Source organism: Sinohyriopsis cumingii, chromosome 17, assembly GCF_028554795.1.
Source record: "Sinohyriopsis cumingii isolate HCF-2022 chromosome 17, ASM2855479v2, whole genome shotgun sequence".
NCBI lineage: Eukaryota > Metazoa > Mollusca > Bivalvia > Unionida > Unionidae > Sinohyriopsis > Sinohyriopsis cumingii.
Window position 1 is genome coordinate 66,880,495 of NC_142977.1, and position 72,089 is coordinate 66,952,583.

At 36.8% G+C, this 72,089-nt stretch overlaps 1 protein-coding gene across 5 annotated transcripts; it reads right to left on the reverse strand.

Annotated features, from left to right (window-relative positions):
* Window positions 1-4,887: 4,887 nt before the first annotated feature.
* On the reverse strand, window positions 4,888-46,273 carry LOC149779149 (uncharacterized). Of its 5 annotated transcripts, XM_089939707.1 has the most exons (12): window positions 46,203-46,273; window positions 44,588-44,651; window positions 39,214-39,329; window positions 37,371-37,587; window positions 34,367-34,439; window positions 33,052-33,094; window positions 28,152-28,210; window positions 13,426-13,500; window positions 12,823-12,966; window positions 9,601-9,716; window positions 7,688-7,799; window positions 4,888-5,423 (listed from the first exon to the last, which is right to left on the reverse strand). In XM_089939707.1, exons 9-12 carry the CDS (start codon window positions 12,953-12,955, stop codon window positions 5,299-5,301), a joined length of 486 nt encoding a protein of 161 aa, XP_089795833.1. In that variant the 5' UTR covers window positions 12,956-12,966; window positions 13,426-13,500; window positions 28,152-28,210; window positions 33,052-33,094; window positions 34,367-34,439; window positions 37,371-37,587; window positions 39,214-39,329; window positions 44,588-44,651; window positions 46,203-46,273; the 3' UTR covers window positions 4,888-5,298. The 5 variants fall into 5 exon arrangements, with proteins under 5 accessions (XP_089795833.1, XP_089795832.1, XP_089795834.1 ...); XM_089939706.1 differs by lacking the exon at window positions 13,426-13,500; XM_089939708.1 differs by having other exon boundaries at window positions 33,052-34,439.
* Between the last annotated feature and the right edge of the window lie 25,816 nt (window positions 46,274-72,089).

Consider the following 72,089-nt stretch of genomic DNA (forward strand, 5'->3'; position numbering starts at 1 on the left):
TTTGCAAAACGAGACCCTGATGAAACGTTGAACGTCATCCTATATGCAGAATTCGATAATACGATAGAAATCAACAGTTTGAGAGAAGTCATTCTAGATTATTAGAAGCCATGGAAGACTGTTATCCCTCTTTACAAAGTGGAGAAACTTTGCAGATGGAATGTGAGGAGATCGTGGAAGAAGAATCCCATGACAAAGACGAAGAAGTTGTCATGATGAAGTTAAGATGGCCAGAACAAGAAGCCCATTTAGTCTCCTGTTTTGCCAAACACTTGGTCGAAAAAATGACGGAATTGATCAAAAAAGATTGCTATGGATGTCAAAACGATCATCCCAGTCAAATTCAACACGATAAATGCCTGATGTTGAGTCTAGAAGAAAAATTGGACCAGTATCTGGACGAAGCTTGGAGTCTCATCTCGGACGAAGTCGTGTTGCATCAGTGGTATAAAGACTTGCGTGAACATTCTTGTCCACCATTAACCACTCAAGAGATCCATTGTATCGAAGCTCTCCTGAATCAGAGTGAGGAGACGAAACGAAGAAACGGTTATTTGTCAGACATTTTCAAGCAAAAAGTCAGGATCGAATTGATGACTTATTATTACCTGTGAAGAAGAAAAAAAACAAAACATGGATACCTGGGAACTTTATTACCTTTTGAACCACAGTTCGTATACGGCTTCTTGGAATCCTGTCGTCTGTACTAAAGATGAACTCCCTCATCGCAAACCTCAAGACCATCTAGCTTATGTGATCAACACGGACGACAGTCATCTCCCAGGAACCCACTGGGTAGCCGTCTACTTTCCTCAAGAAGGATGTGTGGAATATTTCGATTCGTATGCATTGCCCCCTTTGAAAGACGATATCATTGACTTTATGAGAAGTGCTCAGACCACCCGATTCAATAATGTGAAATTACAAGGCACAGATTCCTTGGTGTGTGGACAATATTGTGTGTATTTTCTGCATCATCGAAGCCTGGGCTATTGCTTAGAACATTTAGTGACTCATTTTGATCCTCGTTCTTCTTCAAGAAACGATGTGAAAGTAGATCAATGGTTTTATGACCATTATGCTTATCTTTTGTCTCAAGCTAGGAAACGTAGTGTCCATCAATGGCCTAATGACATACAACTGTGGAAATCACAATTTCATTCACAACGTTGTCAGCCCTGTCCAAAATAATGTGTAAATTGAAAAAAATGTTTGTGATTTAAAAAAAAAATTGTTTGATGTTATATTGTTGGACTATTGTTAAAGCATGTTAGAGTTGTTGGTTAGTGTTAAGTGATTTTTGAATAAAAAATGTTGTGTTTTGAAAAAAATGCCTTTGTCTTTTGTTTAACTATAGGTATCCTGATTCATGCTCTTTGACTTCTCTCTATCTCTCTCATGACACTCATTGATCGTTCCGGCTCGAAAACCGTAGAGGGATGTTTTCCTTCACGTCCGCGCTTTGACTTTAAGAACCGGGGTAGTTTCCAGTCTAACCATCTATTGTCGACTCATCCTCCTACGAAGATGTACTCCAAACTAGCTAAGCTAAACGAAGCCTATGTGAATTTGCATAGGGTCAGACACAATCTGGTACCGAAGCCAGAAGAGATAGAGAATGTGAGAATGTTAAAAGTCACTGAAGACCTGACTGAAGAGCTCTTCAGAGAAGAAGTGAACAGGGAGAAAGAAGAATGGACAGAGAAGTACAGACTTCAGAGACATCAGCAACAGCAACAACAACAACAGCAGCAGCAGCAGCAGCAGCAGCAGCAACCTGAACCTGACAGAGGCTTTGGCGATTGTCGTATCGACACCAAAGAGTTCTTCTTCTCTTTCCGAAGAAGCAGACCTATCGTCAGAAAGTCTATCCTCAGAGGACGTCGCATTCTTAGAAACTAAAAGATTGCCATAGCAAACAAAAAAAAAAAACAAAACAGCCCTTTTCAGGGCTACCCAATACTCTAGAAAAGAAATAACAATCGATTTGCCAATGTGTGTATGTAGAGTAGTGTGAATATAAACACTGACTCTTTTTTATAGTGTGAGTGTATGTGTTTGTGTATATGATTGTGTGTTTGTAAGTGCTCATGTACATTTGTGTGAATAGTAGATTAAGATCATGTTTTTTGCTGTTTGAGGTGTGGGGAGAGTAGATTTGGGGTTTGATTGGATTGCTTTGCGTATGTGAATAGTATATTGAAGTGATTAATGAAAATTTTTTAGAATAGTGATGGGCAGTATAAAAAAGTGAGTGAGTGTTTCTTTTAGGTCCGCGCGTTTGTTTGGTCATGATCTAGGTAAGATCAATTTTGTTTTAGGGGATGTTTTCCTTCACGTCCGCGCTTTTAGTATAAATTGAAAATCGCTCGGCAGTCTAGCTACCCTTGTTGACTGATCAAGAGAATGAACACCAGAATTGTAAAGTTTCTAGAACTCCAGATGCACCTGGAATATGCCAGGCGCATACTAAATGAACTGGCCGCGGCGGCCATTGTCGAAGAGGGAAGGATGAAAGAGGAGGAGGAAAGAAGAAAAAAAGAAGAGGAGGAAAAGGAGAGAGGATATTTCAGAATCCCAGAGACAGAAAATTGGGATTCTGAAGCCACTTATCCCGCCTCTGCTCTCCCCCAAAAAAGAGTGAAAACAGACTGGGGAAGAAGATGTGTGTGTGGTGCCAGGCCAGGACTGGTGGTGTCAGGGCTACCCAAACCTTTAGAAAAGAAATAGTAATCGATTTGCCAATGTGTATGTGTGTATGTAGAGTAGTGTGAATATAAACACTGGCTCTTTTTTAATTGTGTGTGTGTGTGTGTGTGTGTGTGTGTGTGTGTGTGTGTGTTTGTTTGTTTGTTTGTAAGCGATCACGTAGGTTTGTGTGGATAGTAGATTATTGGGTTATGTAAGAGCTTAAGTTGGTTTGTGTTATAGTAGATTAGGATTTCATTTTAATGCTTTGCGTGTGTGGATAGTAGATTTGGGGTCAGTTTATTGCTCCTTCACGTATGTGGATAGTAGATCATATGAAATGAGAAAAGTAGGGGATGTTTTCCTTCACGTCCGCGCTTTAACTATAACACTAACAGTGTTTGCCATTGGAGCCCATTCCACGGAATAACCAAACAAGAAGATGCCAGCAGCTTCAGCTTTGTATAACAACTTTATGGGAAGTTGGTACTGGATGGTGGATGGATTGAATGTAGCAGAAAGGCTTGAACAGGAATGGAGGCATGCAGTGACAAAAGACTTCGTCTCAAGACAAGTAACCAGCCTCCACTTAGCAATCGATATTGTGAAAGAAATGATAGAAGATGAGGAGAAGAGAATCAGAGGTTTCATTAACCCACCGTATGTGAAAGTGGGCAAGTTGAAAGAAGCCATAGTTTATGTGACGAGTGTAAGGTGTTTTTTTAGAAGACATTGTAGAATGGACAGATTGGTCTTTTGTGAAGTGGGGCTTGGACAAGCTTAAGAAAGCGGAAGAAGTAATGAGGAAAGTGTGTGTGTTATCCCTAGACAGTTCCACGATTTATTGCCCATGTTCAATTCCCCTTGACGCTAAACAGGCCCACGATTTATTCCCCATGTTCCATTTTCCCTTGACGCTCAACAGACCCACCCTGTTCAATTTCCCTTGACGCTCAACAGGCCCAAGATTATTTTTCCCCTGTTAATTTCCCTTGAGGCTATACAGGCCCACGATTTTTCTCCATGTTAAATTTACATAGACGCTAAACAGGCCCAGGGTAGTTTTTAATGCTAATTCCCATTGACGCTGAATCGCCCCACTTAACTACTTTCATCTGGATAATATATCTCTTTCTCCGTTTGTTGTAATGGCGAAGGAAGTTGATATGATGGTTCCTGCAGAGAAGTTTTTTGTCGTCGTTTTTGTTGTTCTCGTTTTTGTTCCCTTTCCTTTTTGTTTTTTGTTCGTGTTTTTGTTCCCTTTCTTTTTGTTGTTGTTGTTATTTTTTTGCTCTCTTTGTTCTTTTAGTACTCTATTATGATGTTGTACTCCTTCTGAATAAATTTTATAATCAACTTTTCTTTGTCTATATAATCAACATTTTGATTTATTTTAATTACCCAATCGTTCCATACATCACTATTTACTTTTTTAACGTATTCAGGTTTTAAACATTGATCTCTGACAGGAAAACCTTTGGCAGCAAACTCACCAAACTTAGCTATATCCTGTCTAGTTTTTATTTTCTATTTTTGAATTTCTTCTATATCCCTAAAATCAATCCCCCCCCCCCCACCTTCTTTTTTTGGTTTTTCACCAGCAGCACCTTCAGGTTGAGTTGGTTGAGGTTGTGCAGCGGTTATTTTAGTTGGAAACTCCTGTAAAATTTGTTCTGTTCGTTTTAATGTTGAAAGAATATTCTTATTCCTTTCCTCCTCATCCTTAATATCTGCCCATATAGCTTTTTCAGTAACCGCTGTAACAGGCTTAAATAATTGTTTAGTACCGGTTACGAATTCAGCTTGAGATTCTTGACGTTCTTAACGTTTTTGTCTTACAGAATCACGAAGAGGAAGAATTTTTTTGATTGCTTCTAATTTTTCTATAGCTAATCTAGTGGTATATGCTTCTCCGATGTTTGCCATTAGTAATATAATAATGATTTAATTTATAGCAGCAACTAGAGCGCTGACATCGACGCAGTCGCGTATTTTTCACGATCAGCGATAGGCCGGGTAAGTCGACAAAGTTTTCTAATACCGGGTACTGAGACAATAGCGATTTCTTTTGCGATTTCAAGAAGGCGTATTTTGCGAAATGGAGAGTGAACCAATTAGAGCCTGTTCAGCCTCTCTGCTGCATAGCAAGATAAGAGCTAAAATCTATGAAAAGCAAAATAAGAAACCAGCAAGACGTAATTCAAGCATGTAAATGTATTTCAGTTGATCTAAATCATTATTATGATTTATTTAGAATTGTTACTGAACAGAGAATTTTGTACATCATAAATTTCTATATTTTTCCTTTGCGTTGGTTTTTGTGGCTATATTTTGCCTTCATCCATAGGTCCAGAGATATCATCACATGGTACTGGCGAAAATCCGCCACGCTCTTCCTTTCGCGGATTTTCGCCGTCATCCTTCTACGTTGATGAGAGAGCAACATAAAAGACAATTTATTTTTAATGTACGGGATATCTATATCTATATATATATATACATCCACTCATAATAATATAATACATCAGTAATGAATCAATGACTTTATTATGTATGGTACAATTTTAATTGCATTCAAAGTATCGTCTTCATAAACAGCTTTTAAAAACTTCAACAGTTGAGTTCCTTTCGACCCATTAGAATATCCATTTCCGGTGAACAGAAAGAGACGTCGGTGGAAAATGCTATATACTGACACGTATTGCTGTAAAGTACACCGTCCTGACCCACAGTACCTAAAACAGAGAAAGATGCTATATCTATCTATCTATCTATATGTCTGTCTGTCTATCTATTTGTCTATCAGTATATTTATATATCAATGATTTTGCTATTGCTCTGCATATTTTATTTAATTTGAGATGTTTATATGTGCCATTGATCACGTGCTTGTTGTACCTGTTGGGTGTTTCGTCCCGATATTAAGGCGAATTTTATCACTAAATCCTTTATTTTTTTATTTCTTAATAGAATTTCATTACGTATCATGTTTGTAAAATGTACTCAGTTATTATTCAATAAACGAGACATACACAAGGTACCATCCATACAAAATGTACTATATATACTTAAGACATGCATTAAAAGCGCAAGCATTTGGGGTCTAATTAATTATCATGCTTGCGTGAGTATATTTACAGTCTTACACTTCTTTTCTAATTGGTTTATCTTTAATGATTTGCTGTTCAAACATGTATATGTGTATGTGTGTCTGAAAAGTTCTACATGGATGTTCTGAGATTAAAGACGGCGGTTTTAGACAGATAAACACAGATAGTCACATTACCTTCAGGAGAACTATGAATGTCTTAGCCAAAATCATGTTTTATTCGACATATATTCTTAACAGGAAACAATTGTAAACCACTATTCTTAATTTGTGGACATTTTTTTACATCACTGGAAGACTTGACTCGCTGTTTTATTCTTCTGAATGGCGTTTGTAGACTAACGTTTTTCACAATGGCATTGTCCACCTCCGAATAATAATATATAACAAATATGGCCGTTCTGATTCACCTGCATTCGTTCAGGTTGTATAGATTCCGTTATCAAATATTAAGTGCAATTAAAATAGGATGATCAGAGCTGTGTACGTATGCATGCAAAACCATGCAGTCCGTGATTTATGTCTGGCTTAATCAGGAAACAAAATTCCTAAATTTGCTTAAATACATCCTTTTCTAGCAAGCAAAGTCGAGTTGATAGGGACAAACCTTTCTCTCGTAACGATAGTATTTCTCAAATGAATATTTCACAGAACGTGAAAATATTATTATTCACATGAACGCAATAAATTTCACTGAACTGGAATAATATTAATATTGCATATTCAACGGCTTTCACATCTGTATTAATTTTTAATACTAGCGTCTATCGCCTCGTAGAGTTTATCGCCTCGTTTTGATAAAATACTTTAATAAATGTGGAATATGCGCATTTGTTTATAGCACCCTGTTTTGTAGAATTCTTAGGATTGTGTGAATACTTGTCTGATTATTGGAACCCGGTGCAACATAAATATTCCTTTGGCCGAAATAATTAGCCAGTTAGTTGGAGCAAATGTCACGGGGTAAATTAGTGAATTCAGGTAAACACCGAATGAATGTCCCTGGACTAGCATAGACCCTATTAAAACTTAGTTGTCTGCATTGGTGGTGTGGCTGAAGTGGCAGTATTTACGATAGGAAACCGATAATGTACAGAATGAAATCAATAAGAAGAGACTCGGCAGATATCGTTTGTGTTGCATGGTGGCAAATGTGATGCAGTTGTACTGGCGAAATGTGCCTGGAAACCATAGTTTTACTGGCCAAAGGTGGCGTAGTTAAAATAGTTCCACGTTGGCGTGAAGTGTTGGCGGTACGGACACCTAACGAAAAGAAACCATTCAGATGTGCGGCTGATAGATATTTGGTAGGTTGTGAGATCTGTTGTTTTGCATTGATTAGAGTAAAAGTTATGTATAGAACGGACACGTCGGGCTTTCTAATGTACAATTGAAGTTGTATGGAAGTCTTTGGAAATTTGGGGTAAACACATGACTTCTAGCGAAAATCGCGAAAGGGTTTGACACCTCTCGGTCAAGTGAACACCCCTGGCTTGTAACACAACGATTAGATTCAAAACACGGTAAGCTATATAACGCATTCTGTTCTGCAACTTTGCGTTTTCGACGCTGAAATGTAGTACCAGCGCAGTTACTAAACATGTCGATAACATTTCGATTATGCAAAGCTTTATATCCGAGTAATAAACAGCTTACAAAAATAACATACAACTCGAAATCCGAGAACAAAGAAATCAGTTATGCATATGATTAAATCACTGCAAATCTACTCTAAAGAGAACGTTTATTTGTATCTGCCCATCTTTTTGTGTCTGTGTACGTGTGCGTAAAGTTGTACATCAAAAATCGCCTTTGTAGCCGTTTGTATGCTGCCAAGGACGCAAAAAAGTGAAAATAGATTGCTCTTGAATTTGCAGTTATACATCTTACCAGCAATGATGTAACTTCTGCCTCCGTACAAATGACGGCCACACTCATCTTCAGTGATGGGTAAAACCACAAAGAAAGTACCATTGTGTACGCCTAATGGGTTGGAACCATTCTGAAAAAATAAAGGTGAACTACGATTACTCTTCGCCAATGTTGCTTTTGAATCAAGCAAATTACGATTTAGATTTTCAGTTCTGTTACATATCTCATAATTAATTAGAAGAAGTAGTATTATTTAGACTCCGCATTCAGATTTATTCAATTATAACAGTAGTTTATTGTCCATTGATAATACAGGATGGAATCTTTGGATTCTTAATATATCTTTGAACGAGATTTTCCAGTTGTAACTAATAGAAGAAAACATAAGCTTACTGCAGTTGCTAATATTAGCCGTCGAACAGGTGAGCAATTTTGGGTCGTGTATCATATTTACTGGTACTGTTAATGTGTGGCGTCTGTATTTCTTTCATGCAGATCGGTTAGCGACACAAGTCATTTGCGTCCCCTAATCAAATGTGCACTTTAACGCCGTTCACCAATATTGTTGTTATTTTAGGGTTTAACGCCATTTTTCAGCACACGATAGGCTATACATGGCGGCCAGTATTAATGGTGGAGGAAGAACCCAAGAAAACCCCGGAAAGAATCACCGACCCACGAAAAGCTACTGGCAGGCTTTCTCACATACCCACATTGGCTGAATCCGAGACTCGAACCCACGCAGACAGAGGTGAGATGGCATTGATCCGTAACGGAGAGCGCTTTAGACCACTCGGCCACTCGGGGCCCCTTCACTAATATTTGTAGTAGTTATCCAATAAGCTGAAGATGTATTTATAGGTCATTGTCTCATGCTTAAGAACTACTGGGCTAAAGCTTATTTGGCAATGAATAGCTGTTCGTACACGGATCATTTACGCTACATGAACAATATACTCATATGTTTGACACTGAGTCAATAACCTTTTGCCTATGTTATTTGCCATACGCACATTTGTTTCATTCTCTCTCTAATAACCGGATATATTAAATCGCAAAGGATCAATGTAAACACTTCAGCATTTCAATCAATTTGGCATATCTGAATCGGCCATGCATTGCAAAGAAAAGATGGGAAAACTATATCTCCCTATCTGTACTTTCTGACCTTTTAACAGTACCACTGTTCTCGTTGGATCATTTCATGTTTACCTGGATTTAGCTTTGAAAGTTTTGAAACAAACCATATACTTGACTCGTTCCTAGAGTGTAAACGCAATAACTAGATATTATTATAAAAAATATCATTAACGACATGTACATTATGAGAACAATTATCATGAAAATATGTACTCAATATAAATTCCTCATCGTATTAATCATTTCGGTAAATTGGAAACAAATAGAAAGTTTGAAAAATAACATTACCATATTTAAAAAGAACATAAAAAGCATATAAATGAAAACGATTTTAAAATCAACACAGGTCATGAAACTCCTCGTCGCAGCAGGATAATTCGGCTGTATTTATTAAGCAATTGGTTACGAGAGGTATAAACGTTATATAGAAACAAATGTGTAGGATGGAATCATGAAAACGTGAAATGAACTTTTCTAAAGAATAAAATAATTAGATGCAATGTAACCTATACAGTGAATTAAATGGAAAATAAATAAATCTGTATGGCACAGGACGTTGAGTTAACACTGTTTATCAGCCTTTGATCATCCATTGTGTTCTTGTACTCACTTAAATATTCTATGGTCAATCTCCACCATAGGAAGTATCGGATGGTTGTTCAGGTAATAGATTGCCACTGTCATTAACCATTATGTAGCTATTTAAATGTTTGACCGGTTGTATATGTGAAATAAAACTTAACAGACGTGATTTATTTAAAGACGTATCATACGTACATGTATTTACTCACTTTAAATATTTTCTCGAGATACATCGTGTTACCTTCGCAATAAGCAAAATCGTCAGGCTCATCACGATTTCGTAATGTCTCCATTACTTGTCCACTTATCACTTCTCCTTGGACGACTGTTGCAAAGAAACAATTTTTGTTTGTATAGCGACGAGACTCCACTGGAAGATTTCCTAAATTTGCCTTTAATAATTCTGAGTATGTATGTATGTATGTATGTAGATAGGTAGGTAGGTAAGTATTCAGGCAGGCAGGCAGGTTGGTTGGTTGGTGTGTATGACTGACTAACTGACTGACTTTCCTCTTATACATATAAGATTATGAAACACGACATAGACGAGAACGCAAGCAAGAGAAATACATCGTTAACTAATGCATTTTCAAGATGAGATATATAAATACATAAAACCCCATAATAATCTCTAGGAAATACACACACATACACATATATACGCATGATTCGGGAGGGGGAAGATAGATCAGGAAGGATTCCAATTAAATTGTGTACCATGTAATATTCATTTAGAAAACAGCGACTATTTATACTTTTTATAGTTATTTTCATTTTTCACTAATGATCAGTGAGTGGAAATTTATCACAAACGTATAGAACCGATAGCACACAGGTGAAATAATATTTATATGTATGTATGTATGTATGTATATATGTATGTATGTGTTTATGTCCGTTTGTCCATATGTATGCTTCCAGTGTTGGATGTTTGACAACTGTTATGGACTCTTTTACGTGAAAATTGAAAAATACATTTATTAATGTTGAATTTATCAACTTTTTCTTGCTCGTTTATGCCTTTCATTGGATGCAAGGAACGTACTAATTCTAATGGTACTAATTAGTCTCGTCAATTTATCGACGTTAACAATACCTTTATCTCCACAATTCTTACATTCTTTGCCTTTTGCAAGTACAAAAGCCTCTATATTGCTAACTTGTCAAATGCTTCTCTGTAATTACCTGGAAGGATGAGATTTCTTTCTTCTTTACAAATATGAGAATTACATATCATAGTTTGTTTGATATCTGTTCACGGTTTAAAGTTAAACCACTGCAGGAAACTGGTTATAATAAGTTTTCTACAAAACATGTACAGAATCAAGGTAAAAAGAGGAATGTAACTTCCCGTATTCATTAGCTTAAGAACAGATACATGCGTCTGGCTGATTTCTAATAGGTCATTTTTCACCTATGTGTATGATGATCAAATGAAAGTATCAATGATCATACTCGTTTCTGGTTTACTTCTCTAATGGGTTGGAAGGCTTTGTGCTTACGTGACGTGAATGTTAAAGTGAAAGTTACCCAAACTTGGAATGAAACTATGACGAACATCGGGGTCCATATTTCGACGCAAAATATGCAATTATAGATAACGAGAGACAAAATTCAAATCTTTATTTCCACTGAACCCATTTGCAAACTTTAAAACTTCTATGTTCCTGGTTGACTGATAAATGATCAGAAAGCTAAACAGCACCCAAAACGGCATAAGCATGTGTTAACATCCCACCCAAGAGTAAAATTTTGGTAAGCAGTATAAGTTGTACAGCGGTAAAGGACACACGGTACTAATTCAACTCCAATAGTAAACGTATGGAAACACTATCATATTCAAAATTCAATAACTTAAAATGTCTGGGTGCTGATGATGAGACCTATAATTATCCATGCACATCTAACCTTGGTGCAAGCTTATTTGGGGAGAACACCATATGAGCAGCGGCATTTTATCTACATGTGCATGAAACACATGTTATTGATTCTGCACCAATGAAACAGGTGCTACTTTCATTATTGAGTACTCCTGAGTCAGCCTGTACAAATACTCAAATTGCATCAGTAGAAATTTGTCTATATTTTTTTTAAAAATTATATATAGGATAGGATATCAAAAGATAATTTTACTAAAATTTTAATTTTCCTTATTAACCAATTATGGACCACCAAACCCGTAAATACTCTATTATTTCTTCACCCATTTCTAGACTGGTTCACAGTTCTTCCGTATAATTAGTACCGTATGTCCTTAAAAGTTGTACAGCGCGTGGTCGGATCGCCCTTATGTCAGAATCTTAATGATCATGATGCCGACTAAAATCTAGCTCTACCTAAAATGTCGCAGACCTCTCTGAAAATTCATTATATAACCACACTGCACGATTATAAACCGGTTTCAGGTTTTCAAAGTCACCAGGTTTCTTCGTCCCTTAACATTAAACACAACGAGCTGCACGTTTCACCTTGATTTGAGAGAAGGAAAATAAATTTAGGTAGTAAGTAGGGTCCATTAAAACTTAGTAGGTGCACATTGTATGAGAATATATATATATATATATATATATATATATATATATATATATATATATATATATATATATATATATATATATACTACATATGTTTGTCGTCTGGTTAAAACATATTTGTATCATATATCTCACGACAGCCGTAATATACATGAGTAATATGCTGTTATGTTTTTATTCTAAAGTTCCACCGAAAATTAACTTTTTCCGTGATTTCCTCGCTTAATGATTCATTAATTTTATTTTCATGGTAGAAGCCAGGTTATCTGTGTAGTCGAAAACGTTCATCTTTACTGATCACTGCAATCTCACTACTGTTCGCGTCGGTTTGAGTGTCGGGCTCGGCCAGTGTGGGTATATGAGTGTAACTTTCAATAGTGCGGTGGTTTATATCAGGGTTTTTCAGGTTCTTCTTCCACGAGATATACTGGCCGCCATATATAACCTATTTCGTACTTAAAAATGGTGTTGAACTCAAAAGAATAACAACACTGTTATGACTGCATTAACGTCCTAATCCGGTTTTTCCCTGCGTTCGAATGATTGTTTTAAATCGAGAATGTTAACACATTATATCGTTTTAGTTAACGTGGGAAAACGAAATATTTTTATGAAGACCTTTATGTGGAAAAATATGTTCTTTAATGGTAGAAGAAGTAGATATAGAAGTAAATGTATTGAAGATTGTCAGTATATTTATGTTTTTATGCAACAATAAAAATGACAAGAGCAGTTGTATTAGAGGTAGTGGCAGTGTTATTAACAGTAGAATCATCATTATTCTCAGAGCCACTATCATTACGACCATACTAATAATCAAATTTAAGCGCAGCCTTCTTGCTTTTCCTGATCTTGCAAGAACGTAAATTCCAGACGTTTTCTTATATTTTCACCAACCTGTTTTATCACGATTAGGACACATGATTTCTTCCCATCTGAAATTTCTTCGTGTGCATCGACAGGCATGGGTCTCGTGTAACGTCGTCAACAATACCAATAGACACTGTGCGAATATTACTCGTCTCTCCATAATGACAACACCTTAAGAAGCAAAATATTCGATTAGGACTTCAGGATTCTGTTGAAAAACATGATTAGTGGAATCTGTGGATATATAAAAGCATCTTCATAGCAAATCTAATGCAGCAATACTAAAGTATACAAATAAGTAATGAATGTCAATCGATGCCCAAAACATTAAATTAAAAATTTAAACAATTAGATATTGCCTATAAAAGTTAAAACATAAAGGCGATCTGTAATGTACAAGTAAAACATTCAGCTGAAAAAGTAAGTGATAGTAGTTGTATTTGTGGAATAAATAAGGGCCTGTAATTTATAAGATTTTGAATTTCGAGATTCTCATCCAAATTACAAAAAGTTATTGTTGATAAGAATGTCTATCTTGGTGACCATTACTTTTTTTTAAAACTGCTAGATAAGCATATAACGATGGAATTTTACAGTATGCATTATAACAAGAATAAATATGGATTTCACCTTTTCTCAGGTCCTGAATATCTTGACCGCTTGTTAACACGATTCAAACAGCACTGAACCGTCTTATGATATTATCTGAGGAAGAAACGATCCGGATTTCTTTTATAATCAGATACTGATGAACTTTGGTCTGATGGTCATATGATAGAATGATGTATTTAAGGATTGTGTCACTCAACTTACGACATGCTCTTTACATTAATGAATCACTGACTAAAATACACCACAAATCATGTGCAGGGTTCAATATTAAAACACTGAAATTCATTGACCTTCTGAGATATAAAAAACCAAGTTATCTTGTCAGTATCCTACCTATTGCATGATTATTTTAACATAGTTGTTCAGTCTCTATTCACCGTGTTCTGTTTAGCTGATTGGCAATAAAGCGATATTTGTCTTTTTTCCGAATGCTTATGAGATGTTAATAATGTGAGCATAAAATGAAAAATATTTTTATAAGTCTGCGTTTGAATAATGACCCTTAGGATAAATGGTTTCGTTTCGTTTATAAATTATATCTCTGGATACATTTTTTCGTTCCGTTTATAAATTACATCACATATATCCTACTGCTATTATACAACAAACACACCGATTATACGGTTTCCGTTTTATTTTCGATCTGTTGACGAGTTTTACCAATATCTAAGACAAATATAATCGATATTTCACATATAATGTTGATTTCCTAACACACATTATGTAGCCATAATTGTTTTCCACAACTGTGTAGGTCCAGTAACTTTAACAGCGAAACTCGCGTTTTGATCAGATTTACTTCAATTAATTGGAGTAATTAATAAAATATTTATTCAGTTGTTAATCCTCGTAAAAATATTTTTGCATAACAAATTATAAGACTGTGACTAAAAAATATAGATATATCAAACAGGTCCTAATGGGGTACGTACTGCGAATTTATTGGTCAAATGTGTGGTTTCTTTACATCATATATTTTGATTTATAGAAAGGGAATCTAAATATAACCATATATCACAGAGTATTTTAGTCTTTCGATCTGCAGCTAGTATTTCTTACAACAACTAGGTATTTCTAACTTCATTACTATTTCGTGCAATCTGATTGTTTTGCTTTTTAGTAATGCCATTTCGTCATACGGGTATAAAATATAAAAAGGTAATATTATACGTATTGGTACTTTTATCTCGATAAATACAGCTAGCAATGTCTAAAATGTGTGCTAGGAAGATACACGAGGGCAATGTTATCATATACATGTATATGCAAAAAATGCTGTGAGTGAACATATATTGCGTCGAAATAAAGCTGAAAGAGTAATAGATTAAAATATAAATAACGAGAGAGAGAGAGGGGGGGGGGAGCAGATAGAGACGAAGGCCATGACGTCCCAATTCGTCTTTCCAGTTACATTCCGACATCAATGTATGATTGTTACATCTAGTAAGGCCAATATACGTCGATTGTTTCGTTAGGAATGAATAGTTGATTAGACAAGCTCTGAATTTGACCTACTGTGGTATTTCCATGCTGTTAAGAAAGTTGGGGTAAAACCAAAACTTCAGAACACAAATTATCCCCATTATAGATGTTAGCATTCTCTTCAGTTGTAATTCCAATTAAATAAATTAGTAGATATTAATAGATACAACATTAGCATACGCACATACGAAAACAACGAAGCTGTCTTGACTATGCTATTTTCACGTGTATACCCTTGTAATTTCAAAATATCCCCTCTCTCATTCTCTCTCCAAATCTAACTTTTGGAAAAGGATCGATTTAAGAAAAAAGGAAAAATAAATCCATTTGTTAAGTTCTTAACTATCGGATGTTAATGTGCAGAGTACTTTTATTCCTTTGCACCACCGTCAAACATCCTAAGAGGAGAATAGTTGATTCTTTTTTTAAATATACTCAAATTGTTTCTAGTCTACCATTTTCTCTTTTGTGTTGAGTAATTTTGTTTTATGTTTACGTGTCCTCTATGATAAGTATCTTGACAAGGTTTTTGGCATCCCACTCAAAGTTTCCCTATCTATTATGACAACAGCGTAAAAGGTCAAATGTAAGTTTTAGTCCTTATAAAACATGCTGAGGTCAGGACAATGTTTTTTTGCAAGGTGTCAGCTGAGGCTTAATCATTACACTCGAGTCGCACCTTTTAGACGGGGACGTATGCAACAATCGAATGAACATACACACTACATATTCATCTACTATAAGGTAGTGTACATTGAAGTGGGAAATGGGATTGGTTCATCGGACACAATTCACACAGGTCTTGAAACAGCTAATAGCCGACTCTATCAACGTGCCTCGATTGATTTTCTTTACTTATTGTATTCGGGTATGTTCCTTGTTTTGTTACAAACCGCGAGGAAAATGTCACCAGATAACTGACTTGCTGAAAACGCATCTATTCCAATGTTGCAACTCTTCAATAATCTGTGTATCTTACGTACTTGTTGATGCTTTCAGTTAAGTGAAATTGAGGTAGAAACACTTTTTATTTGTTCTGAAAATTAGTCGACGACACCTACATTGTTTTAAAGTATTTATTTGCTAAATATGAGTGAAAAAAATGCAAGTCTACCAAATCAAAATCACAAACCCGGTTCAAAGACCAATCAACAAAGAATGTATCTAAATAGACATATAAGGGAACATCTTTTACCAACGGACTACTAATTCATGGATTAAAAATATCTTAACAGATGAAGGGAATGTAAAATATTACATTACACAGAGGGAGCATATACGTACAGTCCTGGTGTTATTACAAAACCCTTGCCAATGACAGAATAGCACGTGACAGTTGAAAAAGAACTTTGTTTTGCAACAAACACGTGTACGGTCTTACTCACTTGCACACTATGCTCCCGATTCCTATATCGGCTGCAGACGTAATTTGGTATAAGAAAGGTAACCTTGAAAAAGTATTCACGTTCTAAAGGGTACGGTATCTAATTAACAAGAACTATTATACAATGCATAAAACCAACGTAAAACTCTTTAAAATTGTTCTAATAAAGATAACCACCACGATTAGGGCATACTACGACAATTCTATTTTAAAGACTGCATTAACTCCATTTGAAAGATTGCAGCTTTAACATTTGTAAGTATTAATCCAACAGAACGTTAGTAATCTTGAAGGCTGTAAATGTATTATATTGTTCCTTTATTATTGATAAAAAATTGTTTGTTATTAAAATTTCTGTGGAAAAGATCCGTTTCGTAAGTTATACTGGAAATGGAGTTAAAGAGTAAGAAGATCACAAATGTTATTTGTCTAGGTTTTACACATTCAGTTTCATTATAAATTTTATTTAGAGTTGTAATACTTTTGTCTTCCGATTTACCCCCAAAATTATATTTTACATATTAATTGCAGTATTATCAGTAATTATAATAACGGTCTCATACAAGTGTTGGGAATATATTTTTACAAATTGTATGTATGCATGAATGTATGTATGTATGTATGCATGCACGCACGCATGCATGCATGCATGCGCGTGTGTATGTATGTATGTATGTATGTATGTATGCAAAGATAACTGTGTCACTCCATTACCATCATCGTTTCCACCTACTGAAATAATACTTTTTGTATTTGGTTAGGAGTGCTTTCACTATTCTGTCAACGATAATATTGCTTTTCCCATTTCTAAGAGACCGTTCATCTGTTTTAAAAAGTCTCTTCGATCCTTGGCCTTTACTATGAAGGAGTCAATTGTTAGATTCCTGTCTCTTGTGGTTTGTAATTTCCACTGATGGATTATGGATGTTGTTGCAAATATAACCCTTTGATAAAGGCTGCTGAATTTGATGTCTCATTTCTGTGAGCTAGTAGAGCTGGTGTTAAGACAGTTGTCTGACTTGTGCGAAACCCAGTTAATAGTGCTGGTAGCAGACTTGTCTGTTGGAATGGATGTGGGTGTATGTTTATTGCTGTTGCAACTGTTTGGCATTTCTGAGAAGGGGATAATATCGTTTACAATGTAAACGTGGTTTAGACATCAGTTATCACCTATACGGTAATTTCTTATTTTCTGTTAACTGTTAACATGACTGTTCGTATCTGAGCACCTGACATTTTTTATATTGGGAGATCTGTCTGAATTGCGGTTTCAGTTGCGGTTACGTGTCCATTTACCCATTCCTGTGCTCACCTGATAAGATGAAATTGTTGTTTAAATTGTTCTATTTAGGCATTCAAGACCTTTTTTTCTTTAATGTCCACACTTGGAGAAATTATTTTGGTCTAATGGATCACTAGAATGTTCTTATTTGATAGAGCATGTAATTGTCTTAAATGCTAGAGGGGCGTGAATGTAATTATTTGTGTCGTGTAGATGAAATAAATGTTCAACGGTTAGCAATACATCTATATACTGGCTCAGCTGTAATCACGTCTATATTTAAAGATGAATTAATTTGACCATATACAATAGTTCTGTTCCTGTATGTTTATTACACTTGTCTACTTATGGAGAAGTGTCCGTCATATTAGACAAATCCCGGTCATCATATGTATCTTTATTTTATCTCTATTCATGCCTTCATTGTACTGGGTTATATAGATACCTCATGCCTTCTGGTATATAAGACATAATAAACCTCGCCTTTAGTATATAAGAAAACCCCAAAGAAAACACACACACACACACACACACACACACACACACACATATATATATATATATATATATATATATATATATATATATATATATATATATATATATATATATGTTGATATATTTTCAGCTTGTTTATGAGACTGGTGAGAGAAAGATCATAATAGTAAATATCCATAAAGCTTTAAACACTATGCCTTTGAGTTTACGTCTTTATTGACATCAATCACCTGTAGTTCGGATATGACAGTTTTAGTTCAATTTAATCCGCTTTGATGCCTATTTATGTTAATTTAAAATCCTTTGTCTGGAACAGCTTTCCTGCTTTTTCTTCTATACTTGATACTCTGCACAATAAATCTCATAATAATGTTTTCTTACAGTACAGATTATGATAATATTTATTTTTCATTATATCACATTCCGTGAATAACGAATGGAACTGTTATATATACCTCCACCATACCCATACACGTGTTTGGTATTGAATATCCTTTGAAAAAATGACATCATCATAATTAAATATTTTGTATTTAGCATTGAGATAATATTGATGTATGTTATAAGAACCTTAATGGAATCAGAGAAAGACTGCTTTTGAGAAAAATTAAGGCGGTAACATGTTGGAAAGATACATAGTCAGTCTGCACGTTCGTTTGTAATGATTTAATACTTGGGGTGATGTACCTTTACTCTTAAATGCTTGTTTCTACCACGTTATTATAGGTTGTTACAATGATATACTAGTGATGTCTGCCTAGTACTTTTGATGACTCATTCAGTGAGTAATATAACTATTGTTAGAGACATTTGGCAGTGATATAAATAGCCAGCTAAACTTAAGGAGTGTTTAAAGTATGTCTGGCAAAGTCCTCATGTATATGGATACGTCTTTTCTCAGGTATGTGCAGTCGATGGACACAAACACACCCGAAATCAATTACTTGTTGTGATCGAGATTGGTTTTACTGGAAAAGATGAAGCTTTCCACATCTATGTAGCATATTCATTTTGTACCGTTTTTTTCTGATGTTGTTCCACTTCTAATCTGACCTACACACGCAAGGACCTCGTCTTTAGGCTCCGTCTCTAGGTCGGTACCGATTGAATTATGTATGAGCATAGATGTACAAATAATCATACCCGACGACTGAATATGCTACAATTCGACTTGGGCAAACTCAGGCTTGCAAGCTACATCCACGCAGGAAAGTCACAACATTTAAATATCCTAACTATAATGTGAAATTTAAATGAATGTGAACCATGTTAGAACATGGAGAGATTTATAAAATGTTTGGTTTCGGTAATTAACATCATTTCCCATTTTAGCTTTGCCTCGTGTGACTCCTAATTTGAATTTAGTAACTTTGGTGGACATTGATAACAAGTAGCTATTAACGGCGATTATTTTAAACAATTGAAATTAAAATATATAAAGGAAAGTCAAGTTTCATTAGTGTCATTTGCAGTGCAGCAAAATTTAAGAGACATTAAAGAGACACTTAATTTTTTTTCCTGTCTTCTTTTGCAATGTTTATTTAAATTAATTAGTCATAATATGGAACATTTTCCTTTAATGAATAGTCTGGAATCTAACGCAAAGGGTATATATAGTGAATGCAGTATTTCAAAAGACAATCCTCTGCCATTTCAACTCACTCCTCTATCGCCCCTCCCTAGTGCCTACATGTCTCATTAGCTACTGGTGTTATTTATCTTTCTGTCCGCATTTCTGTTATGTAGATCAGTTATTGTACGGCTTTGCTTTTGTTTGAGTTGTTTAAGTGTACATTTTGTCTAGTGTCCTTTGCATATATTATATGAACGATGTCGTCTTCCAGTTATTAACTCTACTACGATATTCTGAAGTGACTGTATCAATCATATTTCGCCTGGTTTGGAAGTGACACACATCTAAAATTTCGAAATATGTTCTATCAGCGAATATTCGGATTTGCTCTCTTTAATTTGTTACTATTATAACTTTACTTTACAGTGCTATTTGTAATGATTTTCACAATCTCATTGGAGTATAAGAGTATAATAATATGCAACGATGATAAATAGTCAAACTGTTTGAAGATCAATAAATCAATCAATGATATCTGTCCTGGCATTCGCCAAATACTAAACGATAGCTGTTTTCGAAGTAAGACAGTTGTAAACTACTTTTCTATCTTCTCCTACAATTCTTCAAAACAAAATATATGGACAGAACAAAAGCAATATGGACCATTGAGTGTTACTTTAACATGCTAGCAGTATTTGATAAGGCCGATCCGATAATAAATAAATAAAAGAGGCGGTTCCGAGCACAAAATATAATAGATTAATTTTGACAAGAGAATTACCCCTTTATTGCTTTAATCCGCCCGACTACCGCTTTTGTTTACGTTAAATTTATTTGATGTAAAAAGGCGGTTCCGAACAGAAACAGATGTGAAAAGGCGGTTGATCATCGACCCCGCCGTGATGACGAATATTGTAGTGTACTGCGTACACCGCACAGATCCGTGCGCGGTGTCTGTTTTCATATTGGTGGCGTGGACGAATCTGAGAAGACGTTTTAGGGTAGAAAAGCACGTGTTTTGTTTCATGACAAGTTCTCTGTCGTTGACGGTATAGATCGTGCCCTGAATGTACAACTCATTTTGTTCTGATCAATGAGTAAAACCTAATCTAACATCTTGGTGAGTTAATTCCACCCTAATGTCTTCTTTTTTATATAAGGTACGCGTTAATTATAGCATCATCGAGATCCTTGCTGTTTTCCATGATGACGTGGGTGAGGTATCTGGTGTCGTGCGTCATTTATGCATCAGGATTGCGATAATTGTACCAGTTGTCTAAAATACTCCGATACCATGCAAGATACACAATGCTGCCTGATCAGGTCTGAATTATAGGTGATTCTAACGATGCCATGACACGATAATCTTGTCGCTGATCTCGCGTTAACAAAATTTACCTGCTAGCTATGTCTACTTCTCTTGTCACGACGAGTTCTAAGCACGTTACAGGCACGTTATTTCCGATAACCATTTCGGCACCTTCGCCAGCGACTCTGCGTTTTGCACGATCACATGTGTAATGAATACATTCTGTCATCTTTTATATTAGGGATTGCTATTAAAATAATCATAATTAATTTTCATGAAGAATTAAGTAACGTTATTTCACGGTACGGTATCAATTAAAAATCAATGGAGAGGTATGATATAATGGAGACGACCATCGGACAGTCTGAACTGGCTACGGTCATTCTTGGCGATATCGATTTTATTGTGACTGCAAAATATGCCCTCCCGGTCATAAAATCGTCTGAATGACCCTGCCGTGCCTGTGGCGATCTTTGTTTGAAACTCCATTATGACGCTATAAAGAACCATTACTGGTCGCAAAAATCGTAGGTAATGATATTATCACGGGTTTCGGATATCCCCTGTTGGATACATTGTGACAGACAATACAGTTGTATTTCTGCAATTCAAATGCGCGTTTGCGAGACGCGGAGCGACCCTGCCTGATGATTATTATTAATAGCAGGTGCTGTCGAGTTTACGTGTTTCGCAGGTTGCTTCCCAAAGCTTACCACTGGGTGAGGTCTTACACAAGTGGTCTTGTTGTTGTACACTGAAAGATACCAAATTTTAGGCTACTACCAGATCGATTTGATTTATCCGGATAAAAACACCATGACATACGTTCCGTGTAACATCTTGGCGCAGCAACGGCACTACGTGGACTGTGATCGACGAGGCCATATTGCCTTTATAATGACACAATACGGTCAGATAAACAAGCCGAAATTATATAACAATGGACAGCTGGCGGGGAAATCCCATCTTTAGCAATGGCGAGGCTAACGAACAAGATACGCCAGTCATGACCGGCAAAGAAATAATAGCGTTAAGGATCAGCAGCTCCAGGTAAATAAAGGTAATAAAATGTCAGCGCGATTATTTCCACATTGTGGTTTACCCTTTCGTACTCTGTTAACTCATGACTCATGAGGTCAGCGATAGCCCCACTTGACCAATCCATTGGTTCGTATGTAGAAAAGTAGATTTTTCTGTTCACAGTCTTTTCTGGCGTCTCTAGTTATGCCTCTGTGTGATCCACAAAATTTCCTTTAGAAACGTTGCTGATGTCCGCAGCTTTTTCTCCGAAATAAATTTCAAAACCATTATCTAAATGGCTTATGTTACTACTTTCCAGGTAATGATACGCTGCCGAGACAACATTTTCTTTGGACCGATTTTCTTTAAATCGCCACAAATGACCATGTCAAACAGCGCTACCACAATTCTGTTGAATTCAGAATCCAAATCCGACACTGGTGTCTTTGAGATGTTTGGAGTGTCATCAATTTTGTCCTCTAGCGTCATCACCATCACGATTGCATCCATATCTTCGTATTTTAACCCGGTGTGTTGGACAATTTTTATTTTGTAGATGATATCATGTGATCATTTGCTTTTGCGAAAATATGTTCTCGCCACGACTTTGTTCATGCACTCGTAATCTTTCTTTATGTGCGTCATCATCATCTTATTTAGGAAATCTGCACCGTTTGATGTACTTGGTTTCTATGATGGCGTCCACTACCTGTGGATGCAGCTACTAGATGATGATATGATCGAGCCCCGATGGTTTTGGCTAGCCCTGTAGAATCCCTCTCATTGCAGAATTTAAGCACGGAATGGTATTTTCTATGGTGTCTCTCATGTGCTCTTATCGCATGTACCTCAAAGAATCGCGAGACGGTTTTGGATCCTGGTTCTTCAATTTTTCTTAAGTCTCTTCGAGCCAGTATTTGCTCACATTCCGCACGTGATTGATATCTGCATAATTTCCAGTAGTTAATTTTAAAACGTGCTTGTAATCTTTAGCGTATGAGGAGTCCTACAGGTAGGTGTTGTCGAACTACAGCAGGTAAAGCTCTGTAGCGATCCTGATGACTTTGACCATAATATATCAATTCATCGAAGGTACAAATCTGTATCTAACTCAGCCCTAATATAGAAGGTTGGCCCGTGTGCGCATTAAATTAAAACGGCGAGTATGTGTATACGAGCCGAGCACGTAAAATTCAAGTAGAGTTTTTCCGATGGGTGGAGTACAGTTATTAATCACGTCAGTCATATTGTCCCAATTGATACCGTTAAATATCCAAGTGAGAATGTGCTGTGTCCCAATGCTGCGTCCTAGCACCTGAAACTTCCACAAGTTTCCAGAATAAGACGCAAGGAGGAATTGTGAAAAGATAAAATGGATTTTGTAATCCGCAAACAATTCAGACGAAGCCGATATGGAAAATCCAGACTTGTTGCCGGTGTTTTAGACAATTATGGGTACGTGCCCGATATTGCTTATGACACGGCGCATATTAACATACATTGTGGTAGCCACTTCGGTGTTAGCCACAGGCCACATTGACGTTTCTGGTGATGGTGCCTCATATGAGGGCTAATTAGTGTTTCCAAACGTGTTTAGTTGTTAATACAATATCGCCTATGTGTTACCCTTGATGGGCTACGTGGTGAGTAATCCATTCAGAATATGCATGGACATCTACTTTCGTTCCGTTTCCACGGTGATTTTTCGTGTAATATCCGTTTGTTTCGGTTAATCCAGATGGAATGGTCGCACGTGCCAAGATTATAGACCATCGATACTATGGGATTATGCCCGGTATACACTCCAACTCGCCTTGGATTTTGCAAGGTTGTGCCAGAGGAATGTGTGGACATTACGAGATCGTTAGACACCTGACCAGTCATTGATAGTTTTCTGGTCAAGTATGTATCACCTGAAACTCTCTCGCCTGTTTTATCGTATTTGTTAGCGAGTCCCTGTTTGAGGTCTTTCGCATTGAAGTATTGATTGAGAGCCTGTCCGGTTATCGTCGAAATCATGGTGCCTCCAGCCAGTGGAAATTTAGTTTGGGATTATCAAATCACGTGCGACGGGAAAACACAAAACACTCTCCGAGTTAAACAAGTCCTTATGTGATGCAGCTGGCGACAGCAATATCTTTACCATTACCAATCTGGACGAGATTCAGCCGGTGATGGAATTGGTGACGGACGGGCATAAAATTATCGTCTTTTAAAACATTAAAATAGATCGCGATCACATAATTAAAATTTGCGAGTATTATTTGCTGTCGCGATATAAAACATTGTAACAACACTTACTTGGCACAAGTGTACACTGTTGTAGTCGTCATGACGGTGGGTTCGAAGGTCAACCGCCTTTTTACATATTTCTGTGTGTTTTGGAACTGCCTTTTGACAGCAACACTATTCAGCGTGAACAAAAGCGGTAGCCGTGTGGATCAGATATTTCACCATCTTTCGGAGCTATGAACATGACATTTCAAAAGAACTGATATGGACACATTACGGCTCAGTCTTCATGTTAGTAATGTTTGATTTGAAATGGCTTTATATAATTTTTTTGCGCTTTAGTTTCAACCGTGTGGAGAGATGGAGAGATTCAAAATTATATATATATATATATATATATATATATATATATATATATATATATATATATATATATTTGAATAGATTGAAGGATAGATATATAGATAGATAGATAAATATATAGATAAACAGTGGAATGTATAGAGAGATATACAATGGAATAGAGAGATAAATAAATATATATATAGTTAGATAGATAAGTAGGATCAATCAGATAAAGACAGATAGATAAAGATAGAAAGATAGACAGACAGACAGACAATAGATAGATAGATAAGTAGGTAGGTAGGCGGAGCACAGCTATTAGGTAAAAAATCCATTCCTGTAGAATGCTTATTTGAATGGAAAAGTGAGGTATATTTTGCGAGATTTCATCTCCTTCTCTTACATTATAAGCGAACACATGCCATTTTGGATAGTGAGCATGATATGCTGGGTAGTCTAGTATTGCACTTGGGATATTGGAGAAATCCTGTCAGTCATTAAATATTCATGCATGCAAATGAGTTTGGTACAGACAACGGTTTTCTTTGGACACTGTGTTTTTTTTTTATTAAAAATAACTAGTTCCTTTCGCCATTGAGACTTGTGCTACTAGAAATATAGTATTGTGCTATCTGGCTGGTAATTTACATACTTTAACCATTACTAATAATTCATTTCACGTTTCATTTCAGTGCTGCTAATTACATTTTATTTTGTTTACTATTACAATATTTAACTACGATTTGATTTGAGAACACCATTGGTCGCGTTATCAATTTTAGTGGATTGTTTCTATTATTATTATTATTATTGTAGATGTTGTTTGAAACGTAACTACGAATTCGTTATACGTTTATATTTTTAATAGATAAGTTTTGAAATTAAAATGGAAATTAAACCATACATTATATACGCCAGTCACCTTTGTTACCGTCATCAGTTTTCGTGGATTGGTAATAAGATCGCATTGTTTTATTACTGTTTTGTAGTATTATATATACTAAAACTGTTAGTAAGAATTCATTTACTTTTTGTTTGGTTCGTGCAGTTACATTTCTTTCTAAATAGTCCATTTTACATTTAGTTTAGTTATTATGTTTCAAGGACTGATAAAAAAATCATTGAAGAAACCAATATGGTGGCTTTCTACGATATCGCGGGTTTAATAGCTCGATAATTGAAGTTTTCGGTATTTTTTGGCATAGTACCACCTATCATGTAGATATTGTATATGCACTACATGACCATAAGTTACTAGTGCATCATTACCAGTTGATTTCAGGAAAACGAGTGTGTGTGTGTGTGTGTGTGTGTGTGTATTTTTAACGCAGCTTTAACAATTTTCAGTCATATCACTTCGATGTCTACAGAAGCAATAAGCTTCGCACAAACATATATAGACCAAACATGGCAAGATTGTTGGAACTCCTCCACAAAAGGTAAAAAGCACCATGAAACCAAAAAAAACTTAGATAGGAACATACAGCTACCCAAGGGTACCTATTTAGAACAGAAAACCATAAACAGGATAATAACTGGAAAAACTAAACTAGCAAGCAGTTTTGGAAGGTTTATAGGACCCAAACCAGCAACCATTAACTGCTTTAACTGCCACACCACCGAAGATCTACACCACGTATTCAATATATGCCCAAAATATCAACCCGCTCGGAAAATATTTATCAAAAACCAAAAAGAGATTGGATCACCACACACATACCCAGAGTTACTTATGGACTCTAATAAAAATAAACGATCAGGATATAAAAATATAAATCAGTTCATAGACTCAGCAGGACTTAGGAAAAAAATATAATTACTATCCCCACAAAACCAAAAGACCCAGTAACTAGCTAAATAAATTTAGAAGCCACCACATAAAAACCCATAACATATCATTCAATTTTATAAAAGTATTAATAAATAATTCACTTACGAAGCACCTATAAAAAACTAAGGAAACCGCAAAATCGGATGTCCTAGATGTTATTAACGAACCGAGTATTTAGCTAGGATTCCGGTCCTAGATGTCCTTAACGAACCGTGTAATCGGCTAGGACTCCGGTCTCTTGCTAAATAAAGTATAAATAACATTCAATCTCTAAAAACATTAATTAATAAATAACTTAAAGAGGTAATATCTAAAAACTTATAAATAACATAACGTAGGAAACACACCCTAAACACCTCGACTAGTAATACCATAATAACCTTGAAAATCTCTCTTCATACATGATTTCTACTAAGAACCTCTATAAACAGCATAGAACACCCCCCTCCTTTTGGAACATTTTGAAGAAGAAAAAAAAATCGAAAAAAAAAATTTTTGTTTGCGAGAAACACCAGGCAAATGCAACAAGAAACCAGCGATGTAAGGCAAGCAGGACCGTTTCCGAGCTCTCCTTCCCACTAATGACAGCCAACCATTCAACTGTAGGGACCTTCATGGACCCACAGATTGAGGCCAAACTATCAGGGTTCCTTGAATCCATAAAAGCCTGGGGGAGATGGCACCATCACCTTCCCCAGGAACAACTACCAGGCTGCGGTGCATCAGAAAAAAGTGGCACATGCACAACTGTGCGCACACCACTATAATTAAACTCAACAACAACAACAACTTCGATGTCTGCAGTGTGACAGTTTATAGTGATGTCTATAAATGGGACATCATGCTGCAGACATGTAGCATCATGTTCCACCCAGTCACATTATTCTGACATCAGGACAACCAGTCCTAACACTAAACCTTTAATGCTGAATGCCAAGCGAGACAGCACCTAACACCAATTGTATAACTTTATTGTATGATTTGGCTGGGGGTATAAACCGCGACCTCCCGCATCTGAGGTGGAGGCTTTAACCATTAGGCCTCCAGGGCGTTACCACTATTTTAAAGATAAACACATGAATATCACTGTTTCAAAATAATATCTTTACTGCATGTTATAAGATAGAATCAATATCTTCTTAAAATTGCTAACAAATTTGTTAACCACTTTGTCGTCTAGTAATGTCCAGTTATGTTATACAAGAGTTAGATTACATGATTACCTTGCTTGTCAATGACTAGGAGATCGAATCTATGTTAGCAAATAATGTAAAGCATGTTAATGTTGTTGTTTTGTGGTGGCTTTCATATTTAACAGGCATTGACTCGAAATTTATATTGTACATGATTTATTACTTTTCGTTGGAACACCGGACAGTGCTTAAACATTCTGAGGTCGACGTGTACTTTCATGCTCAATTTGATCATCCATATTTATCAACAATCCCAGCACAACTCCCCTCATCATGGGTGGTTACAGATGCATTTCGTTAAATCTCATAATTTTCTGTTGGATCATGGCACAGGTGACAGAATGAGTGTCATTGAAGTGGCATCCATTTTTCAAGTTGATTACATTTTTGTGCAACACATACATTAAGTTCCCAAATTTAAGACAAGGATATGCCATCATAAGAATATTTGTTGGTCTTACTGCGATATCAGGGTAACTCTTTCATAACCTGGAATGTACATGGTATCTGTTTATTGATATTGTTTTCCCCACAGTCATCTGATTTAAAGTGGAAATTAAATCATTGTAATAGAGAAAGAACAACAAATACTTACATAATATCTTGAATGTCATTGCTTTTATTTCGTTGGTTGCCGGCTGCAGACTTTAAGACCTGAAATATCATAGCACGCATGTGTAGTATAGAACAGAAAATAAATGGAAAAGAAAAAGAAACAATTATAATTTTGAATCATTTTAATTCAAAACTGAATTGCCTGATTCTCATAAACTCTATAACATAACAACACAGGTTTTATGATCATTTTTGGTCTGCTTAAATGATAAATATAAGATAAATATACTTTATACAGCTACATCGCTCAAATATGTGTTACCATATAATTTGTAATGATCATCAGTGTCTATATACTCACCGAACTCTGCCCATATCCCATATGTACCAAAATCTGCCCATATCCCATATGTACCAAAATCTATCCAAATCTGCTAAAACAAGAATATTACAACCTTGATTGTAAGCGTATTGAGATTTTACATTCTGATGATCATTAACATCAGAACAGTCTGTGCAGTAATTTGAATGATAACACTTTGTCATTGCTCGTCCTTATCTGGTTACAATAACATTCATTACTGTTATAGTTTAACAAATAATATGTCCATATAAATGTACATTTGCCTGTGTATTATATAATGATTTATATAACTCTTGTGATACTGACCTGGTTAATTCATTCTGTCGTATAATTTTTTTCTCCCACACTAATGGGTCGTCCATAGAGTATGTATGCATGGAGAAAGTAGATAGCTATGTATTTCAGTCGGCTTACAGTAAATGTCTGCCTGAAGTTTGTCAGCAAGTTTGGATTTGGTATCTAATTCATTATTGTTTTCTCTAGAGGTCATTGAATCCATCAGTGCAAGTTACAATTTGCATATGTAAGCATTCCATTTTTCATATGTCCCATGATAATGTTCATGTATGATGTATCGATTTTGTGTGCCCACCCCCGATTATGTATATAATTGTGTTTTTGTGTTGTTTTATTTTATTTTGCTATTTTTTGTTGTTTGCTTTTATTTGGGTTTTGCAATGTTTCAGGCTTTTGCAAGCCCCATCCTGGATGGATTTCATAAACTTTGCAGGAGATGCTTTCAAATCATCCACAGTTTATTACTTTTGCTTAAATTAAACCTATCATAGATTCAATAAATATGCTCTCTCAATCTTCAGTCTCAATGTATATCAATAATAGTATCCATTTATCTATATCCATACCGGGCCAATCAATTAACTGGGCACTATTAACCATGAAGTCCACTGAAAGTGTCACAACTGTTTTCAGTTTGTACATGTGTGATGTTGGGCAGTGGGAAACATTATGGTTTCCATGTATTACCATCACAAACTATTTCAGCTGTCTTCATGACACTCAACACATGGTGAACTCATGGAGAGACTAAGATCCCGTTTAACTCTTGCTTCGCATACTGGTTATAGCAAGAAACATTTAAACATGTTATGAGTGTGATGATGGTGCCAGAAACATCTTTTTTTTTCTTCACTGGCTATCAGTTTCATGGATGGAAAATGATTCGTTTATTACCTTCCACTACACAGCGTTATAATGAATGCACATTTCTTCTCTAGACCTTAATTGACCTTACGCGAGATGATAGATCGCTCCGTCTACCAAATCATGTGACATGACCAACTTTTAACCTTCAACAAACTTGCAACATTTGGCAAAGAATTATGTTTCATTTTAAGTAATATGTTTATTAAAAATTATTTGTATTATTCTTAAAGCTGTAAAATTACAAAGTTGTTTTATTGCAGTAGATAATACTAATGCATGTATTTGTTGTTGATGTTCGTATTGTAATAACCGAACCATTTTATTTCAGTAAATAAAAACCTATTCATGTAAACGGAAATTCGCTGCAAAAGATGATAATGTATTTAGTATATACATTTATCCTTATTAATTTTATCTGGGTTATGTTTATACAGCCTTGGAAGTAAATGAATTAAAAATTAATAACATAATCGTAAATAATTGCTGTTTAGAATTATAATGTTTTGCATAACAATTTGAAAGGTCTACTATATTCGTGAGACGGTATTTTGATCAGTGATGTCTATTGATGTAAACATGTAAATGCATGCTTAATATATTGGACAACAATTATCTAAACCATTGTTTTCTGTGTTTCTTTATTATTACATTTATTATCACCACCCCTCCTTCGGCCTAGCGAGAATGTAAAGAGTCACTCAAATGTCTGAAAGATCGAGACGATAAGTTATTATTTTTAGAACAATCATACATCAAAATGTAATTTTTCAAACTTTAAAATAATACAACCTGGGATTCTTTAGTCCTTCCTATAAATAAATATATCGATCCAAGCCCGACAGTTAGGGGGTTCTCCACACATATTCTAGAAACGTTTAGTTTTACATAGATTTTTCAATTTCAGTTTTTTTTCAAGCCATCGAAGGGACATGCTATCTACATGCGTTTATGCAAACAAACATGTAATTGCCATTAATTGTTTCCATATTCAGCCGATCGTACACGCAACCACAAAAGAGGTCTTTATCCATAGAAGTTGTGACTATGTTTCGGGAAAGGAATAAATCTAATTCCTCCATTTAGACAATCTAGGTATCGACTATCGGAATTACAAGATTCCCACTGCCTTCTTTTCACCCTTATCGATCAAGAAATCAGCAAATCATTGCAAACGTTGTAAATACTTATAATAATCAATTCGCTATTGCCACAAACTGCTTGTCGGAGGAAAATGGTGGACGAAAGCAATGCCTGTAGATGTGTCAAATTTACACTCGCTGATTGGTTAATTGATTAGCATGATTGACAAGTGGCATTAGGTCAATTTATTTTAACAGGTACATTTTAAATTGCAAACTATTAACTTTGCGGTTTTTTTTCTTTCTTCACAAATGAATTGTCTTGCTGTTGTGAATTGTATTACAATAATTCTTTCACTTTATGTTATGCAAAACATATCTGAATCAAATACTTATTAACAACTATGGATATAAAACGATGACTAGGTACACACTAAATAACTTAAAACAATATAATCTAAGCTGCTGACAGTTTTCTTCACATATGTCATTTAAAAAAAAAGATTTATGGTGGAAGCATTTATTCAGTAGCAGGCTGTGATGATAAAAATGATAAAAGTGATGTCATGGCCATTCATTACCTACACTGATGTTACAAATGGTGCCACAAACAAACATCATTCTTCGATTGTATTTACTATAGGACATGTTGCCACGATAGTTCTTAATTTACAATATGACTGTGTGTAGTGGAACAACAGCTGTCTTGCTCACTAATGTTAGTTTCAGTACCATTAATAAGCTGACAGTAGTTGGAATTATAATGATTATTGAGTTGGTGGTAGATGATCTTTTAACTCATATGCGATATTTATTTTTATAACAGTTTATTTGATTTCACAGGTAACGTACAAGGATTAAGCTTCCACCAGCTTCTTTGGGCCATCCATTTAGTACGTACGCAAAAATCTGGCAAAACCTGACCCCTCCACCCCTCCCTGTACACATGCGTACTTTTTTACACCCCCATCTGCTTACGTACGCTTGATGCCACCCCCACCCCCGAATTCTATAGAACGGCCTACATTTAATCCACGCAGAAACGATTAAGGATTAATAATATTAACGTATTTAATAAAACAGATAGTCCACCGACGTTGAATGTCTGGCTCCATCAAAGAAATAACTACGTAATTTTAAAAAGTTTGTCTTGCGTGAGCTAAAATTCAAACGCCGACTGTACCCAATAGAACAGGTTATGTACTAGACACATTATTATCGAGGTTTCACGTACATTATCAGTAGACCCCACCATACGCAAGCGTATGCATTTGGTTTACCACCCCCTTCCCCTCCATTCGTACGTACTAAATGGACAGCCACTTTCCAAATCTCCACTTTTTGTAAAAGCCAAAAGTTACTTTCACATTTCAGTCATGAATTATGCCAATATTTTTAAGTCTCATAAAAAGACAAGTTGCCCTGGTCAGCCAATAGACTGAGTGACAGTGAATCCTCCTTTGACATTTGACACGTACTGCTTTAATGTCGTGGTTTAGTATCACATGCCAATTGAGTTTGAAATGTACTGAAAATATTGCATGCATTGACAACCCATTTACTGGTAATGGCAAATGCTTTGAGGACACTAATGTCTATCAGTATGATGCTTTGACATATCACTGTAAATGTAGTCGGTAACCTATATCACTGTAAACGTAGTCGGTAACCTTAGCAGAATTCTGTTACCTCTTATTTTATTGAAATACATTTTCATCGGTTCTTTAAAATAGTGATACACTTCTAAGATGTCATCCATACAGTAGGTACACAAGGAGTTGGTGGGTGAGGGGTCTTGCAAAATTGTGCACTTGCATAATAATACATTTTATGACTATTTAGAAAATCTGCCATAAGAAGGTCGGATTGGTACATACCTACAGTGTAAAGAACATTAAAGTAAAATGACAGTGAAACAAATAATCTTTAAATTTCAATAATGTGTTTATAATGTGTCATTATGCTTTATTATTACAATAATCGATGACATTTTTGTAGGACATTGATAATGAACATTTTGTGGCAACATAAGTTTGAGTCATGGTAAAACTATAAATTTATTTATACCACATACATCCGAAAAACATGGCTTTTAAAGTGTTGGTATAAAGCAATTTTGATGTACCAGCAAACCTTGTTTCCTGTTAATAAAACAATTTTACATCTTGTGGTATAACATTGATACAGCGTACATACTTTACATCTATCTATCTATCTATCTATCTATCTATCTATCTATGAAGTTTTTATTTTTCTGCATGAGTTTCAGAAACATAGATAGCACACAAAAAATATATAAGGTATCATAATCATGAGACCGGTTAATTACTTACTGAAAGTTTTTTTTTCTTCCAGATCCAGTGCTGAGTGTCATTCCTATGATTGAGAGGAACTGTGTTATTCTCCACTGAAAGCCATGTACAGTAGCTGCTACAGATTGCAGATTTACACAGTGAATGTGACCTCTGCTAAGTGTTGTAGTACAAGCATAAATCTTCAGTCCTGAACAGCATTAACTTTTAAGACTCACCAATTATTAGTACATAAATATCCGTATTAGCTAATTCATTGTACATTAATATTCAAAAGAGTGAATTTCTCATCACACTTGCTTATGTTCCTATGCTTTCACTCACAATAAAGCAATACAGTGTGATCCTGCTATAACAATGTAGTTGGGGTCCATAGAACCTAACTGTGTTATACATCAAACCATGTTATAACCAACCAAGTCAGTTACCTAAACAAAATGATGCATTTTGCCTAAACTATGGTGGGCTGTTAGGGTTATAAAAGCTCGCGCAAAAAGGTGCGCTTTTGAATATATGAAGACAAACTATATGGTTTCAAAAGACTGGACATTTAGCTTGCGTTTCATGCCACTTTCGGTAGCGATTGTAAGCATACTTTTTCATGCCTTAAAAGGAATTAGCTTTCGTTTGGTCAGTTGTAGGAGTTACTTACGTTTCCTACCTTGAAAAGTTTGTTGATTGTAGCTAGTCTCGTTATCGCAGATAGAACAACAATTAGATCTGTTTTAGGGAGTTGTTTCCCGTGACATTTCTGGTGGCGAAGTAATGCTGCCTTCCACTCATGCATCATAATTGCTTTTTTTTAAAAAAAAAAACGGCCAACACAGATCAGTACACAGGTGTTCCGTTCTGTTCTGACACTGATTACTACGGAAAATACGAGTGTTCTGAAGGATTTAAGCCTATGAGTGAAAAGAAAAGCAATTTTAATTTTACCTTCCGCTTACAGAGGTCAGTAAAAATAAAAATATTAACTACTAGCGAGCGGTCGATAATTCAACACTATTTCTTCCAAAACATCCATTATGATATAGTTCCTTGTTCGGTTTATATCCGCTACCAAAGATGTTTTAAGAAAAAGGTGACGAGATCTCATGGCACATACAGAACTCAGACCAGATGTCAGAATAAGCAGATTATAATATAACAATGCACTGTTAAGATGGTTTGTCGATATGAACAAATAATCTGTTTATCTAAAATAGATAAATTCCGGTTCAGTTTATTTCAAGTTTGCGGCTTCCTTTCATGATGCATTTCATTTTCTTCACTCGAAACCCAATGTTGCATATACAACTTTAAACTATCGATAATATCGGGGTGGGGGTGAACTCACCAGATGGTGTATTTTGTTGCCAGTAAGGAATATAAACCACAATTTGCGACACTGGTGAATCCCAGCGTGATTCCTGAAAAACAAAATGTACCCGTTATTGTTTGGTACTTTAAAAAAAAAACTTTATACATGTTACTTTTCTTACTTTTAAAAAAAGAAATTAAAATAAAAATGTTCATGTATGAGAAAAGTACATGTATATTAAATTTCGGGAGCCATGCCACAGCCATGTCATATCAAATTCGTGTTACAACTGCGCACGCTATGGCGGGGTCACACTGTCTGTTTACTAAGGTTATATTATTGCTTTATTGTAAGAGCAATTAATAGATAATAATTATGTAATGTAAGAGTAAAGATGTCAAACTGTTAGGAAAGCTGAGCTGGATACCCATCAGTCCTAATGGTCAGTTAGCTGTGAACCAGATTAAAGGAAAATTACATTAAATATGAACTGAAACGTTTTGTTTTAAGTCCATACGTGCCAACCACTTACTTAGTGGACTGTCACACAACAACTGCTTTGAAGTTTTCTCAGTGTAACTATTAATATACTATGTTGGGCTTGCAACAGAAAACACCATTGTACGAAAGAGGTCATAGCTGGGATCCCACTAGCAGCGAGATGCAATCGAAAGGTGTAAACTTGTTTTCTTTAGCGGGTAATGAGAATGGTAATACTTACACCTACCTCTTTGCATCTCAAATTTCCACAAAATGTACTTGCTTAGGTCTGCAAATTCAAATGACATGTCATTCAAACGTTATACATACCGAAACTGTACTGGAATTGTGAGTACACGTACAGCTGAAATCCAGTCTCCTTACCGCATTGAATAAACTAAATAATCTAGTTCATCATAGTCAGAAATGCAGAATTTAGTTGGATCAAGATAAAAACACAATCCATCAATTGCAGACCAAAAGGGAAGTTGTTGCAATGCGTATGTATTCACAATATGATTCTAAATTTCAATTCTATGTAGACCAAACCGACAATTCTGTTTGAAGTTACAGTCGAGCAAGTTCAAAGGTTGCTGGGCGGTACTATGTGCGCGTTAATATTGTTGTTGTGTATTTATGAATTAACGGTTGTGTATTAATTTTGGAATACAGCATAATTCAATTACCATTTTTTCTCTAGTGATTTTTTTTTTGTTCCTCTTAGTGATTTGTTATAACTAAGCCTATGGAGGAATAAGTTCGTGCAGTATTAATCCGAAAAAAAAACATGCAGTAAACTATAGGTATTGTTTGTTTAAGTTTACTATATGTTTACTCATTTTCTTTTGATACCTACATTATATGTTTAATACATGTATGTCTTTGTAAATTTATAATCAAAATATGAGTTTGTTTTCATGAAAGAGATTTGGTTAACTCAAGAAATCATTCAATTTTTCAAATATCTAAAAAAAAGTTGTGCTTTTCAATTTTACTCACCCCTTTCTCAGACTGGGTCGAGGGTGTATGTATAAAACCTTAATTGTGATTTAAAAAAACACAAACGCCGAAAATTCTGTGCAACTAGTTTCGCATTTAATTTATACTTCTTCAGGCACAAAATGTTTTGAAAGAAACGGATGACGTCTTTTATTTTAAAACAACAATTACGTCATTATGTAACGTCATAAATGATATGCATCATCATAACAATTATATATATATATATATATATATATATATATATATATATATATATATATATATATATATGACATGATCTAAGAGATACACGAGTCTCTATCGAAACTTGAATTAGTCAAATAATAAAATAAAATAGAGACAAACAGTCATACATATAATTATATTGTTATAAAGGATATACAATATATCAGTTTAAGTTATACAATTTTATATAGTGCATTGGCATTAAGTCCATTAGGATACAACTTATCTAACTTATGAATCAAATAAGTTTCTTTAATGAGTCTGTTCATGTCACCATGCACAATATCTATTGGCATGAAAGAAAAATCGAGTAGAGAGTGATTATTGGTGTTTAAGTGTGTTGAAATATTATATATATATATATATATATATATATATATATATATATATATATATATATATGTGTGTGTGTGTGTGTGTGTGTGTGTTTGTGTGTGTGTGTGTGTGCACCAGCTAAAATGATGCAATGTTTGTTGATTTTGAAAACGAGTTCAGAAGTACGGTAAATGTTACAGATAGATCGAATTTACTAAATCTTAAGTTGAGTGTTCGATGGATCAGACCCTAAGACAATTCTTTGAGTCCATCTAAACACGTGCTTATAAATACTGCAGTAATCTATCACTTTAATCTTTCATTGATATTGAAGTGGGACTGAAATGTTGAACTTTGCCTCGCGATATGGCAAATTGCACTTTCATAATTTGTATAAAATTGTGTTATAAGAAATCTAATTTACCATTCAGTTGCGATTGCAATTAAAAATTTAAAAAAAAAAATTGTTCAATTTTAAGTTTATGCACGTTACTTTTTAAAAAGGACAATTCCTTTATTTATCCCAGCGTAACGTTGAACAAAACCAAGTTTTTATACCTATGTCGGAATATATATTTACGTTCATCCGGTTTTTCGAAGGAATTTGATGATGATAAGGGATATATAGCAGATAAATAAAAAGTAAGCTGGGTAATTCGATAAGTTGAAATATAACGGTGCTGATTTTGTGTTCTTTTTATGAAAGGGTCTTATTTTAAAAAAGTAAGTTTATCCTTGATTCTTCCAATTAAGCTTTAATTGCTCTGTCTGTCTCTGTTTTTCTCTATGTCTCTAACTCTATCTCTCTCTCTAAAATCACAAAAGAACACAAACAAATTTGTGTACCAGATGTTGATCAGAAATTCATTTAATCACTCGATCTATATTTTATAAAGTTATTTTAAATTTCCTAAGGTCACTCTTTAACATTAAAAAAGTCAAATATTATTTCTTTCAGCGGTGTTAATACACTTTCGTAAATAGATTAAGTATTATTGATTGACGGTAATCGTATTACCTGACTTTAAGGATTCTTTGAACAACTGAAAATTCACCTCTTCAGTTTCCTTTCAGTCATTTAACTTTACACTACTCTCCCAGCTGGTACAAGTAAGTTTGGGTCCACCATTTGCAAACCTCACATTAGTGTGTTCCGAGTGTTCATTGGTCCATGTCCCTAATGTTGGTCTTCCATGTGTGGATGATAGTTTCCAGGGCTATCGATGTACATGCATCTGTCAGTGACAAAGAGTCTATCTCCTAAATGTTTTAGCAACAAATAAAACTTTAAAAAGAATTGGCTGTTACGTAAGCAGCAATAGTAACATTTTCAATTTGCTCACAGGATCACCGCAATCAAAAGTATTCAGAAACTTTTGTTATATGCCCATAATGTGCAAATTAAAAGTGTTTAACAAGTAAGATCATATTGTTTATTCATAGGGTAACGTTTGTTAATGTAACCAAGTATTCTCATGTAGGAGCCAGTTACTGCATATTCCTCCCTGGTGAATATCTGTATCTCTATCTCTCTCTCTCTCGCTATAGCGAGATACCACTCCTGGAACTAGACAGCAAGATAAGCTACATATTTGTAACGGTGTGTATCACATTGATCAAAATCATAAAATGCAAAACACGGTCTAGATCAAACTAACATCATCCAACATACTGCGAAGAGGTTTCGACTTGTACAAGTCTGACATAAACTAGAATACATATATAATGCACAAATTACAGCTACATTTGACATTGGTTTCTATATACATTATACTCTGCACATTATGATTGGCACCACCAGCACTGAACCATCCATCGACCCGGTTTGTGGAATTTGTTCCGGAACCTTTCTAGATATATTTTATTTTTCCAATAATATGTTATATAGCTAGGGACTGGATAATCACCAAGTTTACTTAGTCTCAATAGCAATCGTGTGAGGTACTAGGCTATGCTTTACATTAATATGCATGGATATGTCATTCAACTGTTTCAACAGCTAGGCTATGCTTTACATTAATATGCATGGATATGTCATTCAACTGTTTCAACAGCTAGGCTATGCTTTACATTAATATGCATGGATATGTCATTCAACTGTTTCAACAGCTAGGCTATGCTTTACATTAATATGCATGGATATGTCATTCAGCTGTTTCAACAGCTAGGCTATGCTTTACATTAATATGCATGGGTATGTCATTCAGCTGTTTCAACAGTTGATTTCACACTTTTGCTTTATACAGCAAATTATTTTTAGACTATGAATTGTCTTTTATTCATATCAGCACTTAATGAATTTTACATGCGTGACATATAATGTAAAAGAAAACAACATCAAAGGTCATTGCAATAATCAACATATTTCTCTCCAAACTAAAATGCAGTTTTCAATTAAAATAAAAGTTTGTTTAGAAGACGCAGAACTTAACATCAGACGGAGAGGAACATGATACAGTCATACAAAGTTAAAGCTTTCAACGCTTTATATTGACTGCAAATACATGATGTCACAATCCCCTAAGTTTATGTACAAAGGTAAGTCTACCCATCCTCTCTGTAATATAAACATAACAATTTCCTCAGTCATATAGTGAATAAACTTAAGGCAAGCAGAGAGGCTGTCAACAAATATAGTGCACCACAGCTCCGCAACTATTTAGAGGGCAGATTCGCATTTTGGGAAAAAGCAGAAAATGCCGAAGAAATTGTTTTTATAAGAAGTCAGAGAGAGAGAGTCCAAAAATATGTGGATAACGTGTAATTAAAAGAAACATGCAGCATATATTAAAGGAGACAAAAGAGAAAGAAAAAAAATCAAAAAAGATAAAATTGACAAGAGCACAATTCTTTTGCTTTACCTTAGGCAAATATGTGGAGGCTTTGTCCTATTGCTCCAGGGACAGTTCTAAGCCACATATGACAGTGAGTCTTACGCAAGAAACAAACTTTAATTTGAAGCAATGTGCATTCCCATCTAAAATAAACGGTTAAAGAATTTTAATCACGTGGATAAATGTAATGTTTGTTGATCATACACATGAAATTTTAATAATAAGCTTCACTTTGTTACAAAAGATAAACGATAAAAAAGAAATTAAAGCTAAAATCTGTATTAAGTTTCAAACCTTTTCGTCTTTGCTGTGAGAAATTTGTATTAAGTTATTATAACATTGCCGTCCAGGGCTGATGTAATATTTGACACTAAAGTTTCTGATTTCTTGAAATGTCATCTGTGCAGGGCCGGCGCCAGATTTTCTGGCGCCCTAGGCAAGGTTAGATTCTGGCCCCCCGCCCCCCCCCCCCCCGAAAATATCAATTTCAGCCTGGTGTTTAGGTCAGACTGAATCTACCCGATTATTTGTCCCTGTATGAAATAAACCAGGATAAAAAACGACCCTCAATAAAACTGAAATTTATTTATTTATTTTTCAAAACTGTTGTTGATTTGGAGAAATGCGCCCCCTTGAAATCAGCGCCCTAGGCGGCTGCCTAGTTTGCCTATATGGTAGCGCCGGCCCTGCATCTATGATGTAAGGGAGAGAACTCAATACAATAACTACGGTGTAGTACTGTTTTATTATTTTCTCTACTATATTATGCACATAATATAAATTAGTTCATGGAACTGTAAATTAACGTGTACGTAGGTAAATTCTCCAAAATTAAGTAGTAAAAAGTGAGTTCCTATCATTCTGGCTCATGTTAGTATGCACGTAGGTGATAACTTAATGTTCATCCAAATGCACGTGATACAAATGCATTTCTGGATTCCTTCGATGAGACCCAAATTTTAAAGAATAGTGTGGATTTGTAGAGACGGAATAAACAATATGTGGCTAGTTATTTTACCGCTCAAAATGGCTTTGACATCCTTGAGGAAATTCTAAAAGAAACAGCTGCACAGAAATTAAAGGAATTAATTAAATGTCAAAAAGAAATTGTATCAATTGAAATTTTAAAAAAAATAAGGTTATAAATGGGCGTATGTAATGGTCAGGGGGAACTGATGACTTAAATAAATTGCCGTTGTCGGATGGTATTCCATCTATTTCTCCAAAATCGAATGCAAAAGACGTTATCTTTATTAAATGCAACAAGAAAGTAAAAAACAAAATTACAAAAAGTGGTAATTGTTGCATGACAATGGAAAAAAAAAACGTTTTAAGGAAGCTCATATCTATCAAGAATTGCCTAATGCTACTCATACCATCGTTTAATATTTTGTTCTCCGTTAACTTTGCATTGTCAGAATTGTTCAGTATTTTATGTTATTATATGCTCATTTTTTCCTCCGTTAACTTTACATTGTCAGAATCGTTCAGTATTACCCGATACTGAACTCGCGCGCCAATACACATATAGCATTCATGTGCATAAGGGAACTACTTTCGATTGTAAACAAACAATGGACGCAGACGAAAGTACTTTTGATTTGTAAACAAATCATGTACGCTCGCGTAAGAGGCGTTTTACGTTGTGGTTGTTTAAATTTGTTTCTGAGTGAACTACAATGTTTCGGATTTAGGCTAGCTACAGTATACAACAGACACAAGAAAGGGTCCTTACAAATAACGTACAAGTGACAAGTCATATACTGTCTTCTTTAGCTGGTGATAATAATTTTGGCAGCAAAATATACTTACAGTTTTACATCCTGAATTTCCTCAAAATGTACTTTCCTAGTTCTGCAAATCCGAATTACATGAACCATGTCATTGTACTTTCTTAGTTCTGCAAATCCGAATTATATGAGCCATGTCATAGGTTCTCAATCTTGATTACACATTTCGAAATTGTACTGTAATTTCGATGATAAGTGCAATTATATCCTTCTTACTGCACTCAAAATGAAATAAGGATTTAATTCCATAGCATTTTTTTTCTTGATAATTGCAATTGAAAGACTTCATATTTTTCCCACATTATGATTTCAATCATTTAAAGACAGAAACAGAAACACATTTGCAGATGTCAACACGCGTCTCCCTCGGTTCTTCAATCCCATGTATTTCATGTGGAATTGTCATATATAAATCCAGTCCATAATCACGAAATTTCATTGAATCGAAAAAATATCAAAATCAATTAATTCCAGATCAAATGGAAAAGTTGTTGCAATGCGCATTCATTCACAATATGACTCAAAATTTCAATTTTAACTAGACACGCCATTTTCTTTCGAAAGTTATGTCGAGCACGCGACTAAGTTCAGATTTATTTGGGCTGAGTTATGGGCGCAGTAATAATGTTTTTGTTGTGTAATGATGAATATACGCTTGTGTATTTAGTTTGGAATGCGGAATACATTCAGTTACTTTGTTTCGTGTAGTGTAATTTGTTAATATAATTAAGTATTAGGTAGAATAATTTATTTTAGCATATAATAAAAAGGTTTCTGCATTTGTATGGGAAAATATGAACTCGTTTTTTCGGATGGATATACTGCACTCCCAAGGTCGTGCAGTATTTCCATTCGACAAACTTGTTCATATTTTCCTATACAAATGCAGCAACCTATAAATACTGAACTAGCGAGGAACTTCATATTGCACTAATAAAGGAAAAGTTGTTGCAATGCGCATTCATTCACAATATGAATCTAAATTTCAGTTTTAAGTAGACCAAAACGCCATTTTCTTTCAAAAGGTATGTCCACCGCGCGACTAAGTTCAAATTTATCTGGGCGGAGTAATGTGCGCATTAATAATATTGTTGTTGTGCAATGATGAATTTGCGCTTGTGTATTTAGTTTGGAATAAGGAATACATTCAGTTACTTTGTCTCTTGTGGTGTATTTTGTTTATACAATTAAACCTTAGGTGGAATAAGAAAAATGAGCATATAATAAAAAGGATGCTGCATTTGTATGGGAAAATATGAACTGGTTTTGTTCGATAGATATACTGTACTCACAAGGTTATGCAGTATTCCGTCCGAAAAACTCGTTCATGTTTTCCATACAAATGCAGTAACCTATAAATCCTATATTATAGAAAATGATCCACATCAAAGGAAATCCATTCGTTGCGTAATGTAGCGTTCTCTATTCTGGCCCACGGCATGCCTTCCATAAACCAGAATAGTTGTGTATGTGCTTTGGGTTTCTAACCTAGCTTTCAACAATTTTTCAGTCATATCGCTCAGATGTATGCAGTGTGGCAGTTTATAACGATGTATAGCATTAGACCATCATACCTCAGACATTTAGCATTATGTGCCACCTAACACTAGAAAGACCAGTCATAACACAAACCTCTTAATTCTGAGCGTCAGGTTTGGCAGCTGCAATTCCATTTTTGTAATTCTATGATTTTTCTCGGCCGGTATTCGAACCGACGACCCCTCTTCCTAGGCAGACGCTCTAACCACTTTATCATGGCACTAGGAAGACCAATCATAACATAAACCACTTAATTTTGAAGGTCAGGCTAGCCAGCTGAAAGTAACAATTTTGTAATTCTTTGGTTTGTCTCGGCCTGTGTTCGAGCTGACGACTCCCCTCATCCGAGGTGGACGCTCGAACCACTTAATACATCCGAGCGGTAAAGCAGAGAATTAATGTTTATACATGATTTATCATGATATGCAGGTGAAATACTAAATATTGTGCCCAAATAATCCACATTTAGCGTACAGAACTTATTTAATAGCATGTACAACAATCTCTGAACTGACCTCACTGGTATATAGCCAGAAGGGCAGCCAACACCATGTCTGCCATAGTTCTATTTACCAATAGTCCCTCTCTAATGCCAGCTGGTGTAATTACTGTATACTTCATACTTGTTTATAAGGGTCATTCAAAATTGCAACACAAATGCTTAATGGTTTTCGGCTTACTGCATCAAACTGGTATAGTTTATAAATGTCGCGAACATCCACGCCTTTCTACGGACACGGTAAAAGGCTTTTCTTCCCGATTGAATGTCCATTTCGTTTGATACATTAGAAACAGTACAGTTTCTATGCTACAATGCGAGTCTTTTCATCCCAAAAGGTATCACAGTACCAACCGGTTTTCCATAGACCTCATTGCTAACGTTTGATGAGAGAAATATGCCTGCTGATACTTCATCATGCGTCTAAACATTATTACAGAATGAAAACTCTCATTGTCATTTTAACATGGACAGAACAAGGAGTTAGATTGCACTTAAGAGCGATAACTCTTCCAGATCAAGACGGTGGTAAGAGTTATCCACTGACGACAAATACGTTTTCAATGATGTGTATCGCAATCTACTACATAATCATAAAAATGCAAACCTGATGTAGATAGAACCTAAAATAATCTCACATTTGCCAAGAGATTTAACTTTTTTTTTTAAGCCTGAGAGAAAATATAACTAGTAAAGAATGCACCAATCTCGGCATGTTTGTTGTTTGTTCATGAACGTAACGTTCCCAGTACATTAAGCTCCGCACCACTTAGCTTGTTTATCTAGTATTGTATCGCCAACATTAACGTTCTTAATAAACCGTGACATTGAACGGGACTATATAAGCGACACGTTTATATGTAGTCCCGCCTGCCAGAAACAATTTCATCAAGAACTAGGCTACGTCGAATATTGATTTATACAGAAATGTCATGGAGCTGTTCAACGGATGGCTTTATACTTGTGCTTTCTAAGCTAAACTATTTTTCTTTTAGAGTGCAATCAATTGTTTTAATTTTATTTATATCAGTTCTTACGGAACTTCACTTGCGTGATGCAAAGTAAATCATGCTATCTCATATTATGTACCAATTAGGACATAAAGGGCTTATATCTTTTTAGTCGACGAAGTATTTAACATCAGAGACATATAATAAACCTAACCAAACTTAACATAATGTTAAACCTTTCAACACTTTGCATTTACAACAGATACATTACGTAACTATATCTCAGTCGATACACAAGGGTCAGTCTACCCATCCTCTCTATAACATAAATATAAGCCTTTCCCGCTTCATGTAGTGAATGATATTCGTGCTATCAGCCAATCTCTGGACAAACATTGTGGATCGCAGCTCCTTAAGTATTTTTTATATATTATATTTTGGGTGAACTTTGGGGAATTGATAGCAGGAAATGCCAGAGAAAGACAAAAGTATAGGAAGTCAAAAGAAGCCCAAAACGGGAGGAAAACGTTTTATTGAAAAGGGACATGAATCTGACAATAAAGGAGTCTCAAGAGACAACGGTAACAAAAAGAGAATGACATAAAAAAGTTCTATTGCCTTACCTAAGACAATTATCTGGAGGAAGACCCCAGCTGATCGATGGACAGTACCAAGACAGCCACACGACTAAAGTATATAAAAGCAACAAGATGTAAGTATGTTTCCCATATAAAACGAAAAAGTAAACACTTGCAATTATATAGACACATGCAATTTAGTTTGATCCTATATGTGGACTTCAAAGAAGTAGCATCATACAGGTACGTAAGAAAATATACAAAATGCAAATATAAATCTGCATCAATTTTTAAAACCTTTTAATCTTTGATGTAAGAAAATCTTAGCTCAGTTGTGTTTATATTTGCATCCAGACCTAGGAATGTTGCAATATTTCACAGTAAAGCTTCTCAACAGATCATAAACAAGCGCTGAAAATACAATTCAAGTTTCTATGGTTAAATACAGCACAATGTATGTTGAGTTAACTATAGATATAAAACTTTCAAAAAGGGCATTACGAAAATTAGGTAAAAAACGATTATGGTAGCACCTCAAAAAAACGTATTAAACGTGATCATTAATGAAGGTTAATGGCCGATTTGCATCTCAGCTCAACTGGAGAGCCTCCGATTACGTGGACACATCTCAAAGTTTGTCTTACATATACTAGCGAAATGCTACTTTAAAGAACTCTGCTGAGCATTTTCTTCCAAAGAATTATATTTGAAACCTTGTCTAAAATAAAATATTCATGAATTTGTATTTTTATCTTTCGGGGACGGGAAATGAGGGTCAGATTCCCTGGTCTTTTAATATATTAAAATAGAAGTACAGGCGGCCACATAATGGCTTGTATAATAGTCTTGTTCATTATACATACCACATTTCATTAGGATTTTTTTTTAAATCTTGAGGAAACAAATGAATTAAGCTTGTAACTATTCCATATATATATATATTGTTGATAATGATCGTAGTAAGGTTTCCACATCTCTATACTTGTTCTTTTATAATTTTGAAATTACACACCTGCATGTATGTCGCCCAAAAATATACAATCAAACTGGTCAGTTAGAGACTTTGTTCCATTATTATTTAAGACGGTACCGATGTAACCAAAGCTGTTAGGCTCAAGTACTATACGCACCAGTTAACACTACAGGAGAACACCTTGTGAAGACGACATTTCTTATAGTACATTTAATTAAGATTGTTTTTGTTTTTGTTTTGTTATTGGTGGCGCTACTTTTGAGAGTGTTTTCTTTTTCCAGAAGGTGATGTTTGCTTTGTCTATGTATGTTAATATTCTGGTCAATAACAACATTAAATTACGCACACAAGCCTTGACATGTCCAGTTCTTCTGGCAATGAGGGTTTAAATGTCTGACATTATTAACGAAAAATGGTCACTTTTTAGTAATAATTACAAAATTCGATGTTATATTTATACCTTTCGATTAACATTTTAACATGGAGTCTCTACTGATTGTTATAAAAAGTCAACCTTATATGGATTTATTTTTCCAGACGAACTTCAGTTTATAACCGCCATTACTAAAAAAGAAGAATTCACGTATGATTTTGTACGTTTTCTCATTGAAAAGAAGCGAAAAAGTTCTAAAAATATTTTTCTCAGACTATTTTCTTATATATCTATTATGTCAAACACATACTTACATTTTGTGCTGAAGCAAGTACACCAAAACTGATAAAGGCTTTTAATCGGAGCGAACTAAAGTGCAACTGACGCCATGATTATTTATTAAATTGGTAACAGTGTTCTACGTCAATGCTTGGCAATACGGTAATATCTCGATCATTAGCGAGGTTAGGTTACAGAACCAGTCGCGGATCAGGAGGAATCGCGAATGTTTGGTACGAGTCACTAAACATGCTAATAAATGCTTATTTCTAGGGTTTAAACCCTAAATATGACGCAAATCATGCTCCCAAAGCACTTTAATTTCATTTAAAAGTTAGCTTAATACATACATTACCCTTAAAAAGAGAAATAAATGATTGACGTAAAAATAGAGTACAGTATCGCCTAATGGGTATTTGCCACACTAGCGCATTTACAGTACGGTACATGTATACTAATATTACCCCTATTCATTGGCTGCCGTTTTCTTTTGCACTCAAGTAAGGTAAAACCAAAAACGAATGGGAGTATCGCCTAATGGGTATTTTCCACACTAGCGCATTTACAGTACGGTACATGTATACTAATATTACCCCTATACTAATTCATTGGCTGCCGTTTTCTTTTGCACTCAAGTAAGGTAAAACCAAGTAACAAATGGGACTGTAAACTTAATGACTGACGTTTTCTTTGTCATTGTCAGGAAGGTAAACTAGGTAAACTTCATATGTAACAGAAGTCATATAACGAAGGCACAATTCAATAAAATAAAGAAAACATGTACGTAGAGGGTACCAATGAAAATTTCGCGAATCCGTGAATTCGCGAATCCAGAAACGCGAATGCACGAGGTATTACTGTAATTAGAGAAATGCCACTTTGAAGCGATGACATGTTTGTACTTCGCTGCACAGGAACTTGATTGAATATCGATAACGGTGAAAAACAAAATACTATAAAGACTAAGTCTCATGATAATATTATAGGAACATAATAGAATTGTTTTGATTGTTCGTATGCATATGAGTACATAGTCAATACAATGCATACTTATTATATAATACACTGTTGAATAAATGAAAGATTAAGTGAATAAATAATGGCGGTACAATTCTGTGTGTGTGTGTGTGTGTGTGAGAGAGAGAGAGAGAGAGAGAGAGAGAGAGAGATTGAGAGAGAGAGAGAGAGAGAGAGAGAGAGAGAGATATCTTACACAGGGCCGATTATTGTCAAAAGCGATCCAAGTCATTAATCGGTTATACCTAATATAAGCCGATTTTCCCTCATATATTTCATTTTGATGACAATCTATTTAAATGTAGCACTAGGTGATGAAGTAGCGAGTGTATTTCTCGCTGAATAATCTGTTAAAATGGAACAGCTCTTTCAAAAGCAATTCCTGGAATTCATTTTGTTCTGAATGAGTAGTAATAGGGGATACCCTACGGACAATGGGATTTTAATGTTAACTAGGGGGTTTGTACCCTACGAAAAAGGGGAATTTAACATGGGAAATGTAACATAGGAATATATAGGGACAATGGATTGGGACTGTCTACGGACAAGGGAATATTGGGACTGTTTACCAACAAGGGAAAGTGGAGTCTGTATAGCGTCTGACGTGACGGTATGGGAGATTGGTAACAAGGTTGCAACCATGTAGAACGTCACAGTACCGAACAAAGAGCAGGTGGGCAGGTGGGCACCGGGCTGACTTCAATCGGGAATAAAAGTGGGACTTATATAACACATACAACATAAAGTCACAAACACTTATACAACACACTAAAAAAAAATTAAGGCAAAAAGGTAAATATTTTCGAGGCATATGAGTGGCCCTGCAAAGTGTCTTTGGGTTTATGTTAACACTATTCCGTTAACACAGAGGACATCGCATAGGTCTTCTTCTTTTCCTCAAACGTCTTCTGACTTCTGGTCCGGAGGTAAGAATCCTCTTCAAACAGCCTGGTCTCTCCACATAAATTCTTCTTTTCCAAATGCTTGTATCCGTAATCCTAATAATTGTCCATGATGATTTCACATACATGGGTAAGTCCGTAGGAACAGCATTGACGATATGAGAGTAGATGATTCTACGTTGGTCCACATCTTGTGACGAGAATAGGTGAAGGTAATGCGGTGAACAGCGGTTATTTATAGGGGAAGGACGGATCGAAACGGATTGAGTTTATTCACCAATTAAAACGCACCTTACACAATTCAGTTACAACACGGAACCAGTCTTCCAATCCGAAGAGAGCAGTGTGTGACGTCACATTTCCTATATAGAGACATAGCGTCTGTGCGCAGACAATCCATGCGACACAGTTTTCAAACATGACGGAAACTAAGAAGACAATGAATTGGGGCGCACCAGCCGTGGAGATGACAAGCGATGGTATAGCAGTGGCTACCAAAGTCAACACAGGCTACTTCCAGAACAGGTTGATTTTAATTGGGATTTAGTCGATTTTCTTTCTTCGCAAGAATTTGTTCCGGTACCAGTATATTCGCCACCAACTCCTTCTTTACCACACGTGGAGGATTTTAAACAGAGACAGAAAGACGAATTGAAATTGTTTTTACAGCAGCAGAAGTAAGCAGAACAGGCTTGTCTCCTTCAACAACAACAGCAAGAAGAAGAAGAAGAGGCTAGAAAGAAACGACAAAAAGAATCAGCAGAGAAGAAACAAGGTCTAGGAGAGAAGGAAAATAGTAAAAGTCAAACGATAACAGTACTCTTAGAGATTTTAGCAGAGTTAAGGAGTCTGAAACAAATGAAAAAGACCTTCCCGAGCTAAACAACCCAACCCTATTACTATGCCTGCGATACCACCCCTAGTGATTTCTAGCAAATCATCATTGACAGGAGCCAGTCCAGAAGTAGGCCTTGCTCGTGGCAAAGTCTTAATGCAGTTAAAGATGATTACGTCCCGTTCCTGAGTTTGTTTTTTCTACAAACAAATACCCAAGGGTTCTTTTCAGGGCCACCCACTAGCCTCGAAAAGAGATAATATTTCAATTGCCAAAATCAATTAAAACTCAAAAAGCTCTTTTTATACCATGAAGTACGTGTGTGAGTGCGTGAGTGTAGGTTCTTATTCTAAAAATCAAAACCAATAGACACTTACGTTTTATGCCTGGTCTATTCTGGTACAAATTTTACAATCCAATTCACAACACAACACAACACTTTAAAAAGTTCATAGGCTTCTTCTGTGTCTGTTTTCACTCTCTCGTTTTGTTTAATTTCTTCACTTTCACAGATTTTTCCTCCACTTCATCCTCACTTTATCCTATTCTTCTTTTCTTCTCTTTCTGAACGTGTATGGGTTCTTCCTTTGGGTAGAGTACCTCTTCTTCTTCCTGTTCTGAACCTCTCTCTTCTTCTTCTTGCTCCTGTTTTTTCTTAGGGCATTCTGAAGACCAATGTCCTCTTTCTTGACAATGATAACATGTATCTTGACTTTTGTCTCTTCTAACACATGTTTTGCTCTTTTGAAGGTCTGTACACTCTGAATACAAATGCCCTTTCTTCTTAAAAATATAACAAATATCTTGACTCCTATCTCAAAAGGAGGTTGAGTCGTCCGTCTGCTTGTCTAAAGAAAATTTTCTTATGACACCTCGCAAAGCTCTGATCAAAATTTCGATCTGTGTGGGCTCTTCCATCGTTCTGCTCGGTTTGAGGGTGAACTAAATATTGGAAGGGAAGTCACACACCCTTTATATATACGCTAGTCTGCCATGGATAGAAGGTGACCCATGGAGTTCAAAATGTAGTCATTTGACTTTTCGCAGTCAAGATGAAACGAACGCATCATGTCGTGAAGAAAGGAGAAGAAAGTAAGAGGCAGAAACGTGATTTATCGCCTCGTACAGTAGCGGAGGTCTTGGCACAAATCCATGCCAATTATTTTGAAGATGACATGTGTGAACCAGAATCCAGACCCAGAGATTCTACACCCAACCAAAGTTCACCATTAGTAAACCCTGAAAAGTACTACCATATTCGAGAGACAGAAAAGCGTTCCTCTTTAACATTTAGAACGACGGCTTACACGTACAAGGTGAAATTTAAAGATATAAAGTCCGACGTACCGCTGGAGAAAGCAGTGGGCTTCATCACCGAGGTGTGGGATTCTTTTTTAACCACACTGAAACGCCAATGTGAAGCCAAAGAAGACGATCGCTTGAGACTTTCCATTCATCACGACGGTTTGAAGTCCCCTGTTTAGATCGAGTTTAGCAGCCCCGCAGAAATAACACCTTCCAAAAGATATCGACAAGATTCAACACGTGCAACAATCCAACGACCAATTTCACATTGCTGATGGAAAAGCCACACTGTTCATGACCCACGTGTCTCTTCCCCAAGGGACAGAAGGCAAAAATGTGTTATTGGTGGACGAACTTCGTAGCACCAAAACAAGTCTCGTCCGAATTAATAATTCTCAAGACCAGATGTGTTCAGCCTGTGCCATCGTGGTGGGACGAAGGTATGCCGACACGAACGACACGGTAGAATGGAAAAGTGCTTGGGAAAGAATTGAAAACTCGAATCGTGCTAAACAACGAAATGAAGTAGAGCTTCTGTTACAGCAAACAGGACTATCCATAGACAAGCCCTGTGGCATTCCAGAAATGCAAAAATTGTAAGATGCCTTAATTCCACGCTACAACTTGAAAGTGTACCCACAAGAAGTGTGCGGACCTCTATTGTTTCGAGGAAGATATATCCAAGACGGAAATTACATTCACGTCTTTCATCACGATGAACATTTCGATGCCATTACCAGTATCACCGTATTCTTGGGATACTGGTATTACTGTGAAAAATGTGACTATGGCTATAACAATCGAGAGCAACAGAAGCATCGTGGATCGAAAGGCTCAGGATGTTTGGCCTCTCAATCCTGTCTGGACAAAGGACGACCACGAGTGCATTGCCTTGCTTGTCAGCGCACTTATGTCAGTCCATCCTGTTACCAACAACATCTGAAGACGCAAGGTTCACATCAGAAAAGTGCTTGTCAACTGCTGAGTTTGTGCTCTACTTGTGGACAAGGCATACGTACCAATAGTGCAAAGTTACACGTTTGTCGAGGAAAAAAACGATGTCCCATTTGTCACCAAATCGTGGACTTGGAACATCAATGCTACATTCAAAATTACCAATCACAACAAGAAGATGATCAGAAAAAAGGTAATTTCATCTCTTTCGATTTCGAATACATGCAAGAGACATTCACATTCCTGATTGCTGCGTGGCTCATCTAGCGTGCGAAAAGTGAATCCAATAACCTATCTTTAGTCATGGTCCTCACTGCAACACGATTCCTGGAGGACGTGAAAACATCTTTCGGGGACCTAACACGCTGGCCGATTTCGCCCAGTGGATCTTAGACTCCATCGACGATACATTGAGCCAAGAGGACATCAAATGTTACGGAGATTGTCATCGCTTTACCACAGTGATGGCTCACAAATTCTTGGGATACGAAGGACAGTTTCTTTTGAGATACTATACGGAACCAGGCACCGAACGTTCGAAAGTGACTTTGAAAAGAGCCAGAATCATTTCCACGCAAGTGGGACAAGTGCAGTTTAAAGATTCGATGAGTTACTTAGTCATGCCTTTGAATCAAATGCCTAAAACGTTTGGAATGACAAAAATGGCTAAAGGTTATTTTCCGCACTTTTTCAATACCCAAGCCAATCAACAGGCCGTACTACACCATTTGCATGAGGCTCACGATTACGACCCCGACAACATGCGTTCCTACCAACGAGAAGCTTTCTACGCTTGCTACCAGGCTCATGCCTTGGACCCCTTCGACTTTCAGGAAGAAATGTTGAAGAATTGTCGTTCGGACGTGGACATTTTACGACGTTGCTATGGAACATTTCGAGAACTGTTCAAAGAAGCCTGCGCATTGCCAAAGCGTGTTCCTTAGTGTACCGCCAACTATTCATGCCCGAAAGCATCCTGACTGTCATCAGACCTCAAACGACGAACTTTGTCAAACATCAAACTTCGGTCAAAGCTCTACGCTGGCTACATTAATTGTGCGACAAGGAAGACAAACGGATTCAGCACGCCCGCAACGGACAAGGCGAAAAGACCAACGGAACGTATTCGGTGGATGGCTGGGATTTAGAAAACCCCAAGATCGTGTACGAGTTTAATGTTGCTAATTTTACGGATGTCCCCTCTGCTACCCTGAACATGACGCTAAACATCAGTTTTTATAACGGACATTGGAAGACTTGTACCAGACCACTTGTCAGCGGCGCTCGATGTTGAAACAACAAGGATACCAAGTGGTAGAAATGTGGGAACACAAGTACGATCACCGTTTGAAAACCGATTTCGAGTTTAAACACATCGTGGAAATTTACAAGTTGAGGGACCCACTGAACCCAAGGATAGTTTGTACGGAGGACGGAAAATGACACCTTTTGTTGTACCAAGCCGACGAGGAGAAGGGAGAAGAAATCAAATACTTGGAGGTGTGGTCGTTGTATCCTTACGTGTGCAAATATTGTCGCTTTCCTGCAGGGCACCCTCATTTGCTGACGGACACATCGACTTGGACTACATTCGAAAATACGAAGGATTATTCAAGTGCAAAGTTTTGCTTCCCACTTTTGCCATCCTGTGTTACCTCACCATTCCCAAGGAAAACTGATGTTTCCCTTGTGTCGTAATTGTGCCGAAACGTGTAACCAAGAACAACCTTGTCAGCACACAAAGGAAGAACAAGCCTTGATGGGAACATGGGTCAGCGTGGAATTATTCAAAGCTCTGGACATGGGATGCCAACTGTTGGAGGTGTACGAAATTTACAACTTTCCCAAGACATAAAAATACCACAAGGGCGACGAGACTCAGAAAGGCATTTTTGCAGACTACGTGGATGCCTTTTTGAAACTGAAACAAGAAGGTAGCGGAGAAAGCGATGCCACTAGCTATCGTGGACTCTTTACCGGATTTCATTGTCCATGTCAACCTTCACGTGAGAACATGCGTCTACCAGCGTACGGATGTCATCCAAAACTGAGCAAACTCCTGTCGATGTCACCCTGCCCTCATCGAAACGAGCCTTTGAAAGACGAATATTCGTTTCCTGTGCGTTTGCCTGAATAATGCGACTTTGAAAATCGTCTTCAAACCTTCCAAGGAAAATCGCCTAATGATCTGGCAGGACCTACCACCTACGAATTAGCCAGAGCCGGATTTTTCTACTTGGGTGAAGGGGAAAAGTCAAGTGCTTCATTTGTGGTGTGTCACTACACCAGTGGGAACAACAAGATTCAGCATACCTGGAACATGTTCAATGGTCTCCGAATTGTCACTACCTTCCTTTAGTGGGACCAAGTTATTCAAGTGACATACCATGCCGTTTAATAAACCAGACTGGTTAGGAGTCAAACGTCGGACACCACCGAGACCAGTATTTAAACCCCATTTAAAAAATAATATTCAATTATTACCAAACGAACTGCAAGAGAAGATCTACAAAGAAGTTTGGAAGGGACTTGCCAGAGCGAAATCTCAATGGGTGACTGTAGAACTTTTGTGTCGAGAAATTCACAAGAGGAAAGTGAAAGATGTCAACAAACGGATCAGATTTTTCTGGATCAAGTGTGCGTTCACCCTATTATTACGCTTTGGACCGTTTACATCCGAAGATTGTATCGTCATTCTTGACCGTTGCGAGAAAGTCAAGATGATCCCATCGTGTTTGTGGAAGGCATTCTTACCGAAAACGACGGAATCGTGTTTGACCCCAGTCAAACCCATCTGGTCATTTTCGATGACATGTTAGGAGAAGACGAAGAATAAATTTAACTGTGGCTTACGCGCAAAGGACATCATCGAAATGCCAGTGTCATTTACATTACTCAAAATTTGTTTCAACAATGTAAAGCCCATCGTACCATCAGTCTCAATGATCATTACGTGGTCTTGTTTAAAAGCCCTAGAGATAAATCGCAAGTGCAAGTCTTAGCCAAACTATTAGGAACACCTTGGCTAACTCATGTGTACGACGATGCCACTCAAACCCCACACGCCTATTTACTCGGGATTTGAAACCAACCACTCCCAATTTTTTGCGATTTCGTACCCATTTGTTTCACCACTGGTGTTAAGACGGACGGCATGTCCTGTACATGTATCCGTCTTCGACTTAAAGAAAATATATAAAAATCTCGGACACTTTGGGTCTGTCTTACACATCGTCAACATAACGTCCCTTTAATTTCATCTTACCGTCAAATTGATTCGTGCATTTTACGGTATCAGTCGCGAAAAAACTCCATAAATACGTACTCGTGTCTTAGAAGCCAGTCTCAGAAGTCTTACGATGGTTTACAGTGACAGCACGTCAATTACTGCAAGGCATCGTTCAGAATCCTCATCAAACCAAACGCTTGTTTTGACAGAAACAAAGTAGCCTTGAAACAACTGGTCGATCCCTGCATCGACCCTCAAACCCAAAAGCAAATGATTTTGAAACCTTGAGGGAGCGGTTCTCTAGGAGATGTCATCATTAGCTCCCTCTTAAAATGGGATTATATTGGTCCCAAAGTTCTCCGCAAGAAAAAAAGCCACTCCCAGAAAAGCCAAACGAAGAGCAAAGAAGAAAAAGCAGCGGTGTCAAAACTAGGTCACAACCCCAGAAAAAGACAAGTCTACAGGAAAAAAATAAGAAACATCCTCAGAAAAAAGGCCCCAAAAAACAGCTTCTACCCGCAAAAGAGACACTTCGGCCAGGATGCAACCTTACATTCGTAAACCACAACGTGCAACGACGGAGACTGCGTCTCCAGTAGCCTCAGGTTCTTCCACTTGTCCGTTGCTGGTTATGCCTGCCAAACCCAATTTGACACCTATTTTTCCTCGCTTGATGAAACCATGGAAACCTGAAAACTTCACCTCCATCGGTGACATATTCCTCCTCTTTAGCTGCAGTGGCATCTGCTCACAAAGTACCTGCTCCCAAAATCAAAGTCCAAGAGAGATCGGGCATGTTACAGAGTTTACTGGATTTGTCCAAGCAAGAACTTTCTCGATTTAGTCCGTTGCGAACCCTTCAACGACGCGTTATGCCTGTCATGAAGGTGATACGACGTAAAGACAATCAGTGGCTACGGGTTCCAGTAAAAAAAAAGCCTGAGACAAAGCACGGATATCAGATTTTTGTGTGCTCCTGAAGACCCAAAGATGTCACCACCACCTCAGAAAACATCTCTCTTCTAACCACAAAGAAAAGAATAGGAAATGACTGCCTCCTCGTTTACTCAATCATGGGGACATATTGTCCGTCCTGTCCAAAGCTTCTCAACCCATGCGATCAAAAGTCATTCAAACTGCCTCCAAAGATGTCATCGATACCGTGTGCGAATGTTGTTTGAAACGATGCTTATCCAAAGAACGTCACGTTCTTCCTCCAATGGTTCAAAAGAAAATCCCAATTTGTCAAAAGAAGAAGATGTTGGTACAGCGCGGAGGAATTTTGCCTCTGTTGTTAGGACCCTTGCTGAAAGGAATATTGAGAACTATGCTAAGAGGACTCGTGGGAGGAAGATAAAAGGGACCTCTGAAGTCCAAACACCTCAGACGTGACCCTTGAAATCGAATCGAAGGATGAAAACTAGCTTTAGTGCCTTAGAAACGATGGATGGAATACCATCGTTGACAAGAACAACGAATCCCGTATTTGCCTGCCAATCCAAATTTGACCGAGATGTCCCAGTTACAACACAAATTGCAGTCATTGATGGATCGCTACGATTTGTCCGAAACAGAAAAATCGCAAAAGTACGGTCAACTCTTGCAACGACTATAACTCTTTCACCAGAAAGCTTTAGACGAAACAGCTCTACCCACTCAGAAAGATTTTAAGGCCATGATGAAAAGTCCATCCCCCACCACCAAAACCACCTCTCCCAGTTGAGAGACGCAACCCCACGAAAACCTGAGGAAGAAGAGGTAGGATAAGTCTTTCAAACATCGTCAGCAGCTCCCATTACTAGTAAGATTGCAGCGTCCTTGTTGACCCCTTCCTCCACACCCCAACAAGAAGAAATGAAAGCTTGGGTTAAAATGATGATGACCACTCCTCTTTCGACAGAAGTGAAAGAGAAAGAATGGAAACCAGAAGTGAAAAAAAAAGAAAACCAAAGTCATTCCATTACCACTTCCACCACCACTACCTTCGACGTAATTTCCCGTGGCCCATCGGACACGTAAATCCGTTTCCATACCACCCTTTCGCCCCGTCCAAAGTAGCATCAGCGAAGAGTCGGTAACTTATTTAAAATGGAGAAGGTGTAAGCTAGCATTTACAACAATCCTTCCCATTTCTGCATGATATGGAGGGTCTCAGAAATTGTATCTTACGTCCATAACTCGACTAAAACGTATCCGTTTACCTCAAGTACAACGATGGTTACAAGAACAAACCACCTACGCTGTACGCAAACCCATTCGACGAAAATTTTCCAGAAGTCGCACTCGAGTGGAGGGTATCGATCAACAATACCAAGCCGATTGAGCCGATGTATATCATTTGTTCACCTACAATCTTGGCTACAAGCTACATATGTTTTGTGTGGCTTCGATGTCTTTTCAAAATTTGCCTGGGTCGTGCCATTGACTTCCAAATCGAGCAGTGTGTTAATACGAGCCCTCCAACTGGTGTTGAAACAAAACGGTCGTCACCCTCTTCGATGTCAATCTGACCAGACTTTCCAAAAAGAATTAAAAAAAACGTGAAATTAATTTTTTCACCACCTAGAATCCCGAAACCAAAGCCAGCATCGTGGTACGTTTTCAACGTACCTTGATAGAACGCATGTGGAAATATTTTACGCATCACCTCACACTCATGTGCATCGACGTCTTACAGCACCTGGTTCTAGCGTACAATCAATCTTACCATGGAATCATCGGACGTGCCCTTCAGAAAGTGACTCTCGACAACGAAGTGACCGTTTCTTAACGCCTGTCTGGAACGTCCCCGATGGTGGCTGTCCAAAAGAAAAGTGGAGTGTTGACAGTAGGAGATTGGGTGGGCATTGGCAAAACCAAACGGACTTTCCATGAAGGTTACTTACCCAACTGGACCACCGAATTGTTTCGTGTCACTGGACAAGTGCATGGTCATCAATCTGTCGTCTATAAATTGGAAGACATGAACGGGGAAGTGCTAAAAGGATCGTTTTACTTGCCTGAGTTACAACATGTCACCAAAAAAGAAGACGACGTGTACGACATCGAAAGCATTCTCGAACGCAGAACCCGTAAAGTGGGAAAACGACGTGTCAAAGAAGTCAAAGTGCGTTGGAAATGATATCCACCCAGTTTTGATTCTTGGATCGACGCTTCGCAAGTCATCGACTAAAAAAAGAAGTGACCTTCCACCCAGCCTCAGCTATCGCTACCACTGCAGCGACCACTGCTTCACTCATTTCTTCTCTGCAAGATCTACAAAAGCAACCCTTGTGGGTGTGGTGTGGAGAACGCGTGCCTAAAAAGCGAATCGTCATTTGTTGCCAAATCTTTGTGGTGTATTGTGTCATCGGTGCGGTCATCGCCAATTTGAGTTTGCAACAAGGAGACAAACAATTGTGGACCATTTTATTGAGCAGTTGCATTGGTTACCTCTTTCCCAATCCTTCCCTGAAATACTCCTCGAACGGCAACAACCGGAATATTGCGTCCAGCGTCAGTCACCACTCCAACAACAATCACATGTTGGGCGGAGAGATTCCTCTAAATCCAGTGACCCCTCGAACAACCATAGAACTCTGGAATTATGAACAACAATAACCAAGTTTACTTAACCTTACCCATTGACAGTTCCATTTAGGTGTTTACCCACAACACTTTGTGCTGTTACACGGCCAAATTACTTCAGACCATACAATTAGATCACGATGGCTTTGGTATAAATCATTTACCCTACCCAAATCAAAAACATCATTGAAACTCAAAACACTCGTACAATGCTTCTTGGAATCATGTCGTGTGTGCTAAAGATGAACTACCTCATCGCAAACCTCAAGAAAATCAAGCTTATGTCATCAACACGGACGACAGTCATCTCCCGGGAAACGACTCGGTAGCCGTCTACTTTCCCCGTGATGGCTGTGTGGAGTAGTTTGATTTGTATTCATTACACCCTTTGGAAAACGATATTATCGACTTTATGAGAAGAAATGCTCAGACATCACGATTCAATAATGTGAAATTACTAGGCACATATTTCATGGTGTGTTGACAATATTGTGTGTATTTTCTTCATCAACGCAGTCTTGGATATTCTTTAGAACATTTAGTGACTTATTTTGATCGTCATTCCTCTAGAAACGATGAGAAAGTAGATAGATGGTTTTGTGATCATTGTGGTTATCTTTTGTCTTTAGCTAGGAAACGTAGTGTACATCAATGGCACAATGACTTCCAACAGTGGAAGTCGAACTTCAATTCACAATGTTGACAACCTTTTTCAAAACAGAATGTTATTTGAAAAAACAAATGTTTGTTCTTTATTGAATTGTTAATTAAAATATTTATTGGCTGTTGGTTATGAGTTATTTGAATAAAAATGTGTTTTGAAAAATGCGTCTGTCGTTTGTTTGTGATTTGTATCATGAACCACGCTTTGTGACTTCTCTCTATTCCTCAAATCAAACTATTTTATTGTCCCAGTGTTGGGATGTTTTCTATCGCGTCCGCGATTGAACAATATAAAGCGGGGTAGTCTCCAGTCAGACCATCCTTTGTTGACTCATCCTCCTATGAAGATGCACTCAAGACTAACCAAGCTGAACGAAGCTTACGTGAATTTAGATCCTGTCAGGCAAAGTCTGATGCCGAATCCAACAGAGATAGAGAATGTCAGAATGTTGAATGTAACTGAAGACCTGATAGAAGAGCTCTTCAGAGAGGAAATCAAGAAGGAGAAAGAAGAATGGACGGAGAAGTACAGACTTCTGAAGCAGCAGATATAGCAGCAGCAGAAACGGCAGCAGCAGCAGGAACCAGAAAGAGATTTTGTTGACTGTTGTGTTGACACCAAAGAGTTCTCCTTCTTTTTCCGAAGAAACAGATCCTATCCTGTGGGAATGCCTATTGCCAGACGGGGACGCAATTTTAGATCATAAAAGATTGCCATAGCTCCTTGTCCACCCAAAAACGTCCCTTTTCAGGGCTAACGAATACTCTAGAAAAGAGATACTAATTCAATTGCCAGTAATACGTTAGTAAGTTAGAAAAAATAGAAGTACGTCTATAAGCACATTATTTCTTTATCTTTGTTAGAAGTGCGTGTATAAGCACTTCATTTTCAGTAGCTTGTCAAAAATTTAAATTAGTGATTTTCAGTAAAAGAAAGTGAGTGAGTGTTGCTTTTAAGTTCGCGCGTTCCATGTTTCTTTGGGGTGATGATATGGGTAATGTAAGTTTTGGTAACAGGTAATGTTTTCCTTCACGTCCGTGCATGACTATTATAAAGGGAACGCATGTCAGTTTGGTTTCCCATTGTCAACGAGACAACTGTAGAGAATGAGTAGCAGAATCGCTAAATTAATTGAACTTCAGATGTACCTGGAGTACGCCCGACGCTTGTTGGATGAGCTGGCCATGGAGGCAATTGAAGAGAAAGAGAGAATAGAGGAGGAGGAGCAGAGAAAAAACCGAAGAGGAGGAAAAGAAAAGGCCAAGTTTACCTCACTTGATCATGAGGCATACAGGTGAAGTTAAGCCAATGGTGAGGACACCACGCCAGCGACAAGCACTACAGCCACTAACCCCAACAATACCCGTGGTTCCTCCGGGGGAAAATTGGAATGCGAAATTGGAGGAACAAAGACAGCCTCAGCGACAAAAATAGACGAAGGAGACAGGAACAAGTCTTCACTATCACTCACACGAAAGAGTGGGATTGTTAAGCCACTCAAGCCCCGTCTGCTCTTCCAGCCACCAAATGTAACCGAGAGAATGATTGGAGTAGGAGATATGTCTGTGGTGCCCGGCCGGGAAGACGTCACAATTAGCCAGGTGCATCTGGAGTTCCAAAGAACAGCTCTTTTCAAAGCTAACCAAAGCTCTAGAAAAGAGGGACTATTTAAGTTGCCAATTTGTGTGAATGTGGAGTAGTGTGAATATAATCACTCACTCATTTTGCTGATGTTAGTGTGTGTGTGTGTGTGTGTGTGTGTGTGTTTGTGTGTGTGTGTGTGAGCTCACGTACCCCCTTCTGTGTGGATGGTATATTAGGTTTTGTTTTTGCTCCTTCCCGTGTGTGGATAGTAATATTGTGTTTTGATTTCGCTTCTTCTCGTGTGTGGATAATATATTTTGGTTTGTTTTTTAGGTCCTCACCTCTGTGTTGACAGTAAATTGTGGTTTTTGATAATATATTTTGGATTTGGCTTTTGATAATATATTTTGGATTTGGTATTCTCCTTCTCTTGTGTGGATAGGATATTTTTTTTGGGGGGATCGTCACCTCTTTGTGGATAGTAGATAATATGTGTAATGAATGTAAGGGATGTTTTTCTTCACGTCCGTGCTTGACAAATATAAAGTCTGAGCGTTCATCGCTCTTGCCATTCTACGGAATAACCAAAGAAGATGTCAGCAGCCTCAGTTTTATTTAACAACTTCAAGGACAGTTGGTATTGGATAGTGGACGCCGCCTATGTAGTGGAAAGGCATGAGAAGGAATGGAGGTATCCAGTTACAAATGACTCTGTAATAGGACAAATAAAAAGTCTAAAAGTAGCCATGGATCTGGTGAAAGACATGATAGAGAAAGAAGTGAAGAGATTAAGAGGCTCCATTCACCCTCAGTATTTGAGAGCGGGGACATTGAAGGAGGCCCTAGATATTGTAATGAAAGTGAGGTGTTTTTACAAGATGTATTAAATTTCACGGAGTGATCTTTCGTGAGGTGGGGAGTGGACCAACACAAGAAAGCAGAAGAATGATGAGAAATGTGTTCACAGAAGAAGTGAAGAAGATAAATGAATGGTGGTCAAAGGAAAGAAAAGAAAGAGAAAACATTAAGAAAAAGGAGGAGTTTGAGAGACTAAATAACAACTGGATGAAAGTCCAGGAGAAATTTAGAGCCACAGGCCATCCTGACTGGATGCCAGAGGATGAAGAGAAGAAGAAGAAAGGAATATTTGGGAAAGTCTGGAGCTGGTGGAAGAAGTGGAGAAAATAGAAGAGGAAAACCAAAGACCCTTTTCAGGGCCACTCATATGCCTCGAAAAGAGTAGCGGTCTTCCCTTAAATTTATTTTAGTGTGTTGGATATGTGTTTATGACTGTATGTTGTATGTGTTATATAAGTCCCGCTCTTTATTCCAGATTGAGGTCAGCCCACTGCACACCTGCACACCCGCTCTTTGCTCAGTACTGTGACGTTCTACATGGTTGCAACATAGTTACCAATCTCCCACACCGTGACGTTAGACGCTATACAGACTCAACTTTCCTTTGTCCGTAAACAGTCCCAATATTCCCATGTTAAATTTCCCTTGTCCGTAGACAGTCCCGATCCATTGTCCCTATATATTCCTATGTTAAATTTCCCATGTAAAATTCCCCTTGTCCTTAGGGTACAAACCCCCTAGTTTAACATTAAAGTCCCATTCTCCTTCGGGTATCCCCATTTACTACTTGTATGTATTTTTGTCAATAAATACAGGATAAGATGGTTTAATTCATCAAAATACGCAAACTGTTTAAGCTAGTTTTACGTTTTATGAGGAATGTGAATAAATGTTTTAGTGTTATTACCCAATTTAAAGCGTCCAACTGATGTTCATCTCACTTAATTATTTGGGCAACAACTCTGATCGCTTCTATTACAAGTAGAAAGATAACTAATGTTCGTCTGGTTTATGCAGAGATCAGTCAAAGCATTTCCTCATAATGCAGGTTTTATTTGATGTCATAACATGTTGGAATTTATTGGTTATATAATTTGGTTCAGCAAAAGACACTCAGCTTGCAAAGTTAAGAAAATATAGGCACTGCATATGCATCATTTCCCATGTGATAGAAATAGTATTAGCAACAGGTGACGGGAAGGGATGTCATAAAAGGGACTTGGCACGGCTGAACAGCTGAAGATGATACGTCTCATACATTTGTCTAAGAGCTTAAATAGCAAAATGCGTCTTAGATTGAGTATGTGTGTGCGTGACTTGGATTTGTAATGTAGCTTTAAAGTGCCATTACAGTGTAGATAAAATAAATACAATTCAATATTATTTGAATAGAAAATAAAATCTAAAAGCGGTATAAAACACCCTACGAAAAAATTCGTAATAATAACTGAGAAATCCGCTCAGGTGTGCTTTCGAAAAAAGACACATCGAACCAATTTTATCGCTCGGTAATTTCCGGATTGTACAGATCGCCTGACGTCATATTTAGAACACACACCTTACTTCCGTTAATGTAGAAACATAAACAAAGCACGTGTTCCGTTCCATATTAGTTAGTTTGAAACGTTTTATCATCACGATCATGCCAAGAGAAGATCGTGGAGGTTCAAGCAAGGGCATCGGGGTCAGGTGTGTTGTAGCAATTGTGGGAATACAAATACTGATGGGTTGTCCATACATTCCTTCCCGAAAGACCAAGCACTTCTTCGTTAGTGGACACATTTTGTATAAATCAAAAGAGCAAAATGGGATGGTCCAACTGAGTTTACTGCTCTCTGCTCCTTTCATTTCACACCAGAATGCTTCCCATTTAGGTATCTATTTGGTATATATTTGAGGTTCAGCATATGGGTAAGGCACCAGACAAAGTCAAACTCAGTGATGATGCTGTTCCGTCTATCCATTGTGTGAAGGAAACTGACAACCAAGCCAAGGTAACTGCAAAGTTATCAGAACCTTCAACACCAAAGGATCAGCTCTGTAGGCTTGAAATGTTGCCACCATCAGAGGAGGTAACTTGTCAAGTGTCACCGCCAAAGAAAATAAGAAGGACCTATTCAAAGAGAGAAGCAGCAACGGTGAGGTTTTTAATGACGAGTACCATATTAGTATGTCTATGATATTCAACAGATCAGTCATCACATCATTTCCATTTGTATCGTGTAGAACGTTCTTTTAAAGTTTCCAGTACAAATGCAGTACCTATCTAATAAATCAGGAACTGAGATATAAACATTTGATAAATACTGTCAAAAAATTGTCATGTTGCCTTCAACAATTTTTCAGTCATATCGCTACGATGTCTGTATTGTGGCAGTTTACAGTGATGTCTAGTACTGAGGCATCATGCCGCAAACATGTTGCATGACGTCCACCCAGTGATATTATCCAGACACCAGGCCGACCAGTCCTAACACTAAAAACCTCTTAATGCTGAGCGTCAAGCGAGGCAGCTATTATTACCGTTTTTGTAAGTCTTCGGTATGACTCGGCCGAGGATCGAATCCGCGACTTCCCGCATCCGATGCGGACGCTCTAACCACTAGGCCACAGGAGCGGTTCTCTTAGATTCAAGAATCATCAGAAGACACCGATAGTCCAAAACAATGGCGGAGAACAACAACAGCCGAGTCTAACAGTAAAAATATAAAATGATGATATGCGAACTCTTTTTAGTTAGAGAATGTCCGCCGAAATGTTTGAGACCCTCATTTTGCGAAAACAATCTGAAAAAATATTATTTCTTATGACCTATTTGGGAATGTAGGTAGGTGCTTTCGTAGATAGATAATTAAGTTGATAGACAGACATGTACATAGATAAGCATCTTGATTGACATGTAAATAGATTGTGTATAAAGATTATTGGTCTAGTAATCGAAGATTTCCATCTTGATTATAATCAGACTTTTAATCAGTTAACGAGAAATAATACACGCATATTTTCAAAAGACTCCTGCTCATCACATCAGTCTGATTTACCTCTTTCTTGCTGTTTCGGATCCATATGATGTACCATGTTTCTCCCTAAAAGGATCGCTAAAAGGATGGGGGCTCGGGATCATGTCGGTACTATCAAAATATCGTACAAATTCGTGTCATCGTCATACCATCCCTTTCTTGGCCGAAAAATGAGGATAAAAATATTTCTCTGTGGATAGTACAATCTCAGTACTTCAACAGATGCCACGGTACACTACTGAGTCTTGCAAATATCGCCCTTCAAAAGAGATCTTAAAAGAGCAGATTACTTTCTTCTTTTCTTTTAGGATAATCCAATCATTGAGTATCGGGATTCAAGGCAGAGTGGTTTACTAATTGGTAACTAGAAATGATATGAATACAAGCTCCGCTGTATTTATTGTTTTGGTAGATGATATTGAAGAAACCTAAAGATCCACTTTGACAAGGTAGATGGAATGGAAAATAAATATGGTTGTTACAGTCAGAATCATACTTTATATCTCTGGCTGCTGTTTCCTCCTTGGATTAATACTCTTCATGTTAATTTTTGGAGTGTACATACGAAATATAATTTTATCGGCTTATTATATTATGGCAACAAAGATTATGCATGTTTATTTTGTACATAATAGTTATTTAGCTGTATATAAATGTATCGTTTTTCTGAAAATTGATACTGTCATATTTTTTAAATAAATTATTCAATTTATTTTATCTACATTCTAACCGAAGGATATGTTTTAATATTTAAAATAAGGTCTCCTCTTTTTCAGATACGTTTTGTTTTGTTTTTCTATACTTTTTAATACCTGCTCAGACGCAAGTACATATACTATTTTAGAAAATAGCAACAGTATTTATTTATTATTTTCACTCCAGGTATTGCTACACTTACAAGGATATCATAATTTGTGGGAGTTAATCCAAACAGTAATTTTTAATATTGTAAATGCATACATTATGTCGAAGTTAGAGACATGTGTCGAATATTCTGATATTGTATAATATAGCAAGGAATATAAAGTGGAGACTAACAGGGACTGGCTATGTCAAGTAAGAGAAGAATTGTTTTCAATGTCTTGAACTGGTAAAATAAACTTTTTTATTACATAACACTTCAAATCGAAAAGTCCCCCTTCAACACAAAATCATAATTATCCATTTGTCTTTCTAAATCAATCTAGCAGAGTTCGTAAATGACGCCCACATGCACGTGTCTCTATGGATACCATACGATGTTTTTCTTCCTTACAGGTATAACGATAGAAATCGTTCTTCTCTGAAACCTCAATGCAAATGTTTGCTGACATAAATATTAGTTTTACCTACATCAACAACTGCGAGAAACATTGTTATAAAAAGCAGTTTTACATTGTCAATTTGACAAGGACAAAATTGGATTATCCTTTATAGCAATAAATCCCGTTGAACTAGAGAGATGTAGCAGATATCCACTCACAACATCTACATTTATAATAATGTGCAACACATTGTTTATAAATCATAAAAATGCAAGACATGATGCAGATATAAACTAACATAATCTTCAATATTGCCTACAGACTAAACTTATTTGTAAGCATAACAACAACTACAACCCTGTTAATTTCCTTCGGAATGCAATACATTATTTTAACCATGAGTTGCATTTCAATAGTATCAGCACAGATCTACATGCTAATAAGTACATAATGTGGCATAATGTGAGTTATTCTTGGAAAATATGTACGTTATTCCATGTCACCCATGTAAAGTTGAGTACGTGCTTATATGATTGATACGCAGTTCAATGTTGGAACAATTGATAGTGTAAAAATAAATATTTGTTGTAAAAATCACAATTATGAAAACAGCACTTAAAACAGCTCTTATACTTACTGGTTTACTTGGGCGTTTTTGAAACTATGTGAAGTATAATAAGTGCTGATTCGAACGAAACGCATAGTTAGAACAATTGATTATACTGAAAGAGAAATATATTTTAATGTAAACAACACAACTATCTAACCAGCAACTAAAACGGCTCATTGACATTTTCCTGCACATTAAAATAAGACTTAATCTAGTATCTCATACATATATTTTTGACAAGCAAGAGAAAATAAATTGTTACTTATAGCTATATCACAGGTTGTTGAAACAAGTAAGGTTGGCTATGGGTATAACATTACCAATTGCACAAAAGGTGGTCAAATTATGTCACAATATGTGGTCACATGAAGTCTCTACATTCCTAAACTAATCATCAAACTGTGCAGGAAACTAGAACAGCACGGGATCATACTGACATGTTCATGGAATACTGCATTTGACATACCAGAATTCTTGTGAACATGAACTTTATAATCTCATGTGTTTCTAAGAGCAAAATTCAAGCTCTATCAAGGTCTCTTCTACATATAGAAGCCGAAATGTTAGATTGTCTCTTCCGCAATACTTTATTTGGAGAATATAACTGACTACAAGTTAATTTGCATTGCCATTAACTAACATTTTACATGCTTATTACGGTAAACGAAATAATAAAAACAGGACAACACTTTAACCCAACCCAAAGATGAATGTAAACCACTTGCCACACGATCGCCATTAATAGTTGAAAAGACTATACTTGGACTAGTCGGCAAACACAAAAGTGTTAAAAAAATGAAATCAGGTGGTCTACTTGTAGAGTGCGAAGGTAAAGCACATACTGAGAACATCAAAAAAATTAAGACCTTTCATGACAGACTAGTAACTTGTTTCGCACACGCATCACTGAACATATCAAAAGGCGTCATTCGTTGCCGTGACGTGGCTGGACTCAGCGACAATGAAATCATCGAAGTCCGTAGAAGTTTTATCAAACGAAACAACAATTTGCAGGACACCAACACCATTTTTCTCACCTTCAACAAACCAACAGTACCTAAAGTTGTCAAAGTTGGATTCTTACAAGTCACGGTTGAGGTATATGTACCAAATCCCATTCGATGCTTCAAATGTCCAAACTACGGCAATCATGAAGACCGAAGCTCGAGAGGCCAAGTATGTGGCCGGTGCTAAGACCCTTCTCATCGGGAAACCGAGTGCAGAGTCACTCCGCATTGCGTCAACGGTGGAAAGGAGCACCATGTTAATTCAAAGGATTGTGACACCTGGACACATGAGAAGGAAATACACAGGATTAAGTACACCTCCAACATCCCCTACCCGTAGGCTAGGAAGCTTGTACCAGCTAGAACTTCCCACCCACCCCGGCCCGGCCTTCTCAACTGTAGTTAAAACAACCCAAAAGCAACGAAAGATGCCAAAAACCAAACAAACCCATCTGAATCCCATTCCATCTCAAACATTCCGCATTACAAACCTTTGAAAAACTAAGCATCAACTCAAACAACATTGAACAACACTACACCGACGAAATCACCAAACAGTAAAAAGAAATTGCAAACAAATAGGCAGCAAGAAGGGTCTGATGACCCTATAAAGCTGCACAACAGGTTTGGAAACTTTGAGGATATAGATGCAGAAGAAAGTGCTCCATGTCCTCAGGGTGGCTTTCAAGGTAGCTTCAGACCTACCAACAAAAAATTCACCTCCGTACTTCCTCCAGAGAAATATTGACACAGATTGTCTCCGCGAAAGGTCTAAACTATCTCCACAATCTTCAATTTAAATTTATAACGAAGAACACCATCATACAATGGAACTGGCGAGGGCTTAATGCCAACTACAATGATATTCTCCCGCTTTTAAACGAACATGATCTTGCAGTACTATGCCTTCAGGAAACATTCTTGAAAGATACGGATAGTATCACACTTAAAAACTGTTCCCTGTTTAACACCTAATCCCAAAATATTGACAGGGCCTCAGGAAGAGTTTCTTTTGTTGTGAACAATACAGCCCCTCACAGCGGCATCCCTTTAAATACAAATTTGCAAGCTTTTGCTGTAAGCGTCACTCTACATCCAGTGATTACCTTTTGTTCTATTTACATACCACCAAACACCAGCCTAGTACCAAATGAATTGGACAATCTTGTTCAACAACTTCCCGCGCCCTTTGTTTTACTCGGATATTTTAATGCCCATAACATTTTATGGGTATCAAATGATATAAGTGAAAGAGGCCACAAAGTAGAAGACTTCATCTCTGGATACGATTTGTGTCTATATAACACGAAATCACCGACATATTTGCACCCAGGAAAGGGTACATACACGTGCATCGATTTGACGATTTGTTCTCCTTCGCTGTTTTTGGATTATGAATGGAAGGTCGCTGATGACCTTCATAGCAGTGATCACTTTCCAATCTACCTTGAAAATATAAACTCTACTACTGATGACGCAATTCCACAATGGAATATAAAGAAGGCCGACTGGCCTATGTTTTAAACACTCTGCAAAACTAGGCTCAGTGAGGATACAGTTTTCAAGTTAATAACCCTATTCAGCATTTTACTTCTATTTTAATAGAGATTGCAGAAGAATCCATTTCCAAGTCCACATCGAATTGTAAAAGAACCCCAAACTTGGGACAATAAGGAATGTGAGGAAGCCATTAGACGAGCCTGAGAAGCATGGAAAAAATTTAACAATCATCCGACGCTCGAAAATTTAGGTAAATACCGTATTATCCGGGCCAAAGCTCGCCGCACAATCAAAGAAGGTAAACGAGCATCATGGAAAAAATATGTTTCTTCTTTAACCTCTCGTTTCTCTGTTAAGAAAGTTTGGGACACTATCCGCAAAATAAACGGGAAGATAAAACACAATTCTCTCCGACATCTGTAGCTAAATAATAACAATTTTAGTTCAAAACGTGACAGAGCAAATATTCTTCCTGACATTTTCTTTAAACATTCCTCATCATCTAATTATTCAGAAGCCTTCCAAAGATTACAAAAACAAAAAGAAAAATCTGACGAAATACATTACCAGTCTTTGAAGCACCTTCCAGAATCATCTTTAACATTTCTTTTGAAAATCTTCAATGATTTATGGATTATTGGTAATGTACCTAAGATTTGGAAAGAAACAACAGAAATACCAGTTCCCAAACCAGGTAAAGATAGCACAGATCCTACCAACTATCGACCTATTACACTGACAAACTGTGTGTGCAAAACAATGGAACGAATGTTCAATTCTAGGCTTGTATGGTACATGGAAACTAACAGTCTAATATTTCCTTTCCAAAGTGCCTTTCGTTATGGCCGTAGCACCAATGACCATCTGGTTAGAATGGAAACATTTATACGCGACGCATTAATCAAGAAGGAAAATTTAATAGCGGTTTTCTTTGATTTAGGAAAGGCCTATGATACGACATTACCATTACTAAATGACCTGCACGATCTGGGTTTAAAAGGTCGTCTGCCCTCTTTCATATCAAACTTTCTCTCAGACAGAGAATTCAAGGTAAGAGTGGGCTCTACCCCCTCAGATTTGCACGAGAAAGAGATGCGTGTGCCCCAGGGCAGTATTCTATCTTTGATGCTTTTCAACATTAAAATCAATAGCATCACAAAGTGTTTGGCTCCTGGTGTGGATTGCTCGTTATACGTTGATGATTTTCTAATATTTTATCGATCAGAGCACTAGTATACAATTGAAAGACAACTACAGCAGAATATCAACAAGATTCAAAATTGGGCCACTACTAACGGTTTCAAATTCTCCAAGTAAAAAACTGTATGCATGCATTTCTGTCAGTTATGAAAACATCATGATGAACCTAAACTCACGCTGGACGGAACATCTATTCCAGTTGTTGGGGAAAATAAGTTTTTAGTATTATCTTCGACATAAAATTGACTTTTATCCCACACCTAAAGAACTTGAAAGCTAAATCCTTGAATCCTCAAGATCTACTAAAAGTAATACCGCACACTGACTGGGGTGCTGATAGAAAAGTCATCCTCTATTTGTATAGAACGTTTATTTGCTCCAAACTGGACTATGGTTGCGTTGTATATGGTTCAGCTAGGAAGTCATATTTAAAGATGTTTAACCCAATTCATCATCAAAGAATAGGACTCGCTCTGGAAGCATTTAAGACATCCCCGTGTGAATGTCTTCTTGCTGAAGCGAACGAACCACCATTATCACATCGTGGAGAAATGCTTTCCGCATAGTATGCTCCCAAATTAGGAACAAACCTTTGAACCCTGCTTTTTCGGCTGTTTTTCTTTCAACCCAAATACAAAACCTTGTACAAAAATAAACCAAACGTCATACCTTCCTTTAGCATTAGAATATCATTCAGCCTTGACAGTACGAAAATTGATCTTTCTAAAATTCATAAAACGTTCATCTCCTAAACACTTCCCTGGCTACTTAAAAGACCAAAAGTACTTTTTACGCTTCATGCTGGAAAAAATCTGAGACAAACCTTTCCATCTTCCACAACTCTTGTTATGAACTCCTCACCGAATTTAAAAACTACAAAAGAATTTATACCGACGGATCAAAAGATGAAGAAAAGGCTGCTACAGCCTTCGTTATTGGAAAACACACAACGCAAGTTCGCTTACCAAATGGCACATCAATGTTTTCAGCCAAAATCAGAACAATAAATCTTGCTCTGCAATATATCGCAAACAAACGTATTTCAGATAGCATCATCTTTTCCGACTCTCTATCATTACTTCAATCACTACACAATAGAAAACTGGAGAACCCATTGTTGACCAATGTTCTCATCAAAAACACTAAACTGAGTACCTCCAACAATATTGAATACTGCTGGTTACCTAGCCATGTTGGTATTAAAGGTAGTGAAAAAGTAGATCGGGCTGCTAAAATGGGCCTAACTCAAGGACCATCTCATTTTAAAATAACGTATATTGATTTTAAACCTAGTATCAAAGTGGCAGGCATCATGGAATAATGCAGTGAATAATAAACTTCACGCCATTAAGCCAACCCTAGGAGAATGGACTCCTTCGTACAGAACAATCCGTAGGGAGGAGGTAGTCATTGCAAGAATTCAAATTGGTACTTATATAATCCACTCCCACATATTAAAAGGTGAAGATCCACCAGAGTGCGTTTCTTGCAATGAACCATTCACTGTTAAGCACTTTATGAGTGTTTCGATCAGTATTACAATGTACATGATATGAAGGAACGTTTTGATACAATAAACATCACTTGTATTGTGAAATTCCTGAAAATAGTTAACTTTTATTCTAAGCTATAACTTTATGCCAATACCTAGAGCAGTTTTATGTAATGTATATACTGTCCCTTCTTTTACACCCCCCGTTGATCGGGAAGCATTATTTAACACCGTTACCATCTTATCGTTTTGATTTCAACTATTTGGTTTTGATATCGCTGGTCGATATGAGACTTTTGATAATATTTAAACGATTATATATTGAACATTTTGTAAGGTGCTAAATAGCCCGACAGTGCTGGTGCGCCATTAAAATACAGTCAAACCAATCAATCTGCTTCTCCTAAGCACACATCAAGTAATTTACTGTACATAAAGTCTTCTTTCTGAATTAACATAGGTACATGCTAGTTATTACAAAATGTGATATAATGTGACTTATACCATATCACTCGTATAAAGTTCAGTAACTCGTAATTAAAACAATTCATTGTATTCCGAAAGGAAAATAATTTGTTGTAAAACGCACAAGTAAATAAACGACAGGTAAAACAGCTGTTATGCTTACTGCTTTATGATTTATGATATTATTATTCATTTCCTCAGGTCACACTCTTCAACGTTGAAAAATAAAATATTGCTTCCTTTAGTGGTCTTAACGCACTTTCTTAAAAAGAAAATAGTCTTGACTGTTGGTAATCATATGACCTTACTTTAAAGCTTCATTCAACAACTAAAACTTCACCTATGAGTCAAACCGTAGCTCAGTTTGGGTCATTTCACATTATATTTGGGGGGCATTGAGTGGCCAAGTGGTCTAAAGCGCTCTCCGTTACGGATCACTGCCATCTCACCTCTGTCTGCATGGGTTCGA

Coding starts and splice junctions, on each gene's coding strand:
- LOC149779149 (XM_089939706.1), bottom strand. Junction 9,717..12,822: donor TCCTAATCGTGATAAAACAG/GTTGGTGAAAAT, acceptor TCTTTGCAACAG/TCGTCCAAGGAGAAGTGATA. Junction 7,800..9,600: donor ATCTCGAGAAAATATTTAAA/GTGAGTAAATAC, acceptor TTATTTTTTCAG/AATGGTTCCAACCCATTAGG.